Below are 69,560 nucleotides of genomic sequence, written 5' to 3' on the forward strand. Positions count from 1 at the left end.
AAAAAACGTGAAGTGGAAAAAAGACAACAAAAGCAGAACAAATACTAACTACAAAAAAAAAATAAAATGCGAGCACTCACAATCACATGATAATTTGCCGAAGGCCAAATAACGCTCTTTGTGGTAAATGCAAGACTTTTTTTTGTGTGTGTGCTTTAAGTTAATCTGATTTAATTTGTTTGCTTAGCTTGACTTTCGATTGGTTGTTAATTGCTTTGAGCAACAAACATTTCGAAATGCGCGCCTCACTAGTGCTGCCCATGCTGAAAAATGTGAAGATGGGCAGCACTGTTTCAATCTTTTGGCTGAAGTGGCAGCACTGTTTGATTTAACGGTTTTTTCTGCGGTATTTCAAACCATAGATGGCGCCACCATAACGGTCTTGGCTCTTAATTAAATTGGAAGACCATATTAATTATTAATAGTAAGTATAAGTTCCAATATAAATACAGGGTTATACATATTAAATATGAATACACTTTTAATAAATTTAATGGATTTTCTAAAGATATTTAAACTATTGATGGCGACAAACAAAACGGTATTGGCTTGTATTGGAATTAAATAACTAAATTGGTTATATCATAAATCATATATATTTAAGAAAATGTAAATAATCATAATGATAAATATCTTTTTTTTATCTCAGGAATATATTTTGAAGGAGTACCAAAAACTTTGTCATAATCATAAGGATTTTTTAAACTAATTTTCAATTTTGTTAAAAAGTATGTACTCATAAGTTAGAAACTAATTAGAAAAACTTAATAGCCCATAGGACCTTATACCAAAAAAGTCAACACTTGAAAAATAAGATAAGACAATATAAGATAAGATAAAGATATACAGGTCGTACTTTTGGATTGCCCCTATACCATCTTGAGTAATAACCCTTTTCTATGTCTTCTTTCTTTCCCTTGCGTTTTAAATAAACAAATCTATCAATTAAGGGGAAAGCTTTAAGCTGTCAACACGCCCAAGTACTTTTTGTCCCCCCTGGGATAAGCTGCATTCATTGTTTGTTTGTGGAAAAAACACACCACCCCACCCAAACCCCAACCAAAGGATTTTCATCGCTTCTCCTTCGGGTTTTCTTATACTATTTTTTTTGTTTGGTTGCCAGTTAGCCCATCTTGTCATTGGTGAAATTTGTTTTTTGCCGCAAGTTGAGCTTATTGCCGCTGTAATGCTCGGGAAATCCACACCGAGCCACTCCATCCCCATCGTCTTGAGTGGAAACCGCTGCCAATTGTCGACTGTTGCATGAATTATGAGCTTCTGCCAAGATTTATGAATTCGAGAGGATAACAAAAGTACGCAAGTTCTCGTGACAGGACCCTTCTCCGACCACAAAAAAGTAGAACGCCCCTCGCGGCAGCAAAAAGGGAAAAATCTGTCAGCTGTTAAGTTAAGTTATAAATTTCCTGCAATTAGGTTGAATTTCAATTTCGCAGCTATCTCTTTTAGCTACTTACTTTGATTACACAATGATGATGATGATGAGAGCTTCACTTTGCCTTCCCTCATCTACCGATTTTTATGCAAATTTTTATCGACAGTTTTTGGTGCAGACTGTACTTGTTTCGGTTTTTTTTTCCTGATTTGTTTGTACCACTGCTTTGATTGGCTTTCAGTGCACTTTTTCTGCCTCAATGTGCAGAAATTTGCAAACTCATCGAAATCCATACGTTTGATAACGGTGTTGGGGTAAAAAACAAGAAGCAACATAAATAAAAACGGAAACGGAAACGAGCCTGGTGAGCGCACAAGTCGCCACGCCCCCACCGATTTTACACTGCATGTGTTCATTAAGCAACCGGGTAGCAAACAAAATCAATGAATGGTGTAAAAATTAATATCCTGTGGGGCTCAAATGAAAAAAATATAAAAAAAAGGGAATGCAAGAGAATTGTAACGGAGATTGGGGGGCGTTGTCATCGCCATCCAGCAGCCGGCAGCAGTTTTAATTTACACAAAGCGTAGTCAGGCGTGTAATGCTCTGTGGCGGTATGGTGAAGGTTTCCTTTTTTTTTATTTGGCGCCCAACGTGGGGGTTCCTGGTGCTCGGCAATTCGCGCGACGACATTTAAAAAATGCCTTGAGGCAGCAACAACAAGCGACGACGACGATGGCGTCAAATGATTTACGAAATTACTTTTCCCGTTGCATATTTACTGGGAATGAGTAACTTGGGGGTTTTTCTTAACTTGGAACCGAGTTTTGGTTGAAAGCTGTCATGTTTGTTTGTATATCATTCTATAACTTTCAATGAAAAAGCAATTAATCTATGTCAATCTGAAATGTGTATTTTTTTCTATTGCTTTTTTAAAATCACTTATAAAGGTGTCTACATTATATTTGAAGTCTAAAAGACACTTGGTGTTCATTGCATACTTTTAGATACCTTTACAAGTGACAAGCATATTGAGGAACTTTGGGCCAACTATTCTATTCTGTTTAAAATACCCCTTATTTTATAGCAATCATAGAATATTTATAGTTATACACTTTTAGTTCTCTTTTTGATACCTTATTTTGCCTACGATTTTATATTAACACTTACCTTACCTCAAACAATACCTCAAATTTCCAAATAATAATAATACTTTGAACTTTATCATGGACACATTAACTTTATTCATAAAATATTTAGTTATTTATTAGCCTCAATCGATTTGTGTGATGGAGGCTTCGTCGTTGCTGGAACAGCGACTGCTCTCGCCATCCGTCCGATATTTGATGGAGTCGATGATCTCCACATCGATGTCACAGTTGCCCTGGCCACCACTAGTTCCCTCCAACCCATTGCCGGTGTCACTGGAGTTCCGTCCCAGCGAATCTTCGTCGCAAAGATCGGGTGCCGAAAGGGAGGCACTAACCGATGCCGATTCCGACTTGGCATCCGTATCCTGGCTCTGAACCTGCGCCTGATGGGCGGCAAACTGGCTGTAGAGGCGTGGCAGATGTTGCAACATATAGCTGGCTCCCGATTTCGATAAATTCGCAGCTGCGGCGGCGGCAGCAGCGGCAGCCGAGAGATTAGCAGCCGTACTCGATGGATGATTTTCCTTGGTCTCACCCAGATCATAGTACTTGGCATAGTGCTCGAATTTGCTACCCAATGTGGAGCTACTGGTCATTCCAACACCACCACCACCACCAGCACCGACTGAAGTTGCCCCACTGGCAGATGTAGCATTGGAGCACAGATTGATTGCATCATTTTGCGCTGCCTTGGGAATGGGCACGGTAAAAGCGGAACCGTGTCGCTGCTTGCTCAGCAAATTGGTGGCCAAACCGGTACCTGAACCAGTGGCGCCCGAACAGGAACCCGCACCGGGTGAACCCTCCTCGGTAATTGCATTGTTGCTACTCGACAGCGGTGAGACATTCTCCTTCTTTCGGTCGTAAATGTGTCCCGAAACCCGGAGATCAATGAAGAAATGCAATGGATCAATGCCATAGGGTGCATAGAGTGGAGGATACCAAACGGGTGGTGGCGGTGGAAGGACCAAATCCTGTGGTGGCAACGAAGCCGCCGGCGGTGTATTCTCCTGCAGGTTGCTATCCACTGCACCACCTAGATTAGTTTTATTGCCAGTGCTGCTGCTTGGTGGTGCTGTTGCCGTTACCGTCGATGGTGTAACTGGCGGTTTGGCCTCCAATTTGGCATAGCCATAGGGTGTTATTGCTTTATTGGTTAGCTCTAGTGGTTTCTCGGGCGCCATTTGCTGCTGAAGTTGCTGCTGCTGTTGCTGATGATGTTGCTGCTGCTGCTGCTGTTGGTGGTGATGATGTTGCTGCTGTTGTTGCTGCTGCTGTTGTTTCTCCTCTGCATCGCGTCGCTCTCGCAATTGCTCGTAGTAAGGACGATGTGACCAGGAGCGTTTCCTTGGCCGCCTCACCAGAGCGGCCTGATGTTGCTGCTGCTGGTGTTGCTGCTGTTGCTGCTGCTGTGCCTGCTGCTGCTGTTGCTGCTGCAGCTGCAATACCCTAGCTGTCTCGTTATTTCGCGCCTGCACCAGGGAACGCAGCATGTCGCTGAAGAAGAAGTTATTTGGACCCACGGGTGCGGAATATAAATATGGTGGAGTGGCGGCCATTAAGCGACTAACGTAGTCCTGATTCCTCAGCTCATGGATGTTGCTCTTGCTGCGTTGTTGCGGATTTTGCGGTGTTGCTGATGGGTCTGCAGCAATTGCTGCTGCTGCTGCTGTTGTGGGCGTACTGGGCGCACTGGGCGTGGCATTGCCGGTGGTTGCCCCTGCTGTTGTCACTGCTCCTCCGGCGGAACACGGCATCCCTGCTGTGTTGCTCGACGAGATGTTGCTGCTGCTGCTGCTGTTGCTGTCCTTCATTGCAGCTCCTGCTGTTAGAGGAAAGGAAAAACGGTAAGAAATGGTAGTAAAACACACAAAAGACGTTGGCCAAAGTCACTTGAGATTTATATTTGTATAGGGATGTATTTGCATTGTCTTGGACTGGCGTTTTCCCCCGCCTTTTCCATGCTCCCGCCTTTCCATCACCCAAGGGACAATTAAATCTGAATTTTCTGTTTGCACTCTGAGTGAAACTGTCTTGGTGTTTGGATGTGAGTTTTCTTGCTTAGCATGGAAAATCTAAGAAATGGTTGAAGGAACTTTGGGTTGCACTTAAAAGCGCCTTAAAGAGTCTGGAAATAATTTGAAGATTGAGATATAAGTACTACTCTTTTAAATTAGCCATTTACCCAAGGCAATTCTCTTCATTATTAAATTACCTATAGATCCACAGACACCGAAATTGTAATAGCCTAACTTTCATGTGCATCAAATCCATTGTTCCACAGCTGCTGTCAGCTAAGCCACCTTTATTATAACTTTTTTAAGCTCACATCTGTGCCCGTTCTCCAAAACATTTTCCAAAATTTGCATAGAAAAACAGGCGATAAAGTCCCCACTACCCAGTTTCCACACTTTTTTTCGACTCGCAATCCCCCAAGCTGTTAATAAGCTTACACACATCGCGCCAAATTCCAGTAAATTAAATGTTTCAACAGCGGGGACACACCCAGAATCCACAGCCCACCCTTTTGGCCGCCTCCATTTCCGCGAACATTCGAGGACAAACTCAATTGTTGTGTTGCCAAACTGTTGAGGCACTTGACGCCGTGTCCTGGCTGCTTGTATCCTGTGCAGCCTGTGTGCCTGTCAATTCTAACCAGGCACAGTATACCACTCATTGAGGCCCCCGCCCCAGAACTCCATTGCCTTGTTGCTCTTTCATTTTCGCATTTAAAAAGTTTTTAACAAGCCACAGCCGACGCCTGTTACTAATACCCTTTGAAAAACCGGATGGGGATATCAACGAATACTTTGAAAAAGAAATTTTAAATATCCATACTCATTTCAAAAAAACTCATGTTCAAATATGTCTTTATCAATCCTTTTTGTATTGCATTTTTCAATATCAATTTAACATATTCAATGGTAAATACGTTTATGATCTGAATATTGTTTTGGCTATGTAAGAATGCCAGTTAAAGTCCGAGTTATATAGGTTTATTATTATATGTATTTTTCAAAAATATATAAAACAATAAATGCTCAGGTATTCCCAACTTCTATACGCTTTGTCTTAACATTCATAGCATTCCTTCTGTTTTTTCTGTTATTCCATGTTGGAATTTTTTATTTTTATTGTTTTTTCATTTCGTTGTAAAAATATATAAAGTTTTTAACTGTCGCAAAAGGAATATATGATTGGGGAGTTTTGGAGGAGGAGATTTCCAAAAGGACGGCTGTTGATTTGCATTTTTTGGCAGCCGTTGTTCGGGTGAGGTAAAAAATGGTGGGGGTGGGGTTTTTGCGACAAAGTTGAAATTAGATTATGCTAATTAAGGCGCGGGGTGGGTGTGGTTGTGGGCGGTAGGCGTGGCCATCTGTCCCTCGTTGGAAATTCCGTTGATTTTCCCCGGCACTGATTGATGCTGGGCAGGGCTTTAATTGCCAGTTTCTCATTTTTTATGGGGATGGCTGGAGTGGAGCTAGAGAGTAACTGGCAGCATTTTAATATTCAATCAGCAGCTGTCGGATAACTTTCTTTTATGGCCCATGCCCAAGTTCTGCGCAACTTTTGCAGCTGAGAATAATTCCAAGAACTAAAAATGGAGCTGAGATTAATGCGAAAAGTGCATCCCGTCTTGATCCGACTTTTGTTTGTGTTAAGTCTGGGTATAAGCTGCGAACTAACTTTTCCATAATTCTTGGCAAGTTTTTTCAGTTCTTTTTTTCTTGCTTTCCAAACAGTGCGGCAATTAAAACCAGAGTAGAGAGTAATCCCTCACCGATTCCCCTTGAGTGGTGGACCATCCACATCCACTCAAAACCGCCCAGCTGATTGATGTCGCATCATCGAAGTTGAATTCAAGCCACCCCCGACTGGGATTGCGGGCAACCCTTGCAAGCATACACTTAACTGGCACTTGGGCTGGGCAACCTTATAACATAATTACAGCATATCAAACAACGATAAGTTGTCCACGCCACTCCAATCCGCTGTGAAATCCTTCTGGAGTTCATCTCCCCACCCGTGGAGTTGGTTTGCAACCCTCTCGGGCTCACCTGGTGTACAACCCTCACCGAAGTCTGGGTTCACTTTTCATGAAATTCAGGCCTGTCCACGATTTGAGTTAAGCTGGATTTACTTAGTTATTGGCGCCCGACGTGGGGCTTTTTTAAAGAGTTTTACCGATTATTGATGCAAATCTTAATGTATCTTGTTATTGGCGCCCAACGTGGGACTTTGAAAAAGTTTAACACAGTTTATTGTAAAGTCAATTAAACTAGAATTTAGAATTTAAACTTAGTTTAGAAATATTTGCATGATTTATGTATATCAATGCAAATATTATATACAAATATATTATATTATACAAATATTTCTAAACTAGCATCTGTAGAAATTTTGAATAAGAAATTGTTCAGATCCGGAACATACTTCATTTTCGAAGATTACTGACTATCAAAAAATAAATCAAATAGTTAACCCTTGCCCGTCGACGGTCCTGTTCCTGCCCTGTGTTTAACCCACCCCGCTCACATACACGCACATATGCAGACAAATGAACTTGTTGGTTTGTTGGTGACATGTCGTTGTGGTGTTAACGTTACAGCGTTTGACTGCGAATTAAAATAATGTGCCACTTGTGGCTCTCTGGCCATGTGTGTCGTTTGCGGCAGACAGATCCCAGACCACATACCGCAGACCCCTGCCCCGCATCCGGAACTCTGTCCGTTGTCCGTATATCCATGTATCCGTGTCCGTGTGCGTTGCCCGAAAATTTGACTAAATTTCATTTGCAACTTTGCCCGCAACTCAACGTTGCCCAAATCGAATTTGATTTGAACCCTTTTTGACAGGTCTACTATGTGGATTGATCCGAGTTTTTTGGAATAAGTGATGAGAGTGAAGTGCAACCCTTGGATGCGTATGAGTTTTGAGTAACCAAATTCACCAGCGGCAAATGGAAGTTAAATTTGGTTTGCTTGGGTGGATGGATTGATGCAGAGTGGATTTGTTTTATTGAGTGCGTAAGATATTGCGGGATGTTGAATAATCAACAGGGCCTAGAAGATCATTTGGATCAAATTTTTCATAAAAAATCGAAAGAAGAAAACTTTTTGAAAATTTGGGACTTTATTTAATTTCATAATTCCACTGATTTTGCGGATGTAGGATAGTTTTAAACTTGTTTTTATAGTTTAACAGAATATTGCTTACTTTTTAGGAGAAATTGTATCTTTTGAAGTTGTGTTTATTATCAAGGAAATTAATAAATACTTCTTAATCAAAAAGTGCTTTTGACATAATCCAAAGTTGTTCATTACATTGTTTCTATCACACTAATAATTGTTAATCCGCACTTAATTTACCACTTTTAATTTTGATCTTTCAATCGGATCCAAAATCTCACCTTTGATTTTTAGTGTTCACTTTAAAAAAATATTAAAACAATATAAGCACGGGAAAGCTGAACGCGTTGCTAACGGTCTGAACTGGCGTCGATGACAGTTAAAAATCAAATGAAATGAGTGCCAGCAGCGGCAGCAGCAGGAAAAGCAGTAAAGCAGAGCAGCATCCAACGAGTCCTGAGGCCGAGACAGAAACAGAAAAACAGGGACCGAGTACCAGAACCAGAACGAGGCGAGTTCGGTGCGATTTTAAAATTATGAATTGTTGTAAATGAAACGAGGCGTAAGCAGAGCGTCAGCAGAGCAAAAGCGGTGGTTCACTGGGTGGGTGGTGGTGCGCCCCAGTCGCTGTGGCATTGGTGGTGCGCATCAGCAGCAGCAGCAGCAGTAGCAACATCGGCAGTGGCAGTAGCAACATCACCAGCAGCAACAGTGCAAAAGTGTTAATGGAAACCACCCTCGAAGAAATGTTTTTACCTTTTCAAAGAGGACAAAAACTAGAGCGAGACGAAAGCCCATTGGTCCATGGGTTGATCGCTTCCGGTTGTTAAAGAGTTACCACATTTCAGGCTAAGATCGGATGTAATCGCAAATCGTATGACCTTGACGGTAAATGTAAATTTTTTAATATTGCAGCATTTTATTGGCGCCCAACGTGGGGCATTTAGTTCAGTTAAATTACGGAAAACTATTTGACTTCTAAATCCAGCTGGTTTCTGTAGCACCCGGCAAAAATCGATTGAAAGTGACCTAATTGGAATAAAAAACTATTGTTAAAGAACACATACAGAACACATAATTTTCTCTACTGTAACGATTTTAGATGTGTGATTTATATTACCATGCTGAATGGTAAAACTTTTTTAAATATTTTACCATCAAAGTTGCCCGTTTTCAATTACCATCCTCTGTCGGATGTTTCGCATTGGAACAATAGATGTAAAATCCTTGGCTATGGGCAACGTGTTGCTAAAACGACAGCTCGACGAATGGTGGGATGGGGTGGTGGGTTGGCTGGAGGAGGATAAGCTTATAATTTCTATTACAATGAAGGCATGCGGATGCGGTTGGATATGTAGAACGTTGCGTTGCGTTGCTTTCTTTGCTTAATTTTTTGCTGCCAACGACTGTTTGCGACTTCATTAGCGACACCTCCCCACAAGCTGTTGCCAAGCAATTGCATCGTGTGTCTGTGTGGGAAGATCACTGAAAAAAATGGTATATTACTTTTAAAGGTTATCCAAAGATACTCCCTAATGATGTAATGGTATCTACCATATCTACACAAAGATGCCACTTATACTGAAGTTTAATCTAAAATAACATACTGAAAAATATTTTTTTCTGAAGTGAAATTAAGCCCGGGTCTTTAAACTTTTATTCTTAAATTAACAAGTTTATATTTAATTGTTTTATTTTAACGATTTTTGGTCTGTTATCCGTTGCAGTTGCCATTGGCAAGTGAAGTTTTAGACATAAGTTTATCGAAAACCAATTTTCTAGGTGGAACTGAACCTGGGTCCTGAAACTTTTATTTCTAATTTAGCAAGTTAATACTTAAATTTTGTATATACAATTTTTTCGTCTGTGTATCATTGCAGTTTGCCATCGGCATTGGAATCTGAGTCCGGAGCAATAGCTTTGGAAAACTCGTGTTGCCTTTTGTGAGCGGACTTTTTTTTATTATTTTCAGAATGCTGAGCTGAGCTTGTTTGAAATAAATACCGCATTTTTGGTTCGCATTTTTTTGCAGTAGTTGCTAGCTGTTGCCACACGTTCGTTTGCCACCCACTCGCAGTATTTTTCGAAAAAAATATAAAGCTTCCATGGCTGCACATCAAACGTCAGCACGGAAGGAAGGAAGCTGTTGCTGTCCAGGGAGTTGGAGTTGAGGTTTTTTTTTGGGTGGGGGTGAGTATTGTCTAGGCTAGCCACACACCCAAAAACCCCACATACCAAACCATTTTTCCCTCGCCAAAACGGAGGCTGTGAATGTTTACACTTTGGATTTGGTTCTGGTCGTCGCAATTCCCTTCCACTCCTTTTTTTTTTTTACAATTTTTGGTTGGACTCTACTCTGCTCGAGATTTTAAATGTATCTCGGTTAACGGTTGTTATGGCAATCCATTCGGGAAAGGGACTTGGTTCTACAGCGTGTAAAAGCGGCTGTTGCGTTGCAGTGGGGAATCCCCTCTTTAAAAAGTTGTCATTTCCAGGTGGTCGAAAGGACTGAAGTTTTGACAAAATTTCAATCTCTCGATCAAGGAGACGAATGTTCTGCTTAGTCAGAAAATTGCAATACAATATTTTTGGAATAAATAATAAAAAACAAAAATACTGAATCACTTTGGATTCGTATATTACAATAGATTTTTTAGCAGGCAAATTCCAATTGTTTTCGAATTCCGGTTTCTTTTTTAAATGCTTATGTCAAACCGTTTTTTCTGCAGTCTGATAACTCCAAAAAATGTTACCTTTAATTATCGATAACTATTTGGAATTTGAGGTTATGTTTAAAAAAAAATAGGAATGATTTGAGGGTTTTGCCATCCCTAAGATCACTGAAAAGCCAAACTGATGATGCAGGTTGGTTATTTCTTTAATTTATTGAACTAAGCATGAAGTTCGAAAGTAAATTTCTATTTTTATGTATTGTAAAATATTGCTTTTTTACAATTTAAGGACAGCACAACTTGTTCTCTTTGAAAGCTGCATGCAACGTCTCACACATGCCACACAATTTGTGCCACTTTTGTGATGCGCATCCATTTCCGCTTGGGCGGCGGCACCACTTCCTCTGCACCACCCACCCGCCAAACCACTCGCCTGCCATATTATCCTTGCTTTTATTATGATTTTTTTCACATTTCACTCGAGCGTTGATTGAAATGTTGAAACCGAACATACAGATATACGCAGACAGACAGACAGACAAAAGGTTTGAGGTGGTTGGGTGGCGAGGGCAAACAAAGCGGTGCGAAAGGGAAGGCCATACTTTGGGTGGTGGTGGGTGGTTTTCTGGGCTGGCCGGGCTTATTTGTTTGTTTGCATGTAAATTGCAATGTGCCACGGTTCTTAAACCCCCTCCACCCCTCTTCTATATATTTTTTTTTTAGATTTTAAACTTTGTTTCTTGTCTTTTTGTTAAATGTTTGCCGCTCTCTCCGCTGATTGTCATTTGCTTTTAGCGCCGCACCACCACCCTTCGTTCTCCATTATGAGTGGTTCCTGCGGTTGGTGGGACGTCCATCATCCATCCATTCCATCCATCCATCCATCCATCCATCCATCAAGGACAATCAAGGCAGACGCTCGCGAGCTTTTCCTGGGTTTGATTTTGGGCTCAGGTCCAAAAAGATTTCTTTTTCCTTTTTATCCCAAAACCAAAAAAATATATGCTTTTGGGCTAATGAATTAGTGGGCGGGATATTTGAAACTTTTTCGGTGGATTTTTGCATTAATTAAATTAAAATTTTATTTCTTTCCTGGCTATGATTAGATTTTGTTGCAGGATTTCAAGGCTTTACTTTAATGACATTTTTTCTTTAATTAATTCCTTTTTTAAGCTTGTTAGGAAATTATATACTATTTTTAGATTTTTTTCTTTATTTTAATAATAGAATAGTTCGTTTTAAATTGTATTCACAACTATTATAAGAGATTAAATATTTTTTCCTAATTTCAAAATAATTGTACTGTATGATATTAAGATTATATATATTTTTTTAATATTTAAGATGAAGATGTTCATAATTTATTTTATAATGCAATATCATTTAAAAATAGTTGTGTTGTAAGATTTTAAGATTATATATTTTTTAATATTTAAAAACATCTTTATAATTTATTTTACAAAATAATTGTACTGTATGATATTAAGATTATATATATTTTTTTTATATTTAAGATGAAGATGTTCATAATTTATTTTATAATGAAATATCATTTAAAAATAGTTGTGTTGTAAGATTTTAAGATTATATATTTTTTAATATTTAAAAACATCTTTATAATTTATTTTACAAAATAATTGTACTATATGATATTAAGATTATATATATTTTTTTAATATTTAAGATGAAGATGTTCATAATTTATTTTATAATGATATATCATTTAAAAATAGTTGTGTTGTAAGATTTTAAGATTATATATTATTTAATATTTAAAAACATCTTAATAATTTATTTTACAATAAGATATTTTGTTTTTAACCTTCAAGGAAATCATATTATAGTAAAAACTGCTTGTAAAAGGCATACCAATCTAAATATCATATATATCCATTGCATTTTCCCTGTCCTCTGTGGAAACCCCAGCTTTTCTTCCCGACAATGCGAACAATCTTGAGCAGCTTAAGTGCCGCTGGCGTCGGATTTGCCAAATATCCGTCAGATACACAGAGTGTATCACAAAAGATATCCATGGAGGAGGAATCCCAGGAGCAGGATCCACTCTCCACACACACACACACCCATTTCCATTTCCATTTCCCTGCACTCACGCAGACTGTAATCGCTTTACGTGCGCTTTGTTGACAATTGTCAAGTGGCATTCGGTAAGGGGGGTTTGGAAAAACTGGGGGGAAAATCGGGAGAAAATCTGAGGAAAAAGGGAGATTGTTAGAGGAACATCATTGACGCCACATGTCGCCGGCGACAGATGCGTTGGATTGCAAATTGTCCCAGGTAAAGAGTGCTGTTCGCACTGCTTTTATTTCGCTTTTCACTTTATTGAGACATTCCGGATTGTCAGTCAATTGGCAGCTTGAGATAAATCTGGCTGGGGAAAATGGGAAATGTGGGTACCTACTACCCTAAACCCCCCTCAAAGGCAAACAAACAAATAAGCAAACAATATATTTTCAGCGACAATTTTCATGCATGCAAATTAAGCAAATGAGAAATTTTGCAAAAGCAATTTCCTAGCTAAATCGCTGGATAAACTTGGTGTTCCTTCTTCTCAAAATATTAGTCTTGTTTTGATTCATTTGACCCCACCCCCACATCCAACCCCCATTCCATTTTCCCCAACCACGCCCACAAAATAGGGAGACCAATGGCAGCCAAGCGCTTAGAAAAACTTTCGGCGCTTTTCCTCGTTGTTCGTTTCCTTTCGTTAGTTTCACTCCTCCCACCCAGTTATGCAAAAATAGAGTAGCAAAAGTGGGGCCTATGGGATGAGAGGTGTTCAAAAGGGGGAGGTGTTATAGTCTTTAAGTAAAACAGATTATTTTTAGCAATTACTTGCTTTTAACTATTTTCCTTTATGGATGAAAATTAGACTAGGAAATCACTTTTTGGTTTAGCAAAAAAGTCTTAAAGTTTTCTTTGTTTATACCCGTTACTCATAGAGTAAAATGGAATATTCATTAAAAAGGGCGTAATGGGAATACGGAAGTGTTTGAACGCGGTGATCTTTAAATTTAAAATTTAACAAATTGGAATATTAAACTAAATAAATTGGAAATTAAACTACGAGCTCAACGAGGTATGGCATTCCCTATTCTGCCCTTTATTTGCATTTTAACAGCCAAAACACAGATTTTTTGGGTTAAACAAAAAAATGCAGACTTTAGTGAAAAAAATTCTTTTTTTGCGGTTTTTTAATCGTATCTTGGAGTCAAATCAAGGAGTACAGCTAAAAGACCGACTGTTTTGAACAGCTTACTTCTTAAGCTAACAATCTGCATCACTTTTAGGAAAATTTATTTTTTGACCAAATTTTTCATTTTTTATAAGGGGTAACATCATGTTTTTTGGATTTAAGATTTTAGTCGAAAAAAACACTTTTTCATGCGGTTTTACAATCGTAACTCAGCTAAATCAAGTCGTACAGCTAAAAGACCGACTGTTTTGGACAGCTTGCTTCCTAAGCTAACAATCTCCATCACTTTTGGGAAAAATTATTTTTTGACCAAATTTTTCATTTTTTATAAGGGGTAACATCATGTTTTTTTGGATTTCAGATTTTAGTCAAAAAAACAATTTTTTGCGGTTTTTCAATCGTAGCTCTGCCAAAGCAAGGAGTACAGCCAAAAGACCGACTGTTTTGAGCAGCTTGCTACAAATGCTATCGATTCCAATCACTTTGAGGACTCATTTTTTGACCCATTTTCCCATTTTTTTTTGGAATTCAGATTTTGGTCAAAAATAGTAATTTTTTAGTGGTTTTTCAGTCGTAGTTTAGCCAAATGAAGGCGCACAGCCAAAAGACCGACTGTTTTGAGGAGCTTGCTTCAATTGCCATCGATTCCCATCACTTTAAGGAAAATTGATTATTTTTGGGAAATTTATTTTTTGACCAATTACGGTTAATTATCGTTGGATTTTTTATAGGCAATCAAACGATTATGCTAACGATCTGCATAATTTTTGGGGAAATTTATTTTTTGACCAATTGCGGTTAATTTTCGTTGTATTTTTTATAGGCAATCAAACGATTATGCAACTGGCGAAGTGTACCAGAATTCTAAGTTAAATCACAGTTTTCAAAAAATGTCTCAATTTCCCGCCCTTGGCAGTGTGACCATTGGCTTATCAAGCGACTGATAATATCCGATAAGTACCGTTATCGATAGCCAGAATGCCCATGTCTGATTATATTATCAACAATCGATTAACCATTCCCTCTGTTTATATCGAACACACATTAGTTTATTAGCTTAAATTAACTTAATTTAAACTTAGTTGCACGCAAAAGATAGTACCTATAAGTAAATCGTAAATGCGGCTCCTCAAGCCGGCTTGGGTGCATCACGATGGTAAGTTTGCTGTGGACGGAAAAAGCCGGGCTTTCCAATTGGTGGATAATAACCCCTGTTTTTACCGGCAGACAAGCAGATATTCTCGGTGGATATCCATCAGGATTGCACGAAATTCGCCACTGGAGGCCAGGGCAGCGACTGTGGACGCGTGGTCATCTGGAATCTGCTGCCGGTGCTCTCGGACAAGGCGGAATGCGATGCGGATGTCCCGAAGATGCTGTGCCAGATGGATCAGCACCTGGCCTGTGTCAACTGCGTCCGATGGTCGCAGAACGGGCAAAATCTGGCCTCCGGCTCCGACGACAAGCTCATTATGATCTGGCGCAAATGCGCCGGTTCGAGTGGCGTTTTCGGCACCGGCGGCATGCAAAAGAATCACGAGTCCTGGAAATGCTTTCACACACTGCGCGGCCACGACGGGGATGTCCTGGACTTGGCCTGGTCACCAAACGATATCTACTTGGCCAGTTGCAGCATCGACAACACGGTGATCATCTGGGATGCCCAGGCATTTCCACATTCGGTGGCCACCCTAAAAGGACACACGGGTCTGGTGAAGGGCGTGTCCTGGGATCCACTGGGTCGCTTTCTGGCCTCACAATCAGATGACCGAAGCATCAAGATCTGGAACACCATGGACTGGAACCTCTCGCACACGATAACCGAACCCTTTGAGGAGTGTGGCGGTACAACGCACATTTTGCGGCTCTCCTGGTCGCCGGATGGCCAGTATCTGGTCTCGGCACATGCCATGAATGGCGGCGGACCCACCGCTCAGATCATCGAACGTGAGGGCTGGAAGTGCGACAAGGACTTCGTGGGTCATCGCAAGGCGGTGACGTGCGTTAGGTTTCATAATTCCATCTTAAGGCGGCAGGATAACGATGGCAGTCCGAGCAAGCCCCTGCAGTACTGCTGCCTGGCCGTGGGCTCACGAGATCGTTCGCTATCCGTTTGGATGACCGCCCTGCAGCGACCGATGATTGTCATCCATGAACTGTTCAACGACAGCATCCTTGATCTCTCCTGGGGACCAAAGGAATGCCTGCTAATGGCCTGCAGCGGCGATGGCAGCATCGCCTGCTTAAAGTTCACCGAGGAGGAGCTCGGCAAGGCCATTTCGGAAGAGGAGAAGAATTCCATTATACGAAAAATGTACGGTCAGGGCTATGCCAATGGACTCGGCAAGAACACCTCACCTATGGAGCATCCACAGAGATTGCTGCTACCTCACGGCGACAAGCCCACTAAGTTCCCACTCAATAACAACAACGAGGCCAACCAGCGACCCATTAGCAAGCAAACGGAGACCAGGACCAAGGATGGCAAACGAAGAATCACACCCATGTTTATACCCCTCCATGAAGATGGTCCCACATCCATAAGCACTGATATTGTGTCCAGCAGTGGGACGGCAACAACAGCTTTAACTTCTTGCTCGGCGGCGGCCGGAGCGGTCTCTTGTGCTGCTCCCACGGAGAGCGCTGCCACACCCCTAATGCCGCTGGAACCCTTGGTTAGCAAAGCGGATCTGGGTCGCCTGGATTCCAGATTGAAAACCCAACCCGCCAACCAGCGCCGGCAATCGCTGCCCTTTGATCCTGGCCAGACCAGCGAATTGCCACGATCTCCGCGACTTGAGGAGCACCAGAGTAGCACCAATGGACCCAGCAATCTCAATGTCACGGCCACTGGGAAGAGTGAATTTGTCAAGGCAGCCCTGGACTATCGTGTGCATGTCTCGAATGGTCATTTGAAGACTAATCACGGCATGCTCGCAAAGGTCACCGCTTCGGATTCGAAGGAGATGCTCTGGGAATTCTATGTGGGATCGCCGATAGTCAATCTAAATCTGTGTGGAAAGTACGCCATGCTGTGCTCCCTGGATGGGAGCATGCGACTAATTTCCATGGAGACGGGCTGCCCGGTCTTTCCGGCCATATCGCTGACCAGTTCCGCGGTGCATTGCGCCTTTGTGAGTCCGAAAAACAAGCATTTATATTAGACTATATCACGGCTCGGATATTCTGATTTTATTTTCATTCAGAAATCCAGTCTTGGTAAAGGAAAATCAATCTACCCCGCTAATAAAATTTTATTCCAGAGTCCAGACAACAGTTTGGTGGGCGTCCTGACCGAGTGCGGATTGCTGCGGATATGGGACATTGCCAAAAAGGTCATCAGCCTGGCGGCCGGCTGCTTGGAGCTGCTGAACAAGCATGGAACGGCCGTACAGTTCTCGGTTACGGATCAGGGCATGCCGTTGATTGGCTTCCCCAGCGGCAACTCGTACTCCTACTCGACGAGCCTGCAATCGTGGCTGGTGCTGGCCACCAAGGATGCGATCATGTACCACGGCATCCGGGGAACACTGCCCAGGGACATGGACCAAATGCAGCAGAAGTTTCCACTACTCAGCATGCAGGCCAGCAGTCAGAATTACTTTTGTTTCACTGGCGGCATGGAGCTGTACGTAGTTAACTGTTAACGCATCTGTATTATTTAACTATTATTATATTATTTTTGAAATTTTAGGAGGCATTCGGAGAGCTGGCAGCAGAGTGCCAAAATCAGGTTTATCGAGAACCAGATTAAGTTGTGCGAGGCCCTCCAATCGCTGGATGAACTGCAGCATTGGCACAAGATGCTCACCTTTCAGTTGGCCACCCATGGTTCCGAGAAAAGGATGCGTGTGTTCCTGGACGATCTGCTCACCATCCCGGAGCCGGGAATATCTCAGGTGGGTTTGCTATTAAGGGTTATCTTTAAGGGATCATGTTGTTTGAACCATATACCTCCATCCCACTCTAGTTCGTGCCAAAGCTGGAGCTAATGCAGTGCGTTCTGGACACACTGAAGCCACATTCCGAATGGCAGCGCCTGTACTCGGAGTACGTGGATCTGCTAAAGGAGTGCAAATCCGAGAGACAAAAGGATATCTTCGCCACACCCGCCCCACCACAACCGAAGGCAGCCTCGTCGGCGGGCTCATCGCCAGGCGCTGGGCCAATTGGGGATGAGGCAGCCGGCGAGGAGGTCACAGAAAAAGGTGCTCCAGCATCAGCAGGAGGATCACCCACGGCAGTGACAACAGGCACTAGCACGACAACCACCACCACCAGCAGCTCCACTTCATCCTCTGGGTCATCTTCCTCCGGCTCCGGTTCGTCCTCATCTTCCTCATCCTCCTCGTCATCGCTGTGCGTGCCACAGCCTGCTCCTAGTCCCTCCGCAGAGATTCAATCCCTAGACTCGCCCACCGTCTGCCTAGATGATGAGCTGTTGTCGGCCTCATCTTCACTACCTCCGTTGGATGCTTCTCCCGTGGAAGTTTCGCCAGCATCCACATCCGGTGGAGCTGCCTCCACATCTCCGGCCGCTTCAGTGGCGGGAGCAGCTCCAGTTTCCAGTTCCAAAGCCGCTGAAACAGATCAGACATGAGACGAAAGACTCCTATCCCTAATAAACCTCTTTAATTGTGTTTATTTCCCTAAGCTATAAGCGTTTAGTGTAAAACCTTTTGTACCGAATTAAATTAGGAACTTTGTAATCTTCCTGCCCGAAAAGAACATCAGTTAGTATGCAAATCATTAAAGTTGAGGTTGAAATTGAAATGATAAAAGCAATTATACATCTTTGTTTTCATTCTCTGATTGGATTTAACTCTATTCCAAATATAAAAGACGCCTTCTTAGATTTGTACTCTATATTGTGTACTAGAATCGATCGTTACACTAGCGTAACAGTAATATATAATATATAATAGCCAGCGACAACAAATTGGTTGCCTGCCAACAAAGCCATACATTTGTAAATATGTAAACTATATCCGATTATTCGGTCGCAGAGCTCGCTGCTTAGTCTAAACAGTAGAATTATGATTTGCGCATGCGTGCTAAATGGGGATTGCCATCCCGCCGGCTGCTCAGAAGTAAGGAAGTGGCCATTTGAATGGCCACCGCACATCATCATCATCGTTATCATCAACCATGATCATCCGACGACAGCCGCTGGTGTTGCGACTGCCGGCGCCTCTAGCTATTGGACATTATAGTGTGGTCCCGGCGTGGGCACGCTCTTCAGCGGCGAATCGAACTCAATGGGCGGTGCCTCGATAACCGGTGTCTCCGCCGCCCCAGTTCCAATCCTCTCCTGCAGCGTTTCGTACAGCTTGTGGATGTGCTCATTGTGGGCCGTCGTCGGCTGCATGGCCTTCATCAAGGTGGCCAAGCGACCGGAGGGCAGCTTATTGTGAACATACCACAGCAGTTTCAGCATGTGCCGAGAGGTCACATTCTCACGCGTCAGTCCGGCGAAGATGAACTCGTCGAAGAGCGTGGTGCAGAAGTCCTCGGTGGCGAACTCCTCGCTCATGGGGATCAGCAAAGCAATCTGAAAGGGAACAGCAGGGATTTCAGTAAGAATGTGCTCTTGAAAAGTTGTAAAAACTGCTTACCAGCGAGTGCAGGAAGGGATCCTCGTACGCCCGATCGTCCTTGCAGGCGGACAAAATGGCCAGGACGCGCAGCACGCCCACACGATCCTTCAGGCGCGCCGTGTGCAGCGTATAGTACATGGCCAGTATGCTGGCCACTGAACTCTCTTGGATGTACGCCTCCACGGCATCCGGCGCCGGTCCCGAATGCTCAATGGTGGTCAGCGCCGACTCACGCTCATCCGGCGGCAGCTTAGCATGTAAACTGCGGCACTGATCATCCACCATCAGCGACATGAGGGCGGGCAGAAACTTGGTGACGACCTGGCAGTCCAGTTTCGGCTCCTTGAAGTCCTGCGAATCGATCATCACCCAGGCACTTAAACCCAAGGCCAGCATTCTCAACAGCAGGATGAGTATCTGATTGTCACGCGGCATGCCCTCATTGTTGATCAAGTGATGCAATATCTTAATGGCCGACGTGGCCAGGAAGTTGATAGCATACGGATCGCACAGGGTCATGGATAGATCGCCGAGAACCTGCTCCTGGCCGCGCTTAATGTTATCGAGGAATCCCTGCAGCTCTCGCGAACGCTTAATGTCCACATTTTTCTCCCTTATGCAGGCATCCAGGCACCAGGTGAACTTGTGGCAGGGATCAATCGAGATGATCTCCTGCACCTCGAGATCGTGTAAGGCCATCAGTAGTTCCGCACGCAGTGTGCAATAGTGGACATTGCGGGTGCGCAGGAACAGAGTGCGCAGAAATTGCAGCACCATGTCGTACAATTTGACACTAGTTCCTATCATATTGGCCAGCTTTTGGACCACTTCGCCCTGCCTTCGCACCTTGGGCGTTGGCTGGAAGAACAGATTATTGAGGTTGGTGTGATCGAACAGGATGTGTTCCTTCTCGCGGATATATTGCGACAGCAGGGGTGACACCTCGTCGCCAAAAAGCGATTGATTATCACGCCATATCTGCCGCTTGACCTCCGTATCCGTATCCGCGTACAGTTCACGATCCCGGACGAGTATCTTGAGGTATTTGTCGTCGATGTGCTGGGTGTTGCGCAGAATGGCCATGACCACCGGACGCAGCGATTTCACCCGTACAACGGGGAAGCTTTTGACCAGCAGCTCCTTGAGCTTCTTGTCCCGCTCGCGCGGCTCCTTCTGACCCATCTCGTTGATGTGGGCTATCAGCTTGTCGCGCAGCTCCTCCATCAGCGAAGTGTGGAAGTCCAGCCGGCGCACGCCGTGCAAATCGAGTAAAGGCAACATTGGGCGCAGTGAAGGCAGCAAAACACCATTTTCCAGCTGCCATAGAACATAATAAAGATACCCAATTAACAGGTGGACTTAAGATAAATAAATAATCCAACCGGACTTTTCGCGCCCATTTTCGTTGCAACGTAAACAAACCTGGAAACTCTCGATGGCCTTCAGGGGATCCGTGCAGGAGGTCAGGGCCTCGCGCAGGTACGCCTGACCCGGAATATTCACGTCCTCCAGTCCAGTCCCATTGTTATTCTTCGCCGGTGTGCTCATTATCATACACAATTATGCGGCAAATCGAAATAAGGCGAGACGAGAATTTGCAAGATTGTGTTGTTTTTTTGTTGGCGAGGAGAGAAAAAAAGTAAACGCCGGGTTGCATGTGCGCGGCGTTATCGATGCCTGTTATCGATTGGGCGCTGAGCAACACTGCCGGCATACCGGGATTTGTTTTTAAATTAATTTTAACTTTTTTACTTACTTTTGTTTGAGTAATAAAACTTAATATATGCTTAGTCTTAATAAAAAATAAAAATGTTTAATAAACCGAAGAGGAAAGTTTTTAATCTTAAAGAATTGTTTATATAATACTGAAACGAAAACTGAGTTTCGGAATACATCCATTTCTATATTTCCAAATAATCAAAAGAAATAATTAAATAAAATTAAATCAAAAAGATTTAAAATATAAAGATAGGTACAACAATTTGTAGGGAATTATACTAGTTCTTTTTGTGTACTAAGTTACTTGCTATCTGTGAAGGTGGAGGGAATTGTACTTAATTTTAATGCTTATATTTACAACACTGGTATTTGTTTATTTTGAAACAGCATCACCATTCAAAACATATGATATTATTTATTTATTTACTTACATTAAAATCTATAAGCTAAATAATGGATTTTGAGCACTAGCAGCAATGGCCTCCCACTCAAAATAATTATGGTACCAGTTCAAAGGACCCTCGCGATTCAGTGACTCGTGACTCCTTGGAAACTCGTGACTGTGAAGACGAACGCCAATTAAGCGATGTGCCATCTCTAGCGCGAAATAAGCAACGCCAAAAAAAAATAGAAAAAAGCAAAGCAAGCATCAAGTGCAAAGAAAATCCGCACAAATTGAGTTAATTCCCGCGGACGAGGACGCTCGCTTCTGGAGGAGACTGCTGCCCCCCGCAAGGAGATTGCCCACGGAGACGGAGATCCTGTCCAGCGGCACACACTCGCTATCCTTGGCATCGAGTGGGCGAGAGTGTGTGCGTGCGTGTTCCGACACCCCAGCCATAAGTGTGTGGGTGCTTGGGTGCGTGTGTCAGTGTGTGCGGGCATCTCGGCGAGAACGAAAGTCGCTCTTTTCCTGGGTAAACAAAAACAAAACACTTGGATGCGAGCAACAGGATAGGGATTGGATTCGGCTATCCCTACTACGGTCTAGGAACAGGATCAACAAAGGACGAAAGAGCTTTAAGGAGCAACAGAAGCGCCCCCGCCAGAAGCAACATGTCCTCGTCGACGTCAGAGCGCAAGCGCTACCACAAGGACAACGCGCCCACGGATGACATCCTCACGCTGATCAACCTGGTGCGCCAGAATCCGGCCCTCTACAACTACAAGCTGCAGCCTAACCAGCGGCGCCGCTCCGACGTCCTTAACGGATGGCAGGAGGTGGCCCAGCAGATAGGAAGTGAGTGCCAAGTCCTGGCGGGGATTAGCCTGCACTTCGACCCCTCCCTCTTGCAACTAGTTTAACTTTAGGTGGAGAACGTAGATTAGTTTAGACTATCATCCTTTTTTTTAGCATATCAAGTTCTTGCAGGAATCTCCGGAGTAAAAACCTTTATATACAGATAGTACAGTCTTTCGTCCGTATTCCTCGTCTTTTTCCAAGACCTATTGTTTATAATCTTAATTTATACCTTTCAATAACAGATGTACCTATTAAAACCACTTGCATTTGGGATAGACTATCTAAACTTGCGATATATATATGTTATAAAGCCCACTTTTATAGAAGTTCTTTACTTAGAGTGTAATTGTATAAGATTTTTTTGAAACCCATCTAAACCATACTTCTTTAATTCCTTTTTTTATGATATTCGATCTCTTATAAACTCCTTTGATGGCACCTTTTAAATCAATTATAAATATTTATAGATGGTGCGTCAGTTCTCCAATAGTTACAAACACCTTTATGAATCTGATCCTACAAAGCCACCTTTTGATTCACTTATTTCGGATCAACCATAAACAAATATACAGAACCACCTTTCGATTCTCTTATTTCGAACTATAAACAAATTCTTTATGATATCTAATGAACTGCCTTCTAATTTTCCCTAATAAACTCCTTGGTTATCACCTTTCAAATATATCATTATTGTTTATAAATACCACCTGTCTGTTTGCCTATCAACCAGTTTATAAATCTGATCCTACAGAACCACCTTTTCATTCTCCTATTTCGAATCAACTATAAACAAATTCTTAATGGTTTCAAATGAACAACCTTTTCATCACCCTATACCTTTTATTAAATACCACCTGTTAGTTCTCCTGTTTCCACCTTTTGATTCCCTTATTTCGAACTATAAACAAACACCTAGGCTTTCCAATGAACCCCCTTCTAATTCCCCTAATTTCCCCTTTTCCAGACAAGTATACGGTGCAGGAGGTGCGTCGCAAGTGGAAGAACCTGCGGGACACGTTCCACCAGTACCGCCTGCGCACGCCCAAGTACATCGAGGGCCGGCTTTCCAAGTGGCGCTACGCCAAGGAGCTGGACTTCCTGTCGACGGTGTACCAGCCCAAGTTGAAATCACACCGGAACACACAGAGCGGCTATGAAACGAGTGGAGGAGGCGGCGGCGGAGGAGGCATTGGTGGCTCCAATAGCACCACTCTGCCCATTGGAGCGATGCTGCACCTGAAACAGCATGTGGACGACGACGATGACGAGGTGGTGGACGATGATGGGCAGTCGGATCACGATACAACCACCCTGTCTTCGCATCACGGCGCCTCGCAGATCACTCTCGTGAGCGATGAGGCGGAGACCTTCATCCTGACCGCCTACGAGGAGGGAGTTTCGGATGACACTGTCTCGCAACACCACCACCATCATGGCCACCACCAGCAGCAGCAGCACCATCACCACCACCAGCCGCACCACCATCACCATCATCAGTCGCAGCACGACGGCAGCATCTCCAGCATTGAGCTCTCCCAGATCACCCACGATGAGGAGGACGATGTGGTGTGCGGCGTCGACGAAGACGACGATGTGGTGGATCACGACGGTCAGATGGATATTGTGAAGCACGAACTGGACGAGGACGGGGCCACCGGCGCCGAGGTGGACTACGAGGAGGTGTGCATGTACGAGGAGGCCAGCGGTGCCCATATGGATTGCGAAATGGGCGTGGGCGATGCCGTGGATGGCGGCAGTGATGTTACCCATGGCAAGGAATTCCACTACATCGATGCCCATGAGTTTTGCATATCGGACATCGAACCGCAAACGGTTCGCTCCAGCCAGCATCAGTTCTCGAGCAGCGGAGGATCGGGCAATGCCTCGAACAGTGTCCTTGCCGGTGGCACAGTGGTGGCTGATGGCAAGCTCAAGAATCTCACGCTGGTCACGACCACGTCGGCGGCGGCGGCGGGCGGTGGTTCATCCAATCGTCATGATACCTCGGTGTCCACACAGCAGATATCCCTGGTGGATGTGACCGAGGCGACCAGTACCAGTGTGACGATTTCCAGCACGCCGGCGATTTCTCTGAATGCCGCCACCGTGACGACAACGCCGGCAGCCGCGCTGTGTAACACCACATCCTTCACATCCACGCCTACGGCCACGATCCTTCAGCTGCCCTCGTTGAGCTGCGGATCCGGCCAGCCATTGGCCGTCAGCGCGGCGGCCAGCAGCTCCAACATGCTCATCAAGGAGGAGGAGCTGCATCAACAGCAACAGGTGGCCCAGGCACTGGCCAAGCGTGATGAGCTGGATCTGTTCTTCGACTTTCTCAAGAAGAAGATGCAGTGCTTCAGCAAGACACAGATCACGCACATTCAGATGGAGTTCCTCAATTGCGTCAGTCGGCAGGAGACGGCCGAGCAGGATGGCAAGGACTAGGGAGACATAGGTTTCCAATCCCATGGCCCTAACACACAACCCCTCCCCACGATCCCTAAGTAGTTGCTTAGTTTTTTCCATGTATAGGATAAGGACTCGTACCGTTTACCAGTTTGCAAGTTCGCGGCTTCCGTGTTCTTCAGTTAGCTTTACCCTTTACCCACGTAAACCTGGAACCCCGAATCCCAAACCCCTATCCACCCGCCAATCGCGTAAATTATGCATAAATATATAACCCAGCGTTATAAACCATTGTAATTGAATATATGTAAGTGTAAAATAAATCGATTCTCGAAAATTATACAAGATCTGGGGCATTATGGTTCGATATCTTGGTTGCAGTCATAAAACATGCTCTAAATCATGGGCTTGTTGGTTTACCTTTTTTAAAACCCGAACTAAAAGTTTTATACATTTAAAAGCAACAAAAATTGGCATAGTATAGACTAAAATAAGAAGTTTTAAAATGAAATAGATTTAAAAAAATTACAAATTGTTTGCATAATGTTAAACCACATAATAATAATAAGTACTTGCTTTAAAGAAAAACATAGCTACTTTACAAAAACACAAATTATTTGAAAATAAATATATGAAGAAACTCCTTGCGGCTATTACTTAATGCATAAATGGGGTGTTTAGTAGGTCAGAGCTTTTATTCTAATTGCAAGTGAGGCCGAATCCCTGCTCTCCATTAATAAGTCAATTTGCATATGTGATTTTTCGCTTCCCGCGTGGGATTTATTTGGCGCGGCAGTCGTCCGAGGTCCGTTGGCGGATGAAACAAACTTAAACGCAACACTTAGGCTAGTTAGAGGCTGAAGGTTAGCTCGTTAAATATACACATATGCATGCTCACGGAGATCACGCTACCGGCGCAGTGACCCCCGATTGATCCGCCGCCTCGCCGTGCAGCTGGGCAATGTGCTCCGAGTTGAAGTAGATGACGGTGATGGTGATGTCGTCGCGATACAGACGCACCACATCCTTGGGCAGCGTCAAATAGTACGAGATCTTGGAGTGCTCAATCCCATAGTCGGTGGCGCCCAAAGCATGCCGGATGAGATGAGTGGCGGCATTCTGGTCCACCGGTTTGCGGGTGAGACCAGCCCTGGAAATCACAATCATAATTAGTGGGTATCAGGATGAAAATAACAAGTATACGGACTTCCGCTCGGCCAGCTGCTCGGAGATTTGCTGCAGCGTTATCTCGCCTTCCGGCAGGCGCATCGGTTCGAGGATCTTCTTGGAGTTGATGTGCTCCCCCACCAGGCTGACCACCTCGCTGGGCGAGAGGAAATCCCACAGGCCATCGCTGGCGATGACTAGAAACTTGTCGTTGGGCCCCAGTTCGTGCTGCTGCACATCGGGGCGGGCGGTTAGGTACGGTGGCGTATAGTAGTTCGGCGCCAGTGTCTGTTCGCCGAACATTGGCAGCACCTTCTGCTGCATTATGTCCAGGGACCACTTGTAGCGGTAGTCCCCAAAGGCACGCAACGGCGCCAGCTGGCTAAGCAGCCTGCCATTCCGGATCACCGTCTCCTGCTCCTCCTTGGGATGCTCGGCCAGGATGCGGCGCACCTCGGACATGTTGTCCGTATTGTGCTCGACGTTGAGCTTCTTTGGCTGCCACTGCTGCGTCTGCGGATCGAGGACGCCCAACACGGCGCCGCAGTCGCCCGTGCTGGCCACATGCAGCTGCAGGCCCTCAATGTGCACCAAACAGGCAACGGCTCCTGGAAAATAAATCAATAAATTAGGTCTTTATGCATAAAAGTATATCAAACATAAGAATTCAGGGTCTTGAAGTTAGCTTTATATATATAAAATATATAAATAAGAATTCGAGTCTAATTTTGGAATAGAAACGCCGAAACGTGCTCATTGCATGGTCAGATCATCAAGGCACAATAATACAGTTCTTAAACGATGAAGATCATATAAGAATATAAATTTCGATTTTTGTTAAGCCTTTTAGAAGCTGGGGTTCCTAGGACTGAAGAATTCGCGGAAGCAAGGAGAATGTAAACGATGCAGCGGGTGCCTGGAGAAGGCATTTAGATATTTACTAACTTATGTGACTGCTGCATCGTTTACAATCCTTCTATTAAAGGCTACCCAACCCACCGGAGAGAGCCACGGTCATGGTGCGCACATCGCTGCTGGCCAAGGCCTCCTGGGCAATATTCGCATCCAGCTGCAGGAAAGCGTTCACCAGCTCGCTAGCCACATCCCGCTGCGGCGTCTCCGTCAATTGCTTGATGTACTTGAGGAAACTGGCTTCGTAGATGGGCTTGATCTCGCTGACGAAGTCCACGTTGTCGTTGTGGCACTTGAGGAACGACTGGCTGCTGCAGTTCTGCTTCATCTGCTCCCGGAGCACCTGGCGCGGCAGGGTGGCCGCCGAGACATAGCGCAGCAGTCGCTTGGACACCACCTGGCCGCAGGATGCTCCACCATGCCCATCGAAGATGCCACAGATAAAGCCGTTGCGGTGCAGCAGACTGGCCTCCGTGCGTGAATCCTCGCAGGGCGAATTCGATCCCAGCTGGTTCGTCTCATAGCTGCGGATGACTCCGTCCACGGGGAAGTTGTAGACGAACTCGTTCTCCCTTAGAACTAGGTTAACCTGCGAAAACAGTTGGAATTAGCATTGGATCCTTTGGCTTTTGCGGGGACTCCCAGGGTAATCCATATGTATATTTATCATATACCATATTTAAAGTTATCAATCTTCAGTTCTCTATAAGAATGTTTTATTATTCCGTGTTTTTATTGTATCCAAATGGCTTTGGTAAAAACAACAAACAATAAATCTAACGAAAGGCTGTAAGGAGTTACTATAGCCTACTTTCATCATTACAAGTGTAGAATATTAATGTAAAATCCTAATTTGTATCAAGAAAAATACTAAATATCGAATGGATTCCATTTTTTGTATTATGGTAATTTCTAGCTTTATTTCTATTTACCAAAATAAATACTAATATTATTTATTTTATTAGATATTCTATTAGATTAGATTCTATTAGATATTTTCTACTTTCTTGTTATTATGTCTTTTGTTTGAAAAATTGAATATATTTTAAATATATGTATGATTTAAATCTCTTTTAAACTAAAGGGTAACTTTTCAGAGAGTTCACTGTACTTTCTGTGAAGGTTACCTGCAGAGGTGAAATCTATAGGGTACTTGGGCAGCCTATTATACAAAGTTTTCACAACTTAATACCCACTACAATTATTTTTTTTATTATTTTATTATGGTATTACCGAGCCCAGGAATAAGAAACAAATAAAATTTATAGATCTGATATAAACGTTTCCAGTTCTAACATTGTAAGAACTCTCTTAAGAAATTTAAAGGGTATTAACCGAAGTATCATTTATCTATAGGGTATTACCAATCCAAGATCTTACATACAGTATGGTAACTGCTTAATTAGGGAAGTTAGTGGAGTTATCCCTATGAGGCATAACCGATTCCATTTCTTATAGGGGTCATAAGTGTACTATCCTAAATAAGGGGGTTTACCGATTCCAGATCTTACATCGTATGGACTCAACTGGGGCAGTTGCGGCAGCAGGCGCACTGCATTCAGACTGAACTCCCGCACATTGGATCGCACGTAGTTGGCGGCGTCGTTCAGCACGAACTTGAACATCTATATGGCGATTTCTATATGCTCTCGCCCCGCTGTGGCTATAATTAACGGTAATAATATTGGTTCCGTAACCGAATCGGGGGAGGCGAGAAGGTGAAGGAGGAGTGGGGGGAGGAAAAGTCGGAGAACGAGGTGGATTCCGTATCCCGGAAAATCCGGCTGATTTACGGACTCCGGCTGCCGGCGGTTGACAAACAGAAGTTCTTGTTTTCCGAGTGGCCGGCGGATTGTTTGTACATTTGTGTGCTTTGCGAAAAACGATACGTACAATTTCCACGGAAAACAAATGTAAAATGAAAATACAGTGAGTACTAGGGATGGATTTTTTTGACACAAAACAGCACGGCACGAAAATTACACTTTTGAGCAGGCACAGCTTGTATTATTTAACACACGATCCAACGCGATATATTTGAATAAATTTCTTTAAATGTTAAACTTTAAGAAATGTTTTCTAATAATATGTATTTTGTAGGTCTACATATTTTTTTTTACAATCGAAGACCATCTCTAGTTTGTATTTACAATCGAACAGCTGTCAGACTGACAGTTGGGCGGCGCTGCCAGATCCACGCATAAGCTGCCTTCAGCCGGTTACCGTTTTCAAGCTAAAACTAGCTATAAAATTATAATTTTTAAAATTGTTAACTCTTGCTATTTTTTTTTTTACAAGTTTCTGGGATAAGCCCAGTTATTTGAATTCAACAAAGACTTCAGAGTTACACATTTCGTTGGTTACGATAGTCCTATTTTTAATCATTTTTTATGTCAAATATTTGTAAGTTTCCAATGGCTAGCGGAAAGACTTTTTCTCTCTTAATGTGGATAACTTATTAACGGAAAAAACATTTTCGAACAATTTTTGCCGATAGTTACTGCCGTTTGGCTACTTTAAACCCTATCGATAGCTTTCACCCATCTGGCAACGCCGCCTTTATCACACATACGCGCACGCACACCTTTACAGGTTGGCGTGAGAAAAAACACAAAACAAAACAAAATTCAGAGGCATCTGAATTCGAATTCTCGACTATTTATACTTTAACAACCACCAGCGACGGCCGGAAATTGTGCGTTGCAAAGCCAGGATTCGAGTGGACACCACCAGCCTTCAATTGGCTTCCAAAAACAAGAAGAAACCGAGCCCTAGAAGCAAAACAGCGATTTGCGTCTCAAACTTTACGTGAGACAGGTTAAAATATTTTGCGGATTTACAGCCGCCAGATAAATCCGTGAATTTCGCCGTTAAGACGACACTTCGAGATGGTGGAACCTATTTTCGAGTATCAATTCCGACTGATTTTAATCGGCGACAGCACCGTGGGCAAGAGTTCGCTGCTCAAATTCTTCACAGACGGCAAATTCGCCGAGGTGCGTATTCTGACCACTGTGCGAGTGCGTGTGGCCCACCGTGCGATCGCCGTGTGATGCAGTTAATGCGTTTATTACATAATTAAGTGATTGCACGGGCCAAACAACAAAAAATAGACAAAGGGAGTGGATTTTCAAAAGATGCTGTCTTAGTCACCTTGTCAGTGTGTGTGTGTGTTGGTGTATGCATATATGCTTGTGTGTGTGGTCGCCTGATAAAGCAGGCAACAACAAAACACAAGGCTGGACAAGGACCAGGGATGCACTAAAAACTAGGGCGGGACATTCAAAATTCATCGAGATATCACCAGTTAGCAGTTTCTTAAATTGAAAATTATATTTTGAATAACTGTCTTAAATAATCCTAATTACTATAAAATAGTCTGAATTCATAAATTAATATTAGGATAGGAAATTTAAAATTAATAGATTTATCATAAATCGAAAGTTTTTTTTTAAAATTATATACGGAGATTTCAAAAGGGTCATCTGAACTTATAAATATTGAAACTATTTTTTGTAATATAATCAGTGTTTGTTATGTTTATATTTTGAATAACTGTCTTAAATAATCCTAATTACTATAAAATTGTCTGAATTCATAAATTAAAATTAGGATAGGAAATTTAAAATTAATAGATTTATCATCAGTCGAAAGTTTTTTTTAAAATTATATACGGAGATTTCAAAAAAGTCATCTGAACTCATAAATATTGAAATTATTTGTTGTAATATAATCAGTGTTTGTTATGTGTGTGAATCAATTTGTTCCATATATTTATATATTAATTGTATTTAAAGTTGAGTCACTATTTGGTTGTAGTTTATAATTGAAATATAAACATAAATTAATAATACCTAAAATTGAATATCCTTAATCCTTTTTACACATTGCCTTTAACAATTATATGAGTTTACTTTCGAGCACATCCAACTAATGTTATTATATTTGTATCCACCTTTCAGTTATCTGATCCCACAGTTGGCGTCGACTTCTTCGCCCGCCTTATCGAGATGAAGGACGGCACACAGATCAAGCTCCAGCTGTGGGACACCGCTGGCCAGGAGCGCTTCCGCTCGATCACCAAATCCTACTACCGCAACTCGGTGGGCGTGCTGCTGGTCTACGACATATCGAATCATGCTAGCTTCGAGCACATACCGCTGTGGATGATGGAGGCACAGCGTCACATCGAGCCCCACCGCCCTGTTTTTGCGTTGGTCGGCTGCAAACTGGACCTCATCAATGCGGGCGGGCATCGTGAGGTGTCCACGGAGGAGGCGCAAAAGTTTGCCAAACAACACGGTCTGCATTTCGTCGAGACATCGGCCCGCTCCGGGGCCAATGTGGAGGAGGCCTTTCGCATGGTCACCCAGGAAGTGTACGCCCGCATTCGATCCGGTGAATACAAGGCCGAGGACGGCTGGGATGGCATCAAGTCCGGCTTCTCGCGGCCCAATAGTCTGGACTTCAATCTCTTCGTGGCCGAGCCGGAAAAGTCATCCTGTTGTTGATTGTCCCCCCGACTTTTCCCAATTATTATTTTCAATACTGTTTGTGGTCATTGATTTGTAACGTACGCCCCATCTACCACCAACCCTGTCCCCAAAAAAACACTACTTTGTTGACTCTTTTAATCTTGTTTAAATCGCCTAGTTAAGCTGTAAAACCAAATCAGTTACGTATATTTGTACAATGCGTTTTTTTTCTAGTTACTTTTAGTTTTGTTCCTAAGTTAACTTTTAGTTAGGTGACTCATGGAAATTAGTGAATATTTAGTTCGGCCCCCTCTTTCCAAAATAAGTTTATTTCGTCCCTATGATTGGCAACGAGTCACTCGATAAATACGTAGCCGAGTTTCTGTGCTCCTAACTCATACAACACATAACTCCACATACACGAATGGAAAAGCTATACATATACTTGAAATATAAACGTTTTTATTAATACGAATCGCATGGCATTTGTTAATCAAGGGCTGGTAAATATGGGCTTCGTTTTGGTTCCATTTTTAATCTAATCGTTTTAGAGATAATAGTGTACTTTGCATTTTGGGAGTAGTTTTAAGAACGGTTGAGTTGAGGTGGAAAATAAATAGTAAACATGTTATTTTATTTCAAACATATTTCGGATTTATTACAACCCTGTTGTCTTCAAAAAGCTGCCAGCAGCACGTTCAACAACTACTTTTCCGTAATACTTCGTTCGAAGCAGTGCAAATAAAGCTATTTTTAAAATTTCGAATTAATACTCGCGTATTGAAACCGGGGCCGTCTGGCGATTCCCGTCCCGCTGTACATATCTGGCCTTTATTTTTCTACAAATTCATTTTTCTGCAACATATTTGATTAATTTCAACCCAGGACTCTAGAACTACATGTCAAAAACTCAGTAGTGACGATTACTTTATTTTTTCTACACCTTCGTAGTCGTGCTCTAATAATTTTAAAATTCTGATAAATATTTGAAATCGCGACAGTGTGGCAACCGAGCAACAGAGCATCTGGTAACTCGCGTACGCAATAAAATCGCTGAGGGCATTCCCCAAACAGTTGAAGTGTTGAAAATTCATAAAAATATGTGTTAAAAGATGTTCCCAAAATTCCACCTGCTGTTGGTTATTAATTAAATTGAAAACCCATTAAAGTGCATCAGGTTCAACAATTCAACAGTTGAATTTGCGTGAAACAGCTGACAAACAGCTGATCAAATTCCGCGATTCATCCACCGTTCAGGGAATACCCTTGCTATTTGTCTGGCCTATCGATAGACCTTGACTAAAACGCCTTCTGATATCGGATCTATCGTTCTTCGATAGGTCGAGACAAGACATAACACCGATATAGAAACGTGTTGGCTTTGAAATTACATAGATTACATCGGTATTTTCGAAATGGGCAACGTGCTAGCGGCTTCCTCCGGCGCCCCAGGCAGTGGCGTCTCAAATTTGGGTCTCGGCCTCCCGGAACCGGCTGCCCTGCCCTCCGACTCCGGCTCCCTATCCGAATCTTCTTCGTCTGCCGGAGGCTCGGATTCCTTTGCCGCCTCCAAGGATGCCCCACTGGAGAATCCCGGCACCGTCGAGGAGCTTCACAAAAAGTGCAAAGGTATGTGGACTTCAGTCAGAAAAACCCGCAGTCCGGCAAAAACCCCGCAAAAAGCCCTCCACACCTCTGATGACATAACCTACAACATGCGAGAGCGAGACGGGGCATTTAGGGGTGTTTGGGGGGCACCGGGGGTATTATTATATATTATGTATTATCAGCACTACCTTACACCAACTCCTCGTCCTTCCCCTCTTTCAGATATACAGGCCATCACCTTCGAGGGCGCCAAGATCATGCTGAACAAGGGGCTGAGCAACCATTTCCAGGTTTCGCACACCATCAACATGAGCAATGTGGTACCCAGTGGATACCGATTCGGGGCCACCTACGTGGGCACCAAGCAATACAGCCCCACGGAAGCCTTCCCCGTGCTCCTGGGCGACATCGACCCGTCGGGCAACCTCAACGCCAATATTATTCACCAGTTTTCCGCCCGTCTGCGCTGCAAGTTCGCCTCCCAGGTAAGTTCTGGCGGGGATTGGGATGAAGAGAAGGTACAGAAGGTTGAGGATACAATCAAAAGTTATCCCATGGCAGCTTGGATCTATAAGTTAACCACACTCGGCTGGAACATCCAAAAAAGTCTTGGCAGTCTTTTATACTTCAGTGGTTTCATGTTATCATATACCTTCTTTGCTGAAAAATGTTTACAGTTAGTTAAATCCTATTCTCATCATATCTTAACCACATGTGTATATCAGAATCTTTCCAACAAGGTTCGACTTTAGTTTAATTGTCATTTCATCATAGCATTGGTTAATTGAACAATATGGTTAGATAGGTTGACCTTTGAATATAGCTTAAATCAGCATATCAAATTTATGTGATATAGGATGAACCGGATACCTCTAAAAATGTATTTTAATAGATAAAAAACATGTTTAAAGGAAGCTGTAGGCGCTATAAAGCTAACTGCATTGGCGAGAAATTTTAAAGACAATGTCAGCTATATACTACGATAAGGAAGACATTTCTATAATGTAAAAATAATTCTTGTCGCCATAAGTTAGGAAGCCTTAAGATAAATATTATTATTTATGTTAATGATCCCCTTTTGATAACCCACAGATCCAGGATTCCAAGATGGTGGCCTCGCAGCTGACGACCGACTATCGCGGCAGTGACTACACCGCCTCCTTGACGGTGGCCAATCCCAGCATATTCACCAACTCCGGCGTGGTCGTTGGCCAATATCTGCAGTCAGTCACTCCAGCCCTCGCCCTGGGCGCCGAATTGGCCTACCAGTTCGGTCCAAATGTCCCCGGCCGTCAGATAGCCATTGTGTCCGCCGTGGGCCGCTATTCGGTCGGCAACTCGGTGTGGTCGGGGACCCTGGGCCAGAGCGGCCTGCATGTGTGCTACTACCAGAAGGCCAGCGACCAGCTGCAGATCGGTGTCGAGGTGGAGACCAGCCTGCGCATGCAGGAGTCCGTGGCCACGTTGGCTTACCAGATCGATTTGCCCAAGGCGGATCTGGTTTTCAGAGGTGAGTGCATATTTATTTCGCTGATAGCCGAGGACTCGAATTAGCTACAATTTAAAATAAATCTCGGAATGAGTCCCTTTCGCATTTAAAGAAAGTACTCTAATGTTTTACTTCTTTCAGGCGGAATTGATTCCAATTGGCACATCTCCGGAGTTTTGGAGAAGCGCCTGACCCCATTGCCATTCACGCTAGCCCTGAGCGGACGCATGAACCACGTCAAGAACAACTTTAGACTCGGCTGCGGGCTGATGATCGGCTAGGCGAAATCCTTGCGCAGCCAATCCCCACTTCAGCCTCAGACCCCCAGCACACACACATCCATTGTAACTTTTTCACATCATCCGCTAACAACAAGAACAACAACAAACAAAGAGATATATAAATCTGCTAGCAAACGTTTTTTATGATGATCTGTCGATTGTGTGTATAAAAAATGCCTTGCATCACGAAAAAGGCGGCCAGCAGGGATCTGGAATCCTATGGAATGGCTTTTATTCTTTGATCCATTATGTTACCAGTGTGCCACTGTTCGTCGTCCGTTGTTAATCGCTAATTTTCCCCACTGACAGAGTCATAAATGCGGAGTTCAAAATACAAGAGAGAAAAATATTCCACAATTATTATAAATTTCTGCACTAAACACACAAAGCAACACAACCACACACACACATCCAAAACTACAACAAGAAACTGTCACTGTACTCTTTAAGTTGTTTCCTAAACGTACGCATTTATTTAGAACAACCAGCTATTTCCTCAAAGCAAAAACATTAAATGAAAAACAATAAGCAGAGACAACAATAAATGCGTATGAAATGTATGTTACGAACTATTAAATTGGTAACAAACTGCTTTAAGTTTATAATTTATAAATTTACAATTAGTTCTAATAACAAATTCTTTGTTAAATCAACTTTAACTACCTTTATCGCGTGCAAGAATTAGGCAGAATTAAAAAAATAGAGACGGCGCCGAAATGTTGTGAGGGAATATAAAACCAAACAAATCAAACTCCCTAAAAAATTAAAAACCCAAACAATATGTTAAACATGTGAAATATTAAACTTACATTGTAATTTACCCGTTCCCAAACAAGAACCATAAAAACAAAGAAAACCAGATGATAAAATAGGTTTTAGAAAAAATAAACAATTTAAAAAAATGTTTGACAGTTTTGTTTGCATTCTGGGTACTTTGGAATCATTTTCTAGATTTTTCTATGAAATAATCAGATGGGCTGCCATCATGTTTTGGAGTTGTCTGATAAGATAACAAGTCGCACTTGAAAATGTTGCCATTTTTATTATCACTTAATGGGTTAATTAGTCTTTGATAGTCAAATAAATTGTTTGATCTATATTTTTTATAGGTTTGTGTATGTAAAACTACTTATTTATTTATAAAAAAATACAGTTGAGTGTAATCAGAGCAAACTTTGGAGCACCTACAAAAATGTATCTGTGATTATAGTTTTCTTTAATGTAGTTTTGGATTTGATAGGGAGCTTAAATTAAAATATTATGGTATTATATATAAATGTGGAATAAATATATAAAATTGTTTTGTGTTGTGAGTCTACGTCAAAGTGTGTACTAAATTCCATTTTAAATTAGGGTTTCCCTAAAAGTTGACCAGCATTTCAGGCTACATTTCGCGTAGAATCATTATTGGCAGCACATGTTGTGGACAAAAACAACAGTAACAAGTACATTGTGTTGTCATTTTCTCATTTGTAGCGCAAAAGTCAAAAAGTTGGTGAAAAACAAATCTAGAAGTTCAGATTTGGTGGGGACATTTTGATATCTGGGAATTTATAAAGTTTTAAATTGGATTGATATATGAAAAGGATATTTTATGTAAAAGGATCTTAACTTTATATGATGTTAAATACAGTTCAGACTTAAATTTTCCTAAAATATAAGTATTAAACTACGGGCTTTGCATGGATATGAGTGTTTTTGACCTAATGGTACTTAATAAACATTTTTAATTTTTACTAATAATAATTTAGGTGGAGACCTTGATGTCAGATCTACCCATAGATACCCTAGTGTTATGACAACAACATACAAACTTTGTTCAATCAGCCATAGTTGCGATTCGCTTGTTGTTGTCGCTTTGCAAGTGCAGTAGTCGCAATATTGTTTAGATAAGAAAATGTTGCCCCACTCACACACACACATGAGGTGCTTTTCCGCTTTTCCTGCTTTCCCCGCTGTCTATCAAAATGGTTTTTGCTATGCACATTTTCTTTTCGCCTTTCTCCTGCCTTTTTGCCAAATGCAATTTGAACTTTGGCAAAAAGCGGCCGCTTTAGCAAAGTTCTCCCTGCACCCCCTTCCCTATCCCCTTCTGGACTCCTTTCTAACATAATTCCCTACTGCTTCCCAACCCCTTCCCAACCCCTTTTCCTGGTCATGCCATTTGTGCGATAAGCAGGACAGCGACTTTCATATTTTGTGAAATTTTCAGCGTTTCCTTTTTCCCCCAGAGAAGCTCCATTCCCATGTTAGTGGGTTGTGCAGATAGAACAAATATTGGAGATTTTTTTTAGGAAGTAAAGGTTAAAAATAAAATATGAGAAATATTTTTCAAAATATTTTTTTAAATGTTTTTTTATATATTTTATTAAGCTTAATAATATTTTTGCTTTTATTAACTAAAAAACTTTTAAGCAATTTTTTTGGCTTCGTTTTAAAAATGTTATTTAAAAATGAAGTGGTTATTGAGCAACAAAAATCACAAGTGTTTTTAAATCACTTTTAAATGTAATTTCATCTGTTTAAAAGTATGCAATGAAAAAAGAAGAGTCGATTTTCCAAAGAAATTCAATGCACTTCTGAGTTTGAAATATATTGCTGCATACTTTTGGACACCCAAAAATGGCATTTAATAGTGATTTCATTTGGTTCCTTTTTGTGTAACACTTCAACAAGTTCTAACATATTTTTTCCAGTGCTCGCACTATGTAAGCCGCGAAAGCTGTTTTCCAATTCAATTGTCCCAAACCACAGACTCCACTCATGGCCAAGACAAAGGAAATTTGTGTCAAAAGAAGAGCGGACTTGGCCAAGTGGGGCCGGCAAAAACTCATTAACATATAAAGTAGCCGAGCGAATTGCACAGACAAATCTGGTAACTAATTACGCAACAGACGTCCAGAGCCACAGGATCCTGACATGGCTCATAAGGCAGGACCTCGAGAGGAGGACTTAAGCCAAGTGCTGGCCAAACTGCCCTGCTGAAGTGTTTATTCTCCTTTTCTCCAGCTGGTCAAAAGAGGAGCTTAGCGAGTAATTAGCAGCTCATCCTCATTTTTTCCGAGCTCAAGATTGTTGGGGGATTGGATTTTAAAGTTAAATCAAGATAGTATTATAACCTATTTTGACTTTAAATTAAAATACAGTTTGAAGTAGGAAAAATAGAGATAAAAAAGCCGCCACACTTTTTTTTATATTTTTAATTTTTTTATACTTAATTACCTTATCAGATAAAATTGTTATCTATAAACTAAAAATTTTAGCGCACCCTTTCTTTTGAAAATAAATGACAAATTGAATATGAAGCAATAAATCATAAAGGTGCCTAAAAGTATGCAGTGAAAAAATCATGTAGTGTTTTTACCTTACAATTGTATCACGCCTTTCCTTTGTGAAAATAAATGCCAAATTGAATATATTAATGAAGCAATAGGTCATAAAGGTGTCGAAAAGTATGCAGTGGAAAAAAGAATATCATGTTTCGAGATGATTCTTTGGAAAAAAATATATCATTGCATACTTTTAGTCACCTTTGATGATTTTAACCTTGGTGATTTCAAAGCCCAATCGATTTCCGTTGCACCGCAAAAATAATATTATTGCTAAGAGGCCACACAATTTTTACAGCATTTAAATGCAACCGCAATATTTATTGCATATTTTTTGTCTTGTATGAGCAAACCGAGAGTCCTCGATGCGAATTCAACACATTTAAAAGCCTGCAGCATTCTCGTCAGTTGTTTGCTTAAAACAAATTACAGCCAGAGTGAGAGAAATTAATGAACTTTAAGCCGGGCCAACAACAAGTAAGTGCGTGAGCAATTGTCTTTTGCCAGTAACTCAACTCCATTCGAGTGGGTGTGTTGTATGCTCGGCATATTTACGCCAACTTTAGTTATTTGAATTACGTGACTTCAGCAACAGTTCCACGACTGGCTCGACCCCTTCGAACCCCCCTCGCCGCCCATGCACACGTGCACACAAAGCTTAAACTTTGTGCAATTTTTTAAGCACACACCGGGAGCAGCATGCGTACTACTTACTTTACCCATCCGTACTATCTACGTTCTGTTGATTACAGATGCATGTTTAACAAAAAAATATCGCAGTGGCAAAGAGACTCGTTAGTTTGTTTATAGTTTTAGTATTGTATCAATATTTATATGTCTACGGCTGACTGATGATAAAATTAGCAAATGGGTCCCGAAAATCTATAGAGATTTAACATCACTTGAAAAGGTGTTGAAAAGTATGCTACGAAAAGTACATAATTTATCCTTTGGCATTTATACATCGATTTTAAGTTTCTATGGACTTCTATGGCATATATTTTTAAGCGGCAAAACATGTTAGTGGTTTTTTTAATGTGAACTTTATTTATGAGGCAAGACACAATTTTTTTTTTTTTTTTATACCATGTTAAAATATATCTTTAAGAACACTACTATATTTGCAGCAGGAGAGTATATTATATAATATATTTTCTTAGAGAACATACTCCTATAGTATATTATATTACTTATTTTCTTACAGAACATTTTCTAACATAATATTGTATAACTTATTTTCTTTTATTATTGCAAGTTTTTTCTCTCGACATTTGGAAATTTTTAATTCTGAGGATTTTAGAATACATCTTAAAATGTGTCCTGAACTTATATAGTGTATTAAGCTCTTGGCTTTTAATGTTGTAAGTTTTTCACCTCCAGACTTTTCCTTCTGGCTGCTTGTTGTTGCTGTTGCTATTTTTGGCTTTGAGTTTTTAGCCTTAAGCCAAATAAGTGTTTTAGCCGTCATGCAGGAGATAGAAGGCAGGACATGGGTGGGGTTTTCAGGCGGGGGGTAGAGGGGGTCTTGAGACATGGACTTTGGCGTCGACGTAAACGTTGTTGCAAAAGCAGTACTAGTAGAAGAAGAAGAAGAGGAACCGGAAGTTGCCACGACAGCTGCAGGAAACTCTAACTCACTTACACAAACAGCCAAAGCGCGCACCTTTCAACCATGTGTGTGCGTGTGTGTGGGTGTTTCTCTGGCTGTGCGTGTGTGTGTGTGCCCGGCCACGTTTGTGTCTGTGAATTGTTGAAAGTTAGCAATAGATTTTTAACGGAAGTTGCACATGTGCGCACGTGTTCTCCCAAAAATTTCTTGGCCCCTTCAGAACCACGCCCCCTATATCTTCCCTCCTCCCCAGCCCCCGTTAACCCCCTATTGCCTGCCACCCCTTTTTTTTGGCCACACCACAGCAATTCATTCGTCTTCTCCTGCCCCCAAAAACCAAAAAATATTCGGCTTAACTCTTGGCACGTTGTAATTAAGGCTTTCTCCGTGTGCGTGTGTGTGTGTGTGAAGAAGACGGTGGGCGTGGCACATCATCATCATTCAAGCGCAGCAAGATTAGACCAACCGATTATTGCCTACTACACAGTAAGAAAATATATATATGGAAGTATATCTAAGTTGAATAATATTTGGAGTATTCAATCATGTAAAATATGCTTCATATTTTTAATGAATTGAGCTATTTATGCAATTTAATGTGCCTTAAATATTTTTTTGGTGCGATATGATAGGTATTAAATATTATTTATGATACAAATTATATGTGAAATGTGATTTTTTATTATTATTATTATATTATAAATATTATTTATATTAAAAATATCTATAAACTATTCAATACAATCTTTTCTTTAGGCACATCCCAACCCACCCCCTTGAAACACATCTTTATCTTACCGACTTGAATTCTACGCAAAGTGATTCTTCTACTTTCTGGCAGCGATTGCGTGTGCGCGTCTACTTAACGAAAATTTATGTCTCTACTGCCGCTGACATATTTACCACTTTAACACTGCTACTCCAAGGGATTCTCCTCCTTTTCCTGCGGTTAAGCCAATTATGAGGTTTCGCAATCTTTAGCCCCTTACATCCAGGGAAACAGAAAGAACAGAAGAAAAAAAGCCATATAATGGGAGCATTTTCTTTTCGCCGAATTTCCATTTCCCATTAAGATTCTATGGGGGGGTGGGGGGTTTACTTCTGGTAGTGTCAGAGCAGCCAGATTCGGTGTAATTTAATGGAAAACTCGCTGAAGATCCGGCGAGTCGGTTAAGCAGCTTGTAATGCATAATGAATGCGAACTGATGCCATCGCAGAGGCATTGCTCATACGCCTATTTGTCAGACGTTAAGGGGGACGGGGGCAAAAAGGGGCGGAAGGGAAGGGGGGCGTGTCTGTCTGCTGTTTGTGAAATGTGCGACACCATGAGCAGACAGAATCCGGACCCAAGTCGGTTGCCATTTGTGCCTCAATTAGTTCATAAAGCTGACAGCGACAGGCGCCATCTGGCGGCAGTCAACAGCACCTTGGCAGCGCCTGCTGCTTCTTCTTCTTGCTTCCGATATACCCATCGATAAGGAGTGTACTTATAAATTAAACAATATTATCAACACCAATAGGTATTATTCAATATGAATACGAAATCAAATTCATTTTATTCAAATTAGGACATTCTGTTAATATATAAAAGAAAATGCTCCAATTTTTTTACTATGTATGTTAGATTTAAAAAAACTTCAAATCATATCAAATCTGTTCTTTTGTTTGGTTTTCCAGAAAGATTCTAACCAGCTTTTACAATTTTTAAGTGGTTAGTAAAATAGTTATGACCAACACGTAGCCCGAAATGATTAAGCATTAATTGTTCAATGAGAAAAAAATTTTTTCTTATCTAATCAAATTAAAGTAAAATGTCTAAAATCGTATGTTAGCCATTGGCAAGCATTTTGTCTGATAAGAGAGTGAAATATAATGTTTTGCAATACATAATTATATTTTTTGTTTTTCTGAATTAATCAGTCTCCTTTTAATCTGTATTAGTGTCTTGAAACCGAATAAACAGTGTTTTATTTTGTTCAGCCTTAAGTTGACTTGACAACTCTTAAAAAGCTTGCAGTTAACAATTGCATTATCGATAAGGTAATGCAAACATAAAACTCGAAAATTAGTCTTTACACTGCATTCGGATCGACCAGACCAGGTGCTTAACTAAAAGGAAACAAGCCAATTGCAATAATAATATTTTGAGTTTCCACTGGGTAAAATGGCAGAAAATTACGGCGATTCCGATAAAAGATTACAGCCTGCTTCAATGTACTTTAAATTGGTAAGCACTGCTTTTAAGTTAAAATGTTTAATCTGCAGATAAGGTTTTGATTATAACCATATCTAAGGGAACTCCCGTTTGTAACTATAGGTTATCAGCTTCGAGGAATACCACCTTAACAAAGATAATAATATAAAGGGCCCGTCTGGTTTATTTTACTAAATGATGGAATGGTTCGGTTTATTTTAGGACAGTGAAATGATGGCGGATGGAGACAGTGGTTCTGCCACTGCCGATAACGAGGATTCCAAGCCATTTGAATCCGCTAGTATGTTTTTTCCGGTCGTGAGTATATAATATTATTAGCGTAAAAATCATATTTACAAACCATATTTAACAAGTAAATGTATTAAAAAGGATGCTCAAGGAGTGATTCAGGTGAAACTGCTGCCACCATTGGTCTGCATATTACATCATGTGGATTTTAAGAACAATGAGAGACGCGATGGAAGCTCACAGGATGTCGAAGCTTTGAAGAAAACGTTTGGCAGCCTCAAGTGCCAGATTATAGAAGTTCCTAACCCAACATTAGCTGAGGTTAAGAAGAAAATTGCAGAATGTGGGTAGCTGAGACGACCAATATTGGTATTTCGATGGTTATAATATTATTGATATTTCAGTGGCTTTGGCAGAATTTGACCAACTGTCCGGCCTGGTCATCATAATCCTGAGCCATGGCGGGCGTAAGGAGAAGATCGAATCGTGCGATGGTCAGTCGTACGACTTGGATGATGATGTGCTGTTTCCACTTCGCGACAATAGCACCCTGAAGGGCAAACCCAAAATCCTTATAGTCCAGGCGTGCAAGAACGAAACAAGAACAAAAAAAGTTCGGGCGGATTCTTCGAGATTTGAACCGGATTACTCTTACTATATGAAGTGCTACAGCACCACCGAGGGTATGTTAAGCTCTCGTGACACAGTTGAGGGAACGATTTTCATACAAACCCTGTGCACTGCAATGGATCAGCATGCCCTTACGAAGGATTTCAAGGTCATTATGGAGGAAGTAAACGCTATGGTCGAGAAAGAGTCCGCACAAAAGGGGTGAGTTTTATTTATTAATCATTTTTTAATAATATTTCAGTAAATAATTTATTTTAAGATACAAATTTTAATCAAATTTTGTATTTCCACCTTTTATAGAATATTAATTGTAATGATATCTTATAATTTTACAGATTTAGGCAAGTACCGGCCATATTATGCTCACCATGGACACCATACTGTTTTGGAGATTATGTGAATAACGCACCCTGAGGACTGGAAAACGGATTTATTAACGAATTAAACGTAAAATAAAAAGAAACATTTTTTAAAATGTACATACATACTTTACATAAAATTGCACCGAATAAAAGATATTACCAGTACCAATTTACAACCCAATATTTCTGTAAACCAAATGAATGACTTGAACTTGCCTGGCATTGTTTAACCAAAGGATTTATTATTATATTGCTTGCTTCTCGGCTTAGAAACTGCATTTGCAACTGCAACTGCAGCAGTCAGGTAATAAAACACAGTATGAAATGCTTTGTGGATTGCCGAATTGCTGGGATGAAGGAGTTCCCCGAAGCTGTGGACAGCAGCCAGTTCATAAATAAATGCCTATTGTGCACATTTGATTCATGGATTAGGTCAGCAGATAGTCGAAGTTCAGGCAGAAGATTGTGCAGTACTTAGGAATAACCCGAATGATAACAATTTATTTTTATTTTAAAGATAACAATAACATTATTAAATAAATCTCAAGTGAACCCTAATGGTATCTTATGATTTTTATTATCTTATAATATATGTCCAATCAATAAGAACTTTTTATTTTTATCCATATAAATTTTAAACAAAATACATAACTAAAAACTTTTCATAAACTAAAATAAATACTTAGCACTTAAGTAATTTCCTATAGCTCCATGGACTTTTTCGTTCTCCAGGCAAAACGAAATAATAATTAAATATGGTCGAAAGGAGTTTTCGCACAAAAGGATCATACAGACGATGAAGGAAAATGAAATAAAAATTTCTGCTGCATCATAAATAAATGTTTATTGTGTTCAAACATTGATTCATGGGATGATGTCGTAATGGATTCGACGTCTGCATGTCCCTTGGATGCCATCGCATACTCATCCTTTAAAGGGAGTGCGGTGGAAAATTAAGATTCAATTGTCTGCATTCAAAGTTGTCAATGTTCATTATCAATGGAACAAACGTATCAGGCGTAGACGTGGATATCGATGCGTCCTTCGTCCTGGATGCTTAGTCCTTTGTCTTTTCTCTGTGCAGAATTTTGGGTGGGGTGTACATAAGTGTGTGTGTGTGCTTATCTGGGGGAACAGTGGTTACTAACTTTAAAGGAAAAATACTTTATTACACAGAGAAAGCTGTATAAGAACATTGTTCTTGAATTGAGAACATTGTTCTTGAATTGAGAACATTCGTTCTTAAAAACAGTGTAAGTACATTTTGGTATCAATATAAAAACGAAATGGCGAGAAGAGAAAAGGTAAATTGAGTTTATTTAACAACTTTTTGATAAGTATACACTAAGGACTGAACTAATTGTTTAAAATAAAAACATTTTCAACTTAAAAATGTCGTTCTTTTTTTTAGAACATTTTCAACTCAGATGAGAACGTCAGAATTTTTTCTGTGTACTATTATTATAATATTATAAATATTTTGGATCCTCAAGAAAATATACTCTTATAAGAATATGGGGGTACTCTGTAATCAAATTTGTTTAAGATCATATGTTTGCAAATCTTTTGACCTCTTCTGACAGCACTAGGATTTTTCAGCATACTTATTTATCTAACACTTTGTTTAGTCTTATGGCTTTTGATATTTACCTGTACCTTGGTTTCCTTTTTAAGGTCTCACCACTGTGGCTTTGAGTTGATTAAGATAATTTGGATTGCAGAGCCCGAACTGGCCATTCCAGACCTTCCCTTTGCCGCTTAGCAATGCCTTCGATGTCCGAGCTTGGGCTGAGTAACGATGCAGCTGCAGGACGAAGGACGAGGGACGAGGATGTGGTCCTGCCAGCAATTGTTGTGCCGCATTCGCTGCACATTTGTGCGCTTAATGGACTTCGTATGTCATTTTCAAATTGCAATAGACTTTGAACTGGGGTCGAAGCTGAAAAAATGTCACCGCCAGACGGACGAAGGATTCGGGAGGATGAAAAGGAGTTGGAGCAGGGCACCCAACATTTATCTGTCCATCCATCTCGTTCTCACCCCTTCGACTTTGCAAGGATAACTGTCAACAGCCTGTGTGTGCTGCTCTGTGTGTGCGTGTGTGAGTATCTGTGTGAGAGCTTCGAATAGCGCTAAATGACCGCAAAGTGTTTTCATTATTTGTGGCTGCCAACAATTTATATCGTTCATTTAGGAATTTCTCTTTTTACACTCTCCATTTCGCCACTCCGCAGCTGTGCCAATGTGTGTGTGTCGCAAAAAAAGGGACGCCAGTTAGTACACTGCGAGAAAAAAACTTTGAAACAGCAGTTTTGTTAAAGTTAAAGTATAAATATTATTCTAATAATAGATTATTGAAAACCAGGTTTTTTAATTATTTAAAAATATAAACCTTTAGGTTTTTTCTTTCAACATTAAATAAAGTGCATCTTTTTCATTTAATAGATTATTATAATCTATTCTGTATTTATAAAAGACCATTATGATCTACTCTGTTGGCATACCAACAAAATGTATGACTTTATTATAGGGCACTCGTAGCAATATAGTGCAACTACTAATAATAATAAATACTATACAACATTCTGACATTTTTATTAACAAATGATTTATAATAAATACATAATTCAACTCTGAAGGCAGGAAAATGTTTCAAAAATATTAATAAAATGATTTTTTCTCTCTCTGCAGTATGAAGCAGCGGCAAAAAAGGAGTAACAAGGATGTGGAGGGGAATGGTAGTTCAGGAAGTGGCGGACATTGGTCCTGTGGCCGTGACTGTGGCCATGGTTGTGTCTCCTCAACGCTCCTCTCATCCTGCAGCCCCTGGTATCTTCCCATCCCGTCGCCTTCGAGTTTGAACCGCATGTGCATGGCTTCATTATCGTTTATCGGGAGGAGGAGCCAACCCATCCACGCCATGTAGCTATACCCATTCCCATCATCATCATCAGCATTATCGTCTTCACTTACAGTCGCATTGAAATGGTCGTTAGAGCAACAAAAATGCCATCTCAACTTTTATTCGATTTGCACGATTCGCTTCACAAGCGATTTATCGAAAGGAACTAGTTCAGCAAACAGAGCAGGCGCTATTTTTTTTGAATTCATACAGATTTTTGAACTTACCAAAAAATGTTAACAAACTTAGGATTATAATATACTATATATATTTATCTATATTGTATAAATAGGTAGGCATATTTTACAAGTTGTTGCAAAGTAATCCTATTATATAACTATATATAACTTTAAGGACTACTACGTATTTTTTTCTTATAAGGAAACCTATACATGAAACTGTATTTTCTAAACTAAAGGTGATATAAGACATATTTAGGTTATGTATAGAAATTAATGAATGTATACTAACATTCACTATTTTTTTTGATTATTTCGGTAGTCATCACTGGATAAGAAACGTATTAATAATTATTATTGATGGGGGAACTGGTTCCCCTGTCCAGAGACCCATTTGCCCCGCCTTCTGGCCGAAAACAGAGTAAACCCAGACATGGGAAATCGAAGCAACAGTCCAAACAACTGCAAAGTTTCCACGGGCAACTGTGCGGGACAGTTGGACAGTGTTTTGTGTGTGCAGTTTATAAATGTCGATGACGATGCGGTAAGGACATGGGTGGCGGGGCCGCCAAGAGGGGTTCCAAAAGGGGGGGGCGGCGAAAAGTTAGTTGGTTGGTAAATGGCAACGGAGGCTGAGGTTGCCGATAATGGTCATGGCGTTGACTGTGGCGGTGTTGGCGGTGACTTTCTATGGCTCCAATGGAGTGCCTTTTTTCTAGCCCCTTAGCCCCCCCCCCCCATCTTCTACCACCACCCTTTGAGTCACACACACATATATACGTATACAGCCAAGCTTACGTGGCGTAGTGTTGGTGAGTCCTGTGCGTCGATGCAAGGAATTTTAGTTGATAACGACAACATCAGCCATCAGCCGTTGTTGTTGCACTTCCTGTTTTTATTGTTGTTGCACTTGATGATGGTGTCATCCCGGCAACATACACTGAGAGCAAAATATTGGAACTATAAAAAAAGTGGTTATTGGATACAACACATTTTAGTCTATTAAAACGTTTTGAAAATTAAATTATTATAATATCGCTTTAATTACTGTTAAAAAATTTTTAAAATTGATTGAATACAATGGTTTTTTTTTAGAAACCTTATGTTACCAAAAAATATTTAAACTACAAATGCTTAATTTATGACATTAAAAATTAAAAAGAAAGGAAAAACGCATATTATTTTATTTAAGGCTAAGTTTGTAAAACTTGTACAGTTTAATTAATATTTTTTTGTGTATGTATAAACACTATTATTAATATTATTAAAAATATCTATAAATAATAATAATAATATAATATGATATTATCTAAAATATCCTATTTACAGATATTATTTTTATAACCTTATTTATTGTTATTATTAATAATAGACCAAACGTATTGTTATACATATCCCTGAATTTCGTTGATTAAACTTAGTTATGTAATTTTTCAAATACAATTTAAGCTATTAAAGTACATATGTGATTACAGAATTTGTTTATTTATAAATTGTACTTTACTGGTTTTATTACAGAAACCGTGACAATTTTTTTTCTCAGTGTAGCTGTCGTTGTTTTTGCAATTGTCGTGGTAGCAGTTGTTGGTATTAGTGTTGGTGTCGCTGGCATTGCTGCAATTGAGTGTTTGGTTTTGAATCGCAAGTGTCAATTTGGAAAATGTTTATTTTATGCGACACTTGGGCGTTGTTGCCACGCCCTCCGATACGATACTGCCTCTTAACCCTCGACTGCCACCTTGGGGTTATTATTGTTGGCTTTTGTTGGACGGCGCGCACTTATTGCGAACCGCTGATAAGCCGACCGGCAATCGCCATCGCAATCGGAATGCAATTGCAATTGTCAGCAATTCAATTGCGACTTTATTGAGCCGTTTGTCTTCCGAGAAGTCCACAATCTCCAGTTTTCCGAGGCATTTTCGATTCGAGTTCTTAGCCCAGCCCAGCGATCAGGGGCTTGGCTCCTTCCGCGGACAGTCATAAATTCCTGGCGAATAGAAAATCGGCATCCATAAGTTTATTCCACTCAATTGAATTGCAATTTCAGTTATTTTGAGAGCGAATGCATTGCATCTTGTGGAATATACTTATGAAGAAGTTTTCTTTGAGAGGTGGATTTGGAATTCGAATTGGGAGTTTTTTAAAGGGTGCGTTGAGTCAATTTTTTTTATGAAATCTTAAAGATTGGTTTACTTTTGAATTATTCCGCGAAAAATAAAAAAACAATGTTGAAGAACAATTCGTTTTTTTACAATTCTATAAATGTTTCTAAAAGTATGCAATAAAATATTTAAAATTGAGCAGTTTTTCACAGCATGCTTTTAGGCACTTGCAATTTAAGCAAATTATTTTAAGGTTTTTCAAACGACTTAAGTACCTTTCATTGTTTACTTGCTCCCCCTTCTTAAATGGCGAATCATTATCCTACGCCCCTCACTATTTTCTGGTATAACAAAGGTGTCTAAAAGTATGCAATAATATATTTATAATTGAGAAGTTTTTCACAGCATGCCTTTAGACGCCTTTATAAGTGATTTCGAAATCACAGCGATTTCTCTACCCCTTCCAATTATGTTATTCATTAAAAACCTAGTTTAATTTATTTCATTTTGTAATTTAATCAAGTTATTCCAAGGTTTTGCAAACGACCTAAGTACCCTTCTTCTACTTTCATTACTTACTTGCCCCCCTTCTCAAATGGCGAATCATTATCCTACGCCCCTCACCATTTTCTAGTCTAATCAGATAATTACATTAGTCGCGCTCAAAAGTGTGCTACATAAAATGTTGGCCTACGCTCATTAACGCGGCTTTTCCACCCGCTTTTCCTCCTCATTGCCCGCGTAAACAAATCTCGACCGAAAAAAAAAACGAAAATAAGGCACATAAAATCTTTATGCCAGGAGGATTTAAGCCATGTTTCGCCTGCTTATTGATGAAGCCATTTAAACGCACGGAGGCAATTTATTATGCCATGAAACGGATGCAAAGCCACTTGGGGCTGGGCGTTAAGAATGGGGCTCTGGCATCCGTATCCGTATCTGGTGCAGTCACAATAATTGCTGGCAGCAAGTAAATCCAGGAGCTTCATTAGTATCGATTATGCCTTTAACGACCCATCGAACTGAGGCTGCTGCACATAATGATTGTCGCCATAAATGTCAAAATACCCGGCGGTTCGTACATTTATTGAATAACTTTATTGATTTATACGATTTCTTTAAGTCATATCTCCGCATTATACCTATATATATGTATGGCTAAATATAAATATACTTGTGCCGCCTTCTAAATGTGTATTTATAACCCACTGTGTGTGCATGCAATTTGCAAAACTTTTAGCAATGCCAGCAATAAAACAAATGGTATTTTACAAAAGAAACTTTTTGCCAGGTCCTCGTCGTTCGGTCGGCGTCTTGCTCCATATTCGGTGGATATATATATGAATTTTCAGCTTTTTCTATACTTTTTCTATACTTTCCCCCCAGCTAGTTTCCATAATCAAACTTTACACATTTACAGCAAGTGCAAATGGTTTCGAGAGCTGTCGAAAACGACGCATTCAATTTTATTTAAATAGAGGAACTTGACAGACAGATTGAGCTTAATCGAGGTATATTTAAGGATATGAAAGGAGTAAGTTTTGGTTTTCAATTTGAAGATGTATATTCTTAAATATTTTAAAACCAATTAAAGTTATTGATTTTAACTGGGCCTAACAAAAACTTCGTGTATCATAAACCAGTTGAGCTCACATCAAGAACTTTAACGAATGTAAAACCATCTGCTGGAGAGGATTCCCTCACTTTCGAGCAGATTGTCTGGCACTCTACTCGGTCATCCCATGTCAGAATGGTTTTTCATAAATTTTTAAGTGAAATTTCATTTGCGAGCAGAGCAAGTTGTTGGCCTAAAGCCCGTGACCAGGCCCAAAGCCAAGGACTCAACTAAAACAGACTTACGCATACACAGGAAGAAATAATAAATATTTTATAGATCATAAAAGGATATTTTGAAATATATTAAACAATATTTGTTTCTTATTTATTTAAGATAAGTATATTAATATATATTCTATATGATCTGAAATTATATATGATATGATATTATATGAAAGCTAGGCTGTTTAAAAATGGTATGTTCCCACTCTTTGGCTTGTTAAAGGACCTTCTTCTTTACCAATTAAAGTCACCTAAGATCTATAATATATTATACTTAAAACACCTTTTTTCCCGTGTACCTGTGTGGGTAAAGTTCGGGCAGCTAAACTTTGGAAAACGTACGAGTATCAGTGGCAGCAGCAACTTGCAATTTGAAGTGGCTCAAAGCGACTCCAGAAATTTGTTCTCAAGTCGTCCTGGTTTTCGGGTCTTTGCCATGGGACTCCTTGCAACTAGTTGCAATTTGTTTGCTAAAGTTTTAACACCATTTAGTCGGTTTCACATGAAGACAATTAGGCGAACGATTAAATTTATATTATCAAGGGATAAACTTGGCAAGGATATGCGATGGTTCTCTTTATCCCTCCGTCTGTATGGCCATATCTTTATATCTTTGGGTTGGTTCAACTTGTTGGCCTTGTAAACATGTCTAGTTGAAAAAAAAGAAGAAGAAAAGATCCAAAAGGAATAAAATGGCAGTCAGAAACTGGGAACAGAGACAAAAACCCGGTACGATTTTCATATTCATATTCGCATTTCAGCTTGCATTATTTTTTCAAGGCCCCCGCTAACGGCCCTGCCCCCAAGCTCATTAAATACACATTAAAGTTTAATTATAAACATTTTGCTCTTGCACTTGGCAGCAAAATGGCCCAAAGGGAGAAATGGCAGGAATGGTGAAAGGCAGTAAGGGGATGCCAAAAAGTGGCGAAAAGCGCAAGCGAAAGTCAAAGCAATTTAACCTTTTTGCACTCTGTTACTCGGAGTTAAGGGCCTATTGAATGCAGTTTTTTAATCAAAAATATAATAATGATAATTATGAATTTCAGTGAAATAACAAAACATTTTTTTAAAAGGGATTATATAAGAATCAATATGATCATCAAGCAATTGCCTATTGAGATATATTTATTTTAAAAATCAGAAAATAAATGTAATTGCAAGAAAAACAAAATATTAGAAAATAAATATTGACAAAGAAAACCACTTTATAGTTTTCCGTTTAAGATTCCTTAAGGAAATCGTAATGCCCAGCCATTTGTAGGGTACAAAATTCGTAATGGCCGCACTTTGCATGCACCTCACCAACCCCCTTCACCAATTGGGTCCACTCCAAATGACTTTTATAAATGCCATGAATATATATGTATACACTGTACTTTTTCTTGTTGTTGTTTACTTAAGAGGGGGATTGTGGGGGTGCCAAACATAATTTTTAACGCAGCATTTCCTCTAAGCGGGTGGAGTTTTTCCATGGGGGGCGTGAAGGTTCTTTGCCACATTTCGCTGGCCCTCTTAGTTGGCCATTTAACATTTTCACATTTCGCACTTGGCACTCTTGCAGCTAATTTGGCCTTAGACCCCTCTTTTCGCTTTTCCACTGGCTATTTTATACACTAAGAAAATTTTCCTATTCAAATAAATATTTATTTTTACAAGTAATACATAAATTTGAGTACTATTTACTATAGAAATAAAAAATAAAGAGACTTTTAATATTTAAAAAAAATTATCTTATTTAAAAATGTAATCTTTTTAATAATAATTAATAATAATAATTAATTTTGTATCTAAATTATTTATATATCTTTCAACTTCTAGGATAAGTGCACCATTTAGCTTTAGTATTTCTTATAAAGGTACCACTCTTTTTTGAACCGTGCCCTTTTCATTTTCCACCGTTTATTTGCTGCAGGGAAATCCTTAAAGTTTTTGGTCTTGGGGCGACAAACAAAGTGCTAATAAGCTTTAAACAAAGACAGACCGAATGCACAGGAATCGAATGGAATTTCCTACGACTCGAGGACAAAGCCGATGCTTATCGGCATTTAATGCGGTGGCTTTTCCCACCCACAGCCACCAATTGCCGTACTCCCCCCTTTGAATTTTTCGCCGGGAAAGGGATACACATTCAATATCGTTTTACTTATCGTTTGGCCATAAAAATTGCCAGCCCAGAAAATTGTTTAGTCCTTTTGGCATGTCTGGCACTTTGAGAGATTGGCCGGCTCCAAGGAGGAAATAGAGATAGGGGTTTAGTGGATTGGTTTGCAGTTGAAGCCAACCGCTATCTGTTGTCCTTATCGCGAGAGGGGGGGGGGTGTATATATATCCCAAGGATATTCCGAATAAGAGATGGGAGCCTCTCATTTGGGGCTTGTCTAGTTTTATGGCGGCCGGGCAAATGTTTCGATTTATTTGCGGCCAAATCTGCACATCGTCGTCGCTTGTCCAATGATGATGATGATGGGGCGGGTTAGTTCAGAATAAAGGGGGTTACGTTAAGACTTGGAAGCGCTGCGAAAGTGGGGGAGATTCAAGCTAAACTTGCAGACTGGGGCCCATTTTGCAATTTTAGTTTATTGCCAGGCATTTGCAGCCATTGAAAGTCTCGACATTGAACTTGATGAGCGCCAAAAAGGGAACCACAATGAGTTGAAAAAGGTCAGGAATTCTAGTACGGCGTTTAAAGTCAGTCGTGATATAACATAAATTTCCCTTCAGTAGAATTTCTTTAAAAAGCATTTTTATAAAATAAGAAAAAATGTTCCACTTAAGAAGTATTTACTGCAAAATACAAAATAAAATTTCATTCAGGAGGCTTTCCTTGTATAAGATTTTTATAAAATGAAAAACAAATTGTTGTGGCATTTGTTTATAATTGTACAACTTTATAAATGCTAGAAAGCTAAGGTTCTCGTTGGGCATTGCATTTAGCACCTTGAGGGAAATATATAGCAACTTCCGTTTCCGTTAACCCATTTCCCTTACCATTTCACTTCCGTTTCCGTTTCTGTTTCTGTTTGCGGTTGTCACTGCCAGCGGTTGGTTGGCAATTAAAAACTTTGCAAATTTCGTTGCCTTTGGCTGGGTGCCGTTTTTTTTTTTGTTTTGCCCCTGATTTTTGGAAATATTTTCACATGGAAGAGTTTCTAGTTCCACATGCCCAAAAGCCCCTAGGGGCATTTCGAATTTTGCGGGTCATTTCAATCAGCGTCGCTGTAATTCGCTTGCAAATTGCAAAACTTAAATTAAATGTCACCAAATAAAAACAAACAAATAAACAAAAGGGGGGTGTGGCAGGAGTGGGCGGGGGATGGCGAGAGGCTGCCCGGCAGGCAGCTTTTGTCAGCCAGCATAATGAAATAATTAATTGCTCGCAGGCAACGGACAAACGGACAACGGACAACGGACAACGGACATCCTTGCTTTCGCTCCAGCGGCAAGCCAATTAAATGGGCTGCACTTGATTATTAAGTGATTTATGCTGAGCACCTGGCTTAGCTCGGATACGCCCCTGACCACCCCCCCTCCTCCTGTAAACCCCCGCCCCTGCCACGCCCCTTCAGGATATGCCCTTTGGCACGGCACTTTGTCCTCTGCCTTGCAGCTCAATTTGTAATTTGTGCTAATGAGTGCGTTAATTTAACGCCTGATTAACGTTGCGGTTAGTTTGATGGCGGTAAGGGGGGGCTCGCAGGACAAAAATTTCACTGGAAAAAATTCATCATAAAAAAATAATTGAATGTCTTATGTATAATCATAAAGCGTTGATCATGAGAAATGTGTCTTGTTTATAACTTGCTTAAAAATGGTTTAGTAATGGATTAAATAATGGATGGAAGCCTTACACAACTTAACTCAATTAGTATAATCATTTGCAATTGACAACTAGAATTTGGAATTACATTTATCACTAAATTTTCTCAGAACTGTTTAAGGCTACTAACTAAAAGTTAAAAAAAAATAAAATTTAAGTGTAAGTGATTAAAATTTATAAAAGAATAGTATAAATAAGTTTTTAAGGAATTGGAATCGGGTCTTAAAAGACAAAGTACAATTCTGGGTCCCCTTTACTTACGAGATAATCTGATATAATTTTTCTCAGTGAGCTTACCTATCGTGTGCCCCAAGTCAAAAGTCAATAGGTCAGTTAGCTAAAGGCGCTCGATGAATAAGGATTTTCCACTTACAAGGAGCTTTGCGGCGGGCTTTACGTCAGTACTTCAACCCCCAAAAGACCCCCCCTCCACCCGTAATTTTGTATCATTCGAGACCTTAATTATGATTAATTGTTATTATGTGGCCAGTGTTTACTTTTCAATGACTTGTTCAATGGGCTGCACATAATTCGTAGGGGAAACGAGATGAGGGGCGGTAATCAAATGAATCAGGGAATCCGATAGGAAGGAGCGGAACTGAGATTAATGGGTGATGTTATGAGCTAAATGGGAAGTGCGGGTGAATGGCGATTAATGTTTCAAGTATTGATAAGCAAATGTATTAAGCATTTAAACAGATATTGATATTGATTTGTATTTTTGTATGAACTTTCATTGATATATCGATTTTTGGTGCCATTCCTGGTCGTATAAAAGTGCACTCAAATAGTTACATTAGTCGTCACTTCATAATCACATTGATAGCCCCGTTAACTCACACACACACTCAAAAAGGAAAAGCGACTGGGAAATGCCTTCATACTCATACACACACAATCACACGTGGAAAAGTTTGTCAGCTTTGGATGCCCTTCTTCCTCTTCTTACCCATTTCCCATTCTTTTCCAAAAGTTTAGCTAGTTACTTTTACAGTTATTATTGAAGGCTGCAAAAACTTTGGCTTATTTCATTACGCCAAAACTTTTCATTACTGAGAAGAGAAAGCCAAGAAATCGGGGGAAAGTGCGTGGGAATGCTGGAAAGAAAACACAGATCTATTCCATTTGTGCATTAAGGAAAAAAATTATCTTTTATGTCCTAAAAAAAACATATTTTAAGTCATAAGTACATCTTTAATACTATTAATTTAGTTCTTATAAAAGTTAAACCTTTATATTATTACAACTTTCATTAGCTGAAATACTAAACAGTTTAAACTCCAAAAGGGGAAAATGATACTTGCTTGATTTTTGACTAACCTATTGTATTATGGTTCTATAGTTTATCTATCTTATATTCGTAAATATAGTATATAAGTCATATATCATAATATGTTTATATTGCATACTGCATTGCTTGGATTACTATGGATTTTTAAGATAATACAGCTTGATTTACATTATTAATATTGAATAATTAGTATATCAGAGAAGTCTTTATCACGGCTTTAAGATCAAATGGTGAGTTACAAATATTTATTTAAACTAAAATTGACTTTGTATGGTAATTATGTACCTTTTCTCCAAGTGTACTCCCTCTATGCCCGCTTATCAATGCCAAAGTTTTGCCAAGCCAACACAAAGTAACCGGGAAACAAAGCGGGATGGACCGAGAGTAAAACTTGATCCGAACTAGACGACATATCATATGACCCTTCAAACAAAAAGTGCCAAAGCCAAAGTCAAAGCCATTTAGAACGTCAAGCAAATTGAATTGTTGGGGGCCCGGGAAGATAGATACTCGCATTTACTTGTGTGTAGGTAAGAGCCACTACCACAATCGACCCAGTTCCAGTTCTAGTCCTTTTTAGATGGAGGCCCAGTAAATAGGCCCGATAATTGTCATTCGGTTATGGTTCTCTATTTTCGCCCCCTGTTTTCTGGCTTCCCAAATCGAATTGCCTGTGACGTGTGAGGCTTTTAAGGTTTTTTATTACATTTATGAATCGAATATCATTTTTCCATAGCTCTTGAGCCTGAGTGCTCTGCGGCTATCTGATATGAAAATTGATTTGTATTTGATTAATGTCCTTTGTCGCCGGACATGTAAGCGAGGTCCTATTAATTGCCCCCTAATTGCCCACGGTCACGCAATGGGAAAACTCGCTCGTGCTCCGCTAATTGAAAAAGTCGCCGCATAAAAGTTAGTTAGATATATAAACATTGGGAGTTGCTTTGCTATATATATATGTAAATATATATAGCTATATAGCTGGAGTAAAAATGCAAATTAATTTGCACCACAAACTTCATCAAAATGCGGTTAAAAAAAAGAGAAGAAAAAATGAATAAATGGTAGAAAGATGGAGAAAACAAACATTTTCACACCATAACCAAATTAAAAGTTCTGCCAACTAAAAAACAATTTGTAAGCCAAAGTTGCAGCAGTCAACAAACTGAAAAAGAGTGAGCTGGTTGCTGCACCCACAGGGCATTTTAATATATATATATATATTGTTTTATTTTTTATTCTAACTATATTTTGTATTTTGTTTTGTTGTTGCTTATCTAATCAGCGCAGTTGGCGCCACACTTCAAAGCTCTGCGGGCCAAATGCAATTTCTCCTTCACTTTCTACTCTCTCTTTCATTTTTTGCATCCGATTTTGTGTGTTCGCATTTTTGTTGCGAGCATTTTCCGCTGGGAAGCAAATGAAATCAGTGAGCAAGCCAATTGCATTTTCATATGCCAATTTATAGGCAGCAGCCGTCAAAAGGCCAAAGAAAGGAATCAAATTTGATTGAAAGCAAAAGGAGTTGGTAAATAAAAGAGTGCGAAGTGGTAGAAAATAGAATGCTGAGTGAAATTTTAGAAGTTAGTCTTTAAAAAAGTTACCTTTATAAAATCTAAGCCGAATGTTAAAATCTCGTAGAGTTCAGATTATAAAAATTGCGAAAATGGGTCAAAAAATCAATGTTCCTTAAAGTGATGGCGATCGATAGCATTTGTAGCAAGCTGCTCAAAACTGTCGGTCTTTTAGCTGTAAGCCTTGATTTGGCCAAACTACGACTAAAAATACACTTAAAAATTTGTATTTTTGACCAAAATATGAATTCCAAAAATAACCCCCTTATAAAAATTGCGAAAATGGGTCAAAAAATCAATGTTCCTTAAAGTGATGGGGATCGATAGCATTTGTAGCAAGCTGCTCAAAACAGTCGGTCTGTTACTTGTACGCCTTGATTTGGCTAAACTACGACTGAAAAACCACTAAAAAATGTGTATTTTTGACCAAAATCTGAATCCCAAAAATAACTGATGTACCCCCTTTAAAAAAATGAGAAAATGGGTCAAAAAATTAATTTCCGCAAAAGTGATGCAGATCGTTAGCTTGGAATGTAAGCTGTTCAGAACTGTCATTCGTTTTATAACAGCTTAAAGTATTGACAATTTTTCCTTACATTTTAATTGTTACTTTAATCCTGTTAATTTTTCATTTTATCCCTCACTCGCAATTTTGGCTGACAATGTATTTCCTAGAGTTTTTATGTACTTTTCAATGATTTGCTCTGATAAAAACCGCCTTCAACTTGTTAAATTGTCCCCTTTTTTCCGGTTTTAAGTGTAAACTTCGCAACTACCCACCAAAGCGATTACACATCCCATTTAAATCCATAAAACCCTAATAATTGTCTTTGACATCATGTTTATGCTTATTGCTGTGCTTCTATTCTGTTTTCCCCTACTAATTGTTCAATGATAAGAAAGCCAAAAGCAAAGGGACACAAAAAAGGGGGGCGGGATAATGGGTATAATGCTTAAAGCTTAAACCCTTTTTGCGGGTTTTAACCGTTTTCCGGCACCCGTTTAACGTCGTTTACATGACACTTGAGGCTTAACCCCGAGAAAAGCCCGGAAAATGTGTTAAACCATTAAATGAAATTGAAATTCTTGCCGAGTTTACTTGATTATACTGTCACCAATAATTAAATGTCGCAACAAGTTGCCAAAACCCCGGCGTTCACCCAAACCGAAAAGGGATTTCCAAGGACGAAGGACAAAAGCCACCGGGTAACGCTTTAAACTGCGATGCCAGAGCCGCTGGCGCGTGATAAATTGTACTCATTAAAATATTTTAATTTACTTGCCAAAGCGCCACCCGCAAAATGTCGCGACGTCCCTGGAAAAAAGGGGGGTTGGCAAACGGCTAAGGGGGCTCTGAAATGGTGGCTTTTGCGGGTGCTCGGGTTCCCCGGTTAAATGTGACATTAAATTAATGCTCAACACATTTTTGGCAGACGACGAAGGTGTGAAAAAAGTTGTTTTGTTTTGTTTTGTTTTCGAAATAATTGGTGGGGCTCATTTACACTTTTTCACTTCCCCCTTGCTTTAATAGTAATAAAGCCGGAATTTTCAGTCAGCTAATTAGCTATATAAGGTTTTACTGGGCGAAATTTAATTTAAATAATAGTTGACTATTATCTTCTAAATAAATAAATGGAGATAACTTTGTAAAGTTAATCTTTCATTTTGTTTCATTGTAATAACTGCTGCTAGTTATGCACAATAAAAACCATTATAATAAAGGTTTTCGATACCCCATAATTATAAAATCGAACCTCGTTAATAGACTGCTTATGGTTAGGATAACACTTAAGATTCGATGGCCTGGGGGATTGCCCTAAAAAATCCGAAAAAGGTCTCTTTGGGCAAGCTGATAAACAGAATTGTGTAAATTACCCGAAAATGTCATCAAGTCAATTTGCAAAATGAGAAAAGTAATCAGTAAGAGAAACATAGAATGATGGAAGGGATTTTTCGTGGTGGTTTTTGGAGGAGTGGTAAATACCCAGCAGAACACAAATGCAAAAAGTACTTAAAATTTAAATCACTTCACAGCAAATCCTCTTCGCTGTTTCTATCTCTCTTTTTTGGCTATCGTACTGTCTCTCTCTACACACACACACATACACATATCCAGCCACAATATAAATTATATTTTGAGGGTAAATAAAACACTTAACGCCCTTTTAGCGGTTGACACCCTGGCCCCCTTTTGGCCAAAATCCCCACCGAAAGCAAAGCCACGACATGCTCTGTTAACGGCGCGTCCTCGCGAAGGACGCTCCTCCATTCACCACTCCACCACCCACCGACCTAACCACCCAACCACCCCATTCCACCCACTGAGTTTCCACTCCGAGCTCCACGCTTTTCCAGGCAAAACAAACACATTGTCGCAGCGGGCGTCCTTTAAGCCATCATTACCAAAATGGCATGCGGGCTAAGGAAGAAAAGTGTGGGGGGGGAGGGGGTTGTTGGGCGGGAAAGCGACTAAGACTAAACAAATTTGCCCCGCTGATGTCTTCGTCAGCTTTACTTTTTCTCATAACTGTCAGTTGACAGCTTCAGAGTCGCTTTTCCAGCCAGGCGGAGTTTTCCTCGTCCTCTGGCGTTGACGAAAAAACTTTGGCGCTTTGTTTTCTTTTTTTTTCCGTCGTTATTTTCTTCACTTATCACCCGCCACCCTTTTGGTTTTGCCTTGTTTGCATACCCTGTAAAAATCGGGTATTTTCGGTTGTAATTAGTCTCACTACGGAAATTCTCAGGAGATTTTATTTTATATGGATTTATTTATCACACACATATGATATTTGCGTGATATAATTATAAGACTGTGATAATTAAATGTACAATGTAATAATAATTATATTACGATTGAAGAAATATTTTTTATTATATCTGGATTTATTTATCTTATTTTGTGATAATTTGTGTTTTAAAATGATTGAAAAAAAATGTTAAAATAATAAAATGTATAAAATGGTAATAATATAACGATTGAAAATATATATTTAATTAATATTATATTATTAAGGATTACTAGCTTAAAATAATTTTAAATCTTATAAATAATTTCCCCTGAGTATTCCGAGGATCGCTATTTAAAGCTAGCATTTTTCCTCTCCAGTGTTTTTCCTCAGTTGTTTTTGCTGTTGGCTTTTCGGTTTTGGCCGGGCGATTTGACATTAACCTGTCAGCGCCGTGCCTTCGACTGCCGCCTGCCGTCTTGCATTTTATTTATGTCTGACACTGTCTGACTCCGCCGCACATACAAACTCACACACAGCCAGGGAAAGGCAGACTGATGAACTGACAGACTGGGTAACTGAAAGTTTTCGTGGAGTTTTCTTTTTTTTCGGCGGTGATGATAGACTGCGATAATCCGGTGCGCGAGTAGGAGTTGCTAAATTGTTGCTATCGATCAGCTTTATCGATTGTCAATGTTATCTTTTAAATCGATAAGGGATTTAAGGAGATTTAATTTCAAATTCATTTAAATAAGCTAAAAACAAATTTAAAATAGAAAGGAAAAAGTAAACACATAGCAAAACCCTACATCCCTATTTAACGAATTCTATTTACGAATTATCGAAATGATTCAGGTCAAGAGCGACCTTGAATTCCATTGTGCCATAAAATTGTATAAATTTTACCCGCCTTCATCTTAAATTCCGCCCCTTTAAACCCCATCGGTTAATAATCGACTACCTTACCAAGAACCCGAACTCTTAACCCTTTTGCGGCCTTTCGAGTGTCGCGGCGCGCTCAAAAGTATGCTAAAAATTTTTGCATTCAATTTGAGGGCCCATGAATCAAGTGGCACACTCACACACATATACACGCACGCCGAAGGATCTGCTGACAACCGCACACACACAAAGGTGCTCAAGGATATGCCGGCCACCGCAACACTCACCCACACACACATGGGCCAAAAGGACACCACCCACCCACATCCACCCATTGGCATTCTGGCAATGTAATTAGTTGCTCGAGGTGCTTTAATTAAAATGTATATCCTTATTGTCCTGCTCGCTGTCTCGCCTCGTAATTGTCCGTGTTACAATTAATTATGTCAAATGGACCAGGACCTTCGCATCGGCATCGCCATCGCCATCGAAAACGCCTTCGCCCAGCTTCCCATAAATAAAACTCCTAGGGAGCGTGTTGTGTTAGCTAGAGTGTTTTTGTCAATCAATTTGCATATCGATGACCTAAACGTAAAACCCTTGCGATCGGGGACCGTGTGGCGTTTTCAATAAATAAATTTAATAACAGCATAATGGCCAACGGCCATAAACTCGACGCAGTTGCAAGTTGCAACTATGTACGTATGTGCATAACAAAAACCGGAAGGGCATACTAAATGAAATTGAAATGCTAAACCAGAAAACCAGAGAACGAGAAACCGCAATTCTCAACTCCCCAGCTCAATAAATAAGCAAGCCACATGCAGTTTGTTCATTAAACGATTGAAATTAACGTAAATATGACCTGAGGGCCATCAGATTGGCAAGAGCAAGGTGTTGTGACCTCAAATTAATGTTTGATTGATAATCATACTTTGATTGCATTTTGATAAATTGGAAGTGGGCCAAAATGGTATTTAATAATGTGGTAATTTTAATGATGAGGTAATTAATAATAGTCTTTCTTTAAGAAAATTTCGAAATATATATATCAAGCAGTAACCTAAGGATCTCTAAATAATAAGAAATTCAGGTGCTTTGTAGTTACTTTACTTCACCAAGTAATGCATGAATATTATATTGCCATCATAATTTAAACCAATTTTATTTGTTTGTTTATGCATTTTTTTTAAATTTAATTAAGTATTTTCTTCTGGAAAAGAAAACGCAACCGGCTGCTTTGGGTGTCAGCCAGCGACTGTTGGCAATCCCACAACGGCAGCCGGCTTTTAAAGAGCCAAATTCCGTATAAGACCGTTAAATACTGGGAACGGTTATTTGTATTTTAGTAATACGAATCCATTTCTTATTTCACTTTCTATTAAGTGTTTACGCACAAGATAAACAGGACAGCAAATAATTTCTAAACAACAATTATTAGTTATAAAACATATTTTAAGGACCATTGCTGAAGATAATAAGTAAATTTCTATTAAATGATACGAACTATAACTATAAATATGTCTTGTTATCAATTTAGGTTATTTATTTAGTACCGTTAAGAATATAGGGGTTATGATGGGTGCTTAGAAATATGTTAAAACTTCATTGCCTAGGAATTTTTATTTTTAATTTTGCAATAGTGAACAATAAAAAAAACCTGAGAAACACCAGATCTTAAATTGAGGTTTTGAATTATTTGGAATACAATTAGAGTTTTAAAATACTATTTTGACAGGCTTTTAAAAATTGGAAGTTAATCTAATTTTGTTTGTGATATATTAAAGATGTCATCAAACAAAAATGATATTATTTTATAATATGATAAACAGTTTTTTTGTATTTCTCATCCACCAAAGTGAATTATATTTCTATCTTTGTTTTCATCATATTCCTTTAAATTGAATTGAAGTCCTGTTGAGCTGTTTTTTGAGCCCAGGACTCGTTCTCTCAATATTTGTAAAGCATTTTTAATTTCGCCTCACTTTCGGTGCAGCCAAAATGCACAAGAAGCCGGCTTCTTTCTTTGTCTTCGGTTTTTTTTTAAGTATTCTTATTTTCTTGTTTTTTACTGTTTGTTCTTTTTTTTGCGGCTGGTGGCTTTGGCGCTTTATTTGAGTTACGTGACCCTGCGCCATTGAGAGCTGGGAAATTTCTTGCGACATGAACATGGCACACACGATGGGCGTATGTGCCCCCAAAGCAACATGCAACATACGTAGTTACCAGCCAAATACCACCCAAAACCAGCCGAAGCCACCCATTCTGCCACCCTCTGTTTGACTTGTTCGTTTGTCTCTGTCTGTCTGACTGTGGGTGTGTGTTAAGTATGGGTGTACGTGAGTGTGTGTGTGAGAGAGGAGGCGGTGGGCGGGATTCTTGTGTCCAACTGTCGTCCTTCGTCCTTCGGCCCGTCGCTGTGCGAGCTTGTTAAGTTCATTAAGGTTGAATAATAACAACAGTAACTACATTTTAAAGGAGTTGTCAGTTGTCAGGAGCGTGGCCCGTGCCCTTTTGGTACAGCGAACACTGCCTAAATGTGATTTTAATGGCTAAGATGCCCTGGCCGGCCTATAAGTTATGTGTATTTGTTTGTATAATTTTAGAATATATTTTAAAGTCAACTGTATACCTATTAAAATATATTTAATATCTAGTTAGCTGAATAATGTGTCAGCTAAATCCTCTTATTAATGTCAAGTTTATACTATTAGGTTTGCTCTTTTAAATATTTTTTAATTCACAGTTTTTAGTGGATTTAATTAAGTTAAACAATTCTTTTTCAAGCTGCAAACTAAAGTAAATAAAAAAATGCTTTAACACCTTTTTTCTTACATGATAATGCTGTTATTTTTCTGTAATTTTTTCATTAATATTTTTTGTGGCTTAAAAAAATTAATTTGCTTTGTATTCCGCATTTAAAGATTTTTTTAGAATGTTGTTCTATACCATCTACCAATTAAATACTGGTTTACATTCATTGTCAAAAAATCGTGACAAAAAATATTCTTTCCAAAGGTAACCAATCCAAAATCGTTGGGTGTTCGACACACACCTCAAGGACCATGCTCCCGAAGTGTGATTAATTACGCCACATTTGTGTTCTTCATAGGCTGGCTCCACTGTGGCCACGTTCGTGCCGTGCCGTGACGTTCAGGTGTCTTGGCTTTCTGCCCGCTGTGCGCTCGCCTTGACTTCACTCATGTTGTTAACTGCTCTTATTACAACTTATTCTACTTATGCGCTCCTTGTTTGTCAACAACAACGGCAGCAACAAATGTAAGGATACAAAAAAGTGAAAAAAAAGTAACCCAACCTGTAACCGAGTCCTTGTGGCAGCCAGCACTCCGAGTTAAAGGTGCATTTACATCGGGGCAAAACTCTTTATTTTTAACTTTTGGCCACAAACGTATGTGTATGTGGGGTACATACGTATATTTTTCTATATTTTCTTTTTGGGTTATATATTTTTTTCTTTTTTTTTTTTGGATGAGTGGTGGCAGAGTGGAGCTAATCCCAGTCTGCTCCTTTCCTGTGTTTGTCTGCCGCGGGCCCAGCATCCAAAACATCTTCCGAGTGGGAGCAACATGGGCCGGCGATTCCTCGACATGTGTGGTTGGGTTGGCGAAAAAAAGCGAGATGAAAATAATCAAGTTTCCGACAAACATCAACATGACGCCAAGATAAAAAGCTTCCAGGATGCGCTGGCATCGCTCAGCCACTGCAGGACAAGATAAGACACATCATCAGGAGCAGCAGCGGGGTCTGCACTGAGAAAAAAATCATGGGTTAATTTTACAAGTGTTAGGATGGTGGATCAGAGACCCCAAAACTATTTATTTATATTAAATACATTTATTTAAAATATTTTAGATAATTAACATTATAAAAGTCAAAAATAGAATATCCTATAATGCTATAATAATATAATATAATATTATATTATATGCCAGATAATTCCCACTATAATAGTAAATATTATTTATTTACTGTACACTGTTCCCAGGGTACAGGGAGGAATCGGCCATAGTTGAGTAAATATTATAATTTTTATGATGATATAATATCATAACATATTATATCATAACATATCATATAAATGTATCATACCATGATATACTTCTTATTGTGTTCCTGAGACTTATATAATATATAAGTGGCTTCCATAAACAAATTCTTTTAACCCTATTTTAAATTTGTATTTTTTTAAACTTGTTAAAAAACTTATTTTTTAAAAACGCTCAATTTTTCTAAGTGCAGTTGCAGGACTACAAGTTGGTCCATTTCCAGGACTTGGCTTGAAATTGGCTGGCTGCTGATGTTGCAGGGGGTGGTGCTGGGTGGTGGTGGGTTGAGTACCACGGTGGGTGCTTATGTGGGTGGTGTTTTCCCGGCCATGGGTTCAAGTGTCAGCCCTCGCCATCTTCTTTGGGCCTTGTGGCAGCCTCAAGTTGTGTTCGTGTTTGCTTTGAAAAGTATATTGGATTGCCCTAGCCACAAATACCCATATGTCTGATCATCCATCTATATATATATATATGTTTATATACATATATCTGATATATCAGCCAGCTAACCAAAGGCCGTCTGCTGCTGACGTTGAAATTTTTCCACTCCTTTCGGGTTTTTTTTTTCGTTGGCCCCATTTTGCTTTGTTTTTAATTTCGTGTCTATACAAATATTTTCAATCGTTTGTGGTTCAATAATTTTTTTTTTTTGCTTTTTAAGTTCACAAACAAAGCCACTTTAAATGTTAAACAAAATTATAACTGAATTCGTCGGTGGCAAGCAGAAAAAAGGTTAGTTGCCCACACATGTCGAACACATGAAAGTAGATGGAATGGGCTATGGAAGGGGTGGGGGAAGGCGTGAAGAAGGTGTGGGGAAGCGGTGAAAGGGGGTTAGGTGGTTTCAAGGGAGAGAATAGAGTGTGGCGCTGTTTGAATTTCTGCTGAAGTTAACATTTTTATAATTCCATTAAGCGGACGGTAGTGTCTCTCTCTCTCACTCACTTCTATCCCCTTCCCTTTCTCGTGTGTAACATGAGGATTTTCCCAAACACACACAAACCCACACACACAATGGCAAAACGGCCGTACAAAGTTGGTCCGAAAAGTTTTTGCATTCATAAATCATTTCCCTCTTTTTTCCAGCCTCACCTTCATTCCACGTTTAAAGGTGGAAAATACTTTTCGCTGAATTTGTAGTATTTCTCAGGGGCGGGGCTGCTCATGTTTCATATGCCATAAAGGGGTTTTTACAGGGGATGGGGATGGGGTTGGGCCTCGGCAAGATGTGGGCAACGTTAAATTGCAACTTGTTGCCTGCTTGGTTACACGATGCCAATCCTCCCACTCGTCCTGGCATATCCTTGTCATTTTTAATTTATGCGCAGACCAAGCTTGAACTTTCGCAAAACTTAAGAAGAAAACTGTGGGTTGGGCGGAAAAAAGGGGGCTGGGACTTGAGACGTTGTATCTTGTTTTTTGCCCTTGGCCAGTAATATAATTGGTTCCATGATCGGGATATTTTTATCTAAATATTATTTGAGTTTTGGGAATAGGCAAAGATATGGACCGAAATAATAAATATTTAAAAAGGTTTGGGTAAATTAGGTTTCATCTTTAAGGCACACTTTCTATTTGGCTTATTAGTTTGTTTCTTAAGTCAAACTAAATCTTCGTCTTCATTTCAGTAGCTTCAAAAATTTTCCTGCGGAAATGAGGCAAGATAATGGGGAATACTCTGCTAACAAGCGTCATAATTACAGTTCAGAAAAACATGCTAGCACATATATGTATGCAGTTTTCCGCTGCTGCTTTTCCCCCCCCATTTTCCATTTTCCAACCACTTCAGTTCGGTGACTTTTGCATACTTTTTTGGAAAACTTTTAATTTTCGAACTTTTGTCGCTTGCCTGGCATATGCTCCATGCTCTTTGCTCTGTGCTCCCTGCTCTTTCCCCCAACTTTCTACACTTTCTCCTCGATTGGCCCAATCTGATGACGTCTTATTAGGCAAATGAAAAGCTGCAAAGTTTCTCCTCGAGAGTCACTCGAGCCAGGGGACTTTCCAGAAGGACTCGGGATTTTCTTAAATATCGTTTTGAATCCCATATCCTTTTCCCTTACTCTCGATTCTTTATCGCTTTGTTTATGAAAGTCACCCACTAATTGCAAACAAATGTTGTTGGCAGGGGCGTGGCAAAGGGGGGAGTGTTAAGAGGGGCTCGGGGGAAGATAAGCGAGCGGGAAATACATGTGGAAAAGTTGCCTGGAAATCTTAAGGCACTGGTAAAAATAATTTACCATACAGTAAGATTTAATTATAGAACTAGAAGTTAGTAAAAAAAAATATTTAAAGAAATTAAAAACATATCTCATATACTTAAACAAAAAAGAATTAACATATTTAAAACAATAAAAAGTTGTCTGGTAAAAATAATTTACCAAAGAGTAAGATCTATTTACAGATATATAAGTTAAAAAAAATTATATATTGTATAATTTGGGAGAAAAAAAGTTGAGTATATACAAAATATTTTCACAATAACATACAAAATCAATTATTTTTATTTCAGTGTATGGTGTGCATTCATGCATGCAGCTGCTGCTGCTGCGGTGGGGGCGTGGCACCGGCGTTGAGTGGGCGTTTCGGACATATCGCTTCGTTTTTACCCGGGCAACAGTACCGCATTTGCATTTATATGCACATCCTTTGTGCCCAAAGGATATTACATTTTTCCACTTCAAGCATTTTTGTGAATTTAATGAAATTTTTAATTTTTATGCGCGCCCGATGGGCGGTGATGGTTGGGGGGTGGGGGGCGTGGCAGCGCCTCCTTTCGCTTGGACTAACAAGCCGCAGAGACATGCTGCATTTGCCTTGCATTCTCGTCGGGTCCAGTGGGTAACTTTGCACAAAGATAAATAAAAACTGGTCCTAGGCAGGGGAATACCCCTTTATCCTTATCCTTTGCTCAACGCTACACTTGTGGCAAAAATGGGGTAAAAAAAACAAACGTTGAATTGGCTTTTGGTTTGCATTGCGTTTTACACTGCTCTCGGGATTGCGGCCACTCTTGTGATGATTGCTGCCTGATTGCCAAGCATTCCATGTTTTTTTCTGTTAAGAAATAAGCGCATACAATTATAGGAGCTCTGAAAGATAACATGGTAAAAAACTATAAAAAAAGAATCTTGAAATTAAACATTTTATAAATGAAATAAATTGTACGAATTCGTAAATAAATACTATAAAATATTGTACAAAACACAGAGTATATTAGGCTTTGACATTTGGGGATCTATTTTTTTTGCTAACATATAATTAAATCATTAAATTAATTATAAGGAGGTGGCACAGAACTAACTTGGGTTTTGAAGTTACTTTCAGCTGTCATTAATTTTAGATCACTAAAAGTATGCAACAATATATTTTAAACTCAGAAGTACAATGAATTTATTCGGAATGACGACTATCCTTTTTTCACTGCATACTTTTAGACACCTAAAATGACATTAAAAAAATCTTCAAAATCATTAAAACCCCCAATATTATAAAGTATAGGAACAACGTTATATTATACGAAAGTTAATTGTATTCATGAATTACAATTGTATTCTTTACTTCTTTACAAACGTCTTTTACATCAAACTACCAATTATGTTAGGCATAAACTTCATAATATAAAAATAATTTAACATACTGTATTGTAAATTATAGGTATTAGCAATAGTAAAATATTATAAGCTAACTAATTGAACTCATTCGTTGTTAAGAGACTACATAAAAACTTACAAAGGTGTTTTTTTCCATCTTTGCCAACATCTCTTGGATCGAATTCCCATTCATTTTAAGTAATAGCTTCCGAAGTGGTACCCTCAACATTAGACTAATTAAATGTACTGACAAGATCGATTAAAGTGGCTAATTAAGCATTAATGAAAAATCGCTTATCGGCGATTGTGTTGAAGTGAAAGTTTACCATTAGGAAAATTAGCCAGCGCATTTGCTCATTGACTTGCAACTGCGGCGGGTAAATGTTGCGATATCTGTGGCTTCTGATGGGACTTCGAACCCTGGCAATGGGTGCACTTCATCCGCCGGAACCGGAAGCCATAGTACCCCTGGTGGCAGCTGCTTTGAAAATTCTAGAGGAGCAGGTTAGCCCCTCGCAGAGCACCCTGGCGGTGATGGAACTAATACGAAAGGATGAGAGCAGGGACCATCTGCAGGAGGAGCTGATGACCACGATCCTCAGCGAGGTGGGCATCTCGATGGCACTGCGGACCTTCCACAAACCACCCATCGAAGTTCCGGCCAGCTACGTGGTTTTCCTGGTCAATTCCGCCCAGGCCTTCAACACCCTAAGCTTTCAATTCACGGATAAGCATTCCACGCGGGAATACAACTTCCTGATCCTGTTGACACGTCGCATGGCCTCGCGAGCCGATAGACTTCAGGTGCTAAGAGATATATCCAAAACCTGTGTGAAACTTCACACCCTAAATGTGATATTGCTCACCCAGAAGAGGAACGGAACGGTACTGATTTACGCCTATCGTATGTTTAACAAGAACTGCGATCTGAAAGTAAACCTGGAACTAATAGATCGCTTTGAGAATGATTCCTTTATGTATGGTCACACGGCCAGATCCTTCGATCGGGGTCTGAGTAGTTTGTCGGGATGCCCCTTAAGGGTCAGTTGGTATCCACTAGCACCCTTTGTCTTCTTCAAGGGCAACTCAAGTGATCCGGAGGAGAGATCACAACTCTGGCGATTAAGCGGAATCGATGGTGAGCTCATCAAGTTGCTGGCGGAGATCTTTCACTTTCGCATCCTGCTCGAGGAGCCCTGCAATAAGTGCCTCTCACCGGATATCGGGGATAGTTGCAGTGGCTGTTTCGACCAGGTGATATATAGCAACTCATCCATACTGATTGGGGCAATGAGTGGTTCGCATCAGCATCGATCGCAGTTCTCCTTCACGTGCTCATATCATCAGAGTTCCCTGGTTTTCATCCTACACATGAGTTCGCAGTTTGGAGCTGTGGCCCAGCTGGCAGTGCCATTTTGTGGCACCGTTTGGCTGGCCCTGGTGGTTTCCGGTATCCTGGTGGTCCTGGTTGTCTGGCTGCGAAAGAGGTTCGTGTGTGGCAACTCCGACTGGGCGAGCCATGCCCTACAGGTGCTGACCACCCTGATGGGCAATCCCCTGGAGACGAGAAGTCTGCCCAGAAGTTGCAGGATTCGCATTCTGTATGCTGCCTGGTTGCTCTTGGTCCTCGTCCTGCGAGTCGTCTACCAGGGCAAGCTATACGACTCCTTTCGTTTGCCCTATAACAAACCCCTGCCCACCGAAATATCAGAGTTGATCAGGGGCAATTATACATTGATCAATCAGGAGTATC

General features: G+C 40.2%; 9 protein-coding genes across 10 annotated transcripts in view; 6 read left to right on the forward strand and 3 right to left on the reverse strand.

The window, feature by feature from the left end:
• Positions 1-2,606: 2,606 nt before the first annotated feature.
• Positions 2,607-8,143, reverse strand: LOC108004559 (uncharacterized). 2 transcript variants are annotated; one of them, XM_017067494.4, is made up of 2 exons: positions 7,955-8,143; positions 2,607-4,369 (listed from the first exon to the last, which is right to left on the reverse strand). In XM_017067494.4, exon 2 carries the CDS (start codon positions 4,356-4,358, stop codon positions 2,667-2,669), a length of 1,692 nt encoding a protein of 563 aa, XP_016922983.2. In that variant the 5' UTR covers positions 4,359-4,369; positions 7,955-8,143; the 3' UTR covers positions 2,607-2,666. The 2 variants fall into 2 exon arrangements, with proteins under 2 accessions (XP_016922983.2, XP_036676993.2); XM_036821098.3 differs by lacking the exon at positions 7,955-8,143 and adding an exon at positions 7,762-7,873.
• Positions 8,144-14,555: 6,412 nt separating this feature from the next.
• Positions 14,556-18,344, forward strand: Hira (histone cell cycle regulator-like protein). Its single transcript, XM_017067725.4, has 5 exons — positions 14,556-14,715; positions 14,787-16,693; positions 16,823-17,187; positions 17,254-17,458; positions 17,530-18,344. Exons 1-5 carry the CDS (start codon positions 14,679-14,681, stop codon positions 18,157-18,159), a joined length of 3,144 nt encoding a protein of 1,047 aa, XP_016923214.2. The 5' UTR covers positions 14,556-14,678; the 3' UTR covers positions 18,160-18,344.
• Positions 18,345-18,406: 62 nt separating this feature from the next.
• On the reverse strand, positions 18,407-20,794 carry NELF-B (negative elongation factor B). Its single transcript, XM_017067726.4, has 3 exons — positions 20,579-20,794; positions 19,175-20,473; positions 18,407-19,110 (listed from the first exon to the last, which is right to left on the reverse strand). The coding sequence occupies exons 1-3, from the start codon at positions 20,708-20,710 to the stop codon at positions 18,757-18,759; spliced, it is 1,785 nt and encodes a 594-aa protein (XP_016923215.1). The 5' UTR covers positions 20,711-20,794; the 3' UTR covers positions 18,407-18,756.
• A 658-nt stretch (positions 20,795-21,452) lies between these two features.
• On the forward strand, positions 21,453-24,872 carry LOC108004703 (uncharacterized). The gene is made up of 2 exons (XM_017067715.4): positions 21,453-22,115; positions 23,083-24,872. Exons 1-2 carry the CDS (start codon positions 21,932-21,934, stop codon positions 24,564-24,566), a joined length of 1,668 nt encoding a protein of 555 aa, XP_016923204.1. The 5' UTR covers positions 21,453-21,931; the 3' UTR covers positions 24,567-24,872.
• A 406-nt stretch (positions 24,873-25,278) lies between these two features.
• Positions 25,279-28,745, reverse strand: Pdp (pyruvate dehydrogenase [acetyl-transferring]-phosphatase 1-like protein, mitochondrial). The gene is made up of 4 exons (XM_017067716.4): positions 28,118-28,745; positions 26,694-27,195; positions 25,735-26,302; positions 25,279-25,677 (listed from the first exon to the last, which is right to left on the reverse strand). The coding sequence occupies exons 1-4, from the start codon at positions 28,229-28,231 to the stop codon at positions 25,431-25,433; spliced, it is 1,431 nt and encodes a 476-aa protein (XP_016923205.2). The 5' UTR covers positions 28,232-28,745; the 3' UTR covers positions 25,279-25,430.
• A 434-nt stretch (positions 28,746-29,179) lies between these two features.
• Rab39 (RAS oncogene family member Rab39) lies at positions 29,180-31,556 on the forward strand. Its single transcript, XM_017090626.4, has 2 exons — positions 29,180-29,602; positions 30,569-31,556. The coding sequence occupies exons 1-2, from the start codon at positions 29,495-29,497 to the stop codon at positions 31,115-31,117; spliced, it is 657 nt and encodes a 218-aa protein (XP_016946115.1). The 5' UTR covers positions 29,180-29,494; the 3' UTR covers positions 31,118-31,556.
• Positions 31,557-32,401: 845 nt separating this feature from the next.
• On the forward strand, positions 32,402-35,365 carry Tom40 (Translocase of outer membrane 40). Its single transcript, XM_017067798.4, has 4 exons — positions 32,402-32,710; positions 32,912-33,174; positions 33,782-34,199; positions 34,320-35,365. The coding sequence occupies exons 1-4, from the start codon at positions 32,497-32,499 to the stop codon at positions 34,457-34,459; spliced, it is 1,035 nt and encodes a 344-aa protein (XP_016923287.1). The 5' UTR covers positions 32,402-32,496; the 3' UTR covers positions 34,460-35,365.
• A 6,098-nt stretch (positions 35,366-41,463) lies between these two features.
• On the forward strand, positions 41,464-43,013 carry Damm (Death associated molecule related to Mch2 caspase). Its single transcript, XM_017067547.4, has 5 exons — positions 41,464-41,624; positions 41,814-41,909; positions 41,982-42,183; positions 42,245-42,671; positions 42,806-43,013. The coding sequence occupies exons 1-5, from the start codon at positions 41,562-41,564 to the stop codon at positions 42,882-42,884; spliced, it is 867 nt and encodes a 288-aa protein (XP_016923036.2). The 5' UTR covers positions 41,464-41,561; the 3' UTR covers positions 42,885-43,013.
• A 25,175-nt stretch (positions 43,014-68,188) lies between these two features.
• Ir7a (Ionotropic receptor 7a) overlaps positions 68,189-69,560 on the forward strand; it is a 1,887-nt gene continuing 515 nt past the window's right edge. The window contains exon 1 of the mRNA XM_017067599.3: positions 68,189-69,560. This exon is cut by the window's right edge and continues 515 nt beyond it. Within this exon, the coding sequence (XP_016923088.2) occupies positions 68,189-69,560 (1,372 nt within the window).

Source organism: Drosophila suzukii, chromosome X (genome assembly GCF_043229965.1).
Source record: "Drosophila suzukii chromosome X, CBGP_Dsuzu_IsoJpt1.0, whole genome shotgun sequence".
NCBI classification, from domain to species: Eukaryota; Metazoa; Arthropoda; class Insecta; order Diptera; family Drosophilidae; genus Drosophila; species Drosophila suzukii.

Excerpts from the sequence above, each read along its gene's own strand:
- LOC108004559 (XM_017067494.4), bottom strand. The coding sequence starts at position 4,358 with ATGAAGGACAGCAACAGCAGCAGCAGCAGCAACATCTCGTCGAGCAAC.
- Hira (XM_017067725.4), top strand. The coding sequence starts at position 14,679 with ATGCGGCTCCTCAAGCCGGCTTGGGTGCATCACGATG. Across the intron at positions 14,716-14,786 it reads GGCTTGGGTGCATCACGATG|ACAAGCAGATATTCTCGGTG; the intron begins GTAAGTTTGCTG and ends TTTTACCGGCAG. Across the intron at positions 17,188-17,253 it reads TTCACTGGCGGCATGGAGCT|GAGGCATTCGGAGAGCTGGC; the intron begins GTACGTAGTTAA and ends TTGAAATTTTAG.
- NELF-B (XM_017067726.4), bottom strand. The coding sequence starts at position 20,710 with ATGATAATGAGCACACCGGCGAAGAATAACAATGGGACTGGACTGGAG. Across the intron at positions 20,474-20,578 it reads AGGCCATCGAGAGTTTCCAG|CTGGAAAATGGTGTTTTGCT; the intron begins GTTTGTTTACGT and ends GTTCTATGGCAG. Across the intron at positions 19,111-19,174 it reads ATCCCTTCCTGCACTCGCTG|ATTGCTTTGCTGATCCCCAT; the intron begins GTAAGCAGTTTT and ends GTTCCCTTTCAG.
- LOC108004703 (XM_017067715.4), top strand. The coding sequence starts at position 21,932 with ATGTCCTCGTCGACGTCAGAGCGCAAGCGCTACCACAAGGACAACGCG. Across the intron at positions 22,116-23,082 it reads GGTGGCCCAGCAGATAGGAA|ACAAGTATACGGTGCAGGAG; the intron begins GTGAGTGCCAAG and ends CCCCTTTTCCAG.
- Pdp (XM_017067716.4), bottom strand. The coding sequence starts at position 28,231 with ATGTTCAAGTTCGTGCTGAACGACGCCGCCAACTACGTGCGATCCAAT. Across the intron at positions 27,196-28,117 it reads CCCAGTTGAGTCCATACGAT|GTTAACCTAGTTCTAAGGGA; the intron begins GTAAGATCTGGA and ends CTGTTTTCGCAG. Across the intron at positions 26,303-26,693 it reads CATGACCGTGGCTCTCTCCG|GAGCCGTTGCCTGTTTGGTG; the intron begins GTGGGTTGGGTA and ends TTTATTTTCCAG.
- Rab39 (XM_017090626.4), top strand. The coding sequence starts at position 29,495 with ATGGTGGAACCTATTTTCGAGTATCAATTCCGACTGATTTTAATCGGC. Across the intron at positions 29,603-30,568 it reads CAGACGGCAAATTCGCCGAG|TTATCTGATCCCACAGTTGG; the intron begins GTGCGTATTCTG and ends TCCACCTTTCAG.
- Tom40 (XM_017067798.4), top strand. The coding sequence starts at position 32,497 with ATGGGCAACGTGCTAGCGGCTTCCTCCGGCGCCCCAGGCAGTGGCGTC. Across the intron at positions 33,175-33,781 it reads GCTGCAAGTTCGCCTCCCAG|ATCCAGGATTCCAAGATGGT; the intron begins GTAAGTTCTGGC and ends GATAACCCACAG. Across the intron at positions 34,200-34,319 it reads GGCGGATCTGGTTTTCAGAG|GCGGAATTGATTCCAATTGG; the intron begins GTGAGTGCATAT and ends TACTTCTTTCAG.
- Damm (XM_017067547.4), top strand. The coding sequence starts at position 41,562 with ATGGCAGAAAATTACGGCGATTCCGATAAAAGATTACAGCCTGCTTCA. Across the intron at positions 42,184-42,244 it reads TAAGAAGAAAATTGCAGAAT|TGGCTTTGGCAGAATTTGAC; the intron begins GTGGGTAGCTGA and ends TTGATATTTCAG. Across the intron at positions 42,672-42,805 it reads AAAGAGTCCGCACAAAAGGG|ATTTAGGCAAGTACCGGCCA; the intron begins GTGAGTTTTATT and ends ATAATTTTACAG.